The sequence below is a fragment of the Salvia splendens genome, chromosome 4, assembly GCF_004379255.2.
Source record: "Salvia splendens isolate huo1 chromosome 4, SspV2, whole genome shotgun sequence".
NCBI lineage: Eukaryota > Viridiplantae > Streptophyta > Magnoliopsida > Lamiales > Lamiaceae > Salvia > Salvia splendens.
The window spans coordinates 14,075,703-14,147,133 of NC_056035.1; the positions used below are offsets into that span (position 1 = coordinate 14,075,703).

The 71,431-nt window shown below is 39.1% G+C and overlaps 5 protein-coding genes and 1 pseudogene across 8 annotated transcripts; 4 read left to right on the forward strand and 2 right to left on the reverse strand.

The window, feature by feature from the left end:
- Positions 1 to 23,135: 23,135 nt before the first annotated feature.
- LOC121798728 lies at positions 23,136 to 28,528 on the forward strand. Its single transcript, XM_042197867.1, has 15 exons — positions 23,136 to 23,436; positions 24,014 to 24,503; positions 24,714 to 24,807; positions 25,221 to 25,407; positions 25,516 to 25,771; positions 25,886 to 26,101; positions 26,187 to 26,273; positions 26,356 to 26,490; positions 26,580 to 26,693; positions 26,819 to 27,066; positions 27,155 to 27,235; positions 27,311 to 27,542; positions 27,620 to 27,718; positions 27,808 to 27,993; positions 28,071 to 28,528. The coding sequence occupies exons 2-15, from the start codon at positions 24,120 to 24,122 to the stop codon at positions 28,170 to 28,172; spliced, it is 2,421 nt and encodes an 806-aa protein (XP_042053801.1). The 5' UTR covers positions 23,136 to 23,436; positions 24,014 to 24,119; the 3' UTR covers positions 28,173 to 28,528.
- Positions 28,529 to 28,812: 284 nt separating this feature from the next.
- Positions 28,813 to 32,205, forward strand: LOC121798729 (probably inactive leucine-rich repeat receptor-like protein kinase At5g48380). Its single transcript, XM_042197868.1, has 3 exons — positions 28,813 to 29,109; positions 29,713 to 30,620; positions 31,030 to 32,205. Exons 2-3 carry the CDS (start codon positions 29,793 to 29,795, stop codon positions 32,053 to 32,055), a joined length of 1,854 nt encoding a protein of 617 aa, XP_042053802.1. The 5' UTR covers positions 28,813 to 29,109; positions 29,713 to 29,792; the 3' UTR covers positions 32,056 to 32,205.
- A 329-nt stretch (positions 32,206 to 32,534) lies between these two features.
- Positions 32,535 to 41,413, forward strand: LOC121799216 (annotated as a pseudogene).
- A 106-nt stretch (positions 41,414 to 41,519) lies between these two features.
- Positions 41,520 to 42,908, reverse strand: LOC121799217 (dehydration-responsive element-binding protein 2F-like). Its single transcript, XM_042198554.1, has one exon. It carries the CDS (start codon positions 42,655 to 42,657, stop codon positions 41,797 to 41,799), a length of 861 nt encoding a protein of 286 aa, XP_042054488.1. The 5' UTR covers positions 42,658 to 42,908; the 3' UTR covers positions 41,520 to 41,796.
- A 2,125-nt stretch (positions 42,909 to 45,033) lies between these two features.
- Positions 45,034 to 52,296, reverse strand: LOC121798730. 3 transcript variants are annotated; one of them, XM_042197871.1, is made up of 24 exons: positions 52,078 to 52,296; positions 51,880 to 51,980; positions 51,401 to 51,611; positions 51,097 to 51,178; positions 50,622 to 50,928; positions 50,312 to 50,410; positions 50,086 to 50,226; positions 49,675 to 49,848; positions 49,305 to 49,510; positions 49,043 to 49,186; positions 48,860 to 48,948; positions 48,486 to 48,633; positions 48,199 to 48,248; positions 48,042 to 48,097; positions 47,615 to 47,778; positions 47,195 to 47,388; positions 46,814 to 46,871; positions 46,652 to 46,724; positions 46,376 to 46,477; positions 46,171 to 46,267; positions 46,017 to 46,097; positions 45,671 to 45,909; positions 45,442 to 45,582; positions 45,034 to 45,363 (listed from the first exon to the last, which is right to left on the reverse strand). In XM_042197871.1, the coding sequence occupies exons 1-24, from the start codon at positions 52,250 to 52,252 to the stop codon at positions 45,187 to 45,189; spliced, it is 3,309 nt and encodes a 1,102-aa protein (XP_042053805.1). In that variant the 5' UTR covers positions 52,253 to 52,296; the 3' UTR covers positions 45,034 to 45,186. The 3 variants fall into 3 exon arrangements, with proteins under 3 accessions (XP_042053805.1, XP_042053803.1, XP_042053804.1); XM_042197869.1 differs by having other exon boundaries at positions 51,859 to 51,980; XM_042197870.1 differs by having other exon boundaries at positions 50,086 to 50,222; positions 50,308 to 50,410; positions 51,859 to 51,980.
- A 12,940-nt stretch (positions 52,297 to 65,236) lies between these two features.
- LOC121798731 (putative pentatricopeptide repeat-containing protein At5g52630) lies at positions 65,237 to 69,061 on the forward strand. Of its 2 annotated transcripts, none has more exons than XR_006050084.1 (2): positions 65,237 to 65,920; positions 66,057 to 66,328. XR_006050084.1 is itself a non-coding variant. In XM_042197872.1 (2 exons), exon 2 carries the CDS (start codon positions 66,693 to 66,695, stop codon positions 68,514 to 68,516), a length of 1,824 nt encoding a protein of 607 aa, XP_042053806.1. In that variant the 5' UTR covers positions 65,267 to 65,920; positions 66,390 to 66,692; the 3' UTR covers positions 68,517 to 69,061. The 2 variants fall into 2 exon arrangements, 1 of the variants encoding a protein (XP_042053806.1); XM_042197872.1 differs by lacking the exon at positions 66,057 to 66,328 and adding an exon at positions 66,390 to 69,061 and having other exon boundaries at positions 65,267 to 65,920.
- The last annotated feature ends 2,370 nt before the right edge of the window (positions 69,062 to 71,431 follow it).

The window sequence follows — 71,431 nt, forward strand, 5'->3', positions numbered from 1 at the left end:
TTTAAATATTTATTAATGAATTAGAAGTTTCTAATTTATTTATTTATTTATTTATTATTATATTAATAAAAATTTAATATATAATTTATATGTTTAATATAAAATTGAATGTTATTTTTTTAGTTATCTATATTATAAAAATAATCAATGAAATTGTCCAATTCGGAGTCAAACAAATAGAACAATAGAAATTTTATCAGGTTTTCGGGCCAGCCCATCGGGTTTTCGGGTTTGACCCTAACGGGTTGCGGGTTAATCGGGTGCGGGCTAATCGGGTTGTAATTTTATCGGGCTAGAAATTTTCAACCCTAACCCTATAAATTTGACGGGTTATTCGGGTCAGCCCACGGGTTGCGGGCTACATTGACATCCCTACTAAGATCACAGAATTATGTGCTCTACTCCCATATAAATAGGCACACATAGGATCCTATCCTAATTCGGAAACATAATCCTATCTCAATTAGGAAATATGATCTGAACAGATTCAAGCCATACTAACAAATCTCCATCTTGACTTGAGTTATCCCTTGCAGATGCATCATTACAATGTCAGACGAACAAACTTCTCCATTCTTGCCTCAAATTTGCCCTAGTCCGAAAACCAGACTTCTCATTTCTTGCCTCAGATTTGCCCTAGTCCGAAAACCAGCACTCCCAGTGAATTTGTCGACCTTCACATTCAGAGCAGACATCTTGATCGATTAATACAAAAACCCTAACAGATGCGAAATTCAAAACCCTAGTCTGAAAACAAGCTTTGATACCAGTTTGTTGTGACAAAATAGAGTAATTGTGTAATCGAGATAAACAGAAACGTAAAGAAGACACAGATTTACGTGGTTCGCCAATTGACTACATCCACGGACAGGAACGGAGAATAAATTTTATTCATATTGTTTTCAGATTATGGCTACAAATTTCAAATTGGATCTAAGATCACAGAATTATATGCTCTAATTCCATATAAATTGGCACACATGAGATCTTATCCTAATTCGGAAACATAATCATATTCCAATTAAAAAACATGATCTGAACATATTGAAGGTATACTAACATATAGTCTGACGTAGCCAAGGCACAATGAAAGCTGGCCTCCTAACCATTTGTGGGCTGCCTTCTTCTTCTGCTAACCGTTTCTAAGCTGCCTTCTCAACCGCTGTGTGATCATAACAATTTGACGACCACCACCAGCTTTGTTTAAACCATTTTAAGCATGCAATTTATTATATTCAATGCACAACCCAAAAAAAAATTCAAATTATTTCAGGTTAATTACTGCTCTCCTCAATTCTCATTAATCATAGTAATACGCAATTATGAATCTTTTATCCTCTGCAAAATTCCGCGTAAAAACACAGAATTTTGGGCCATCTTAACTGCAACAATTTGTTGGGCCATCTTAACTGAACTCTGAAAGCATTTATCCATTGGAGCATCCACAATAGCATGGATATTCCAAATTAATTCATTTTAATTGTTAGAGTTTATCAAATATACAAAAATGAAGTGCAATGAGGTGTAAATATTGAATATAAATAAAAAAATAAAAAATAAAAAAATTGGGATGTCCGTGCTCTTGTCCATCGCCTGCCCACAATAGCGGACGAGCTCACGGACAAGGGGACGGATGTCCGCCTTTTACGACAGACGACCTCTTGTCCCCCTGGGACGTCCGTCACCCGCTCTCCGCATGCAATAGTGGATGTCCGTGACGGACGAGCCGCTAGGCGGTGGGACGTCCGCTAATATTAGATATTAGTATTTCATACAAATTGTAATTTTTGGTTTATTCAACGTGTTACAAATATTGAATTAGTTCACCACGGTGTCATTCGGTTGTCAGGACTCATTATCATGTGATTGTTTATTTAGAATTAAATTGTGAGATTATTTTAGTTGGATAAATGACTATGACTTATTATCATAGGATTATCCATCTAGCTATAATTAAGTTGTGAGATTCAATCTCATGAACCAAACATAAAAATTTAATCATGCATCAGATATAATCTCGCAAACTGAACAATCCCGACGAGTATATATATACATGATAACATGAATAAAGGATATTCGAGAAGATAGAAGCAAGTGATGCTACAATACAAGAGTAAATAAATTAAAGTTTCCATTCGGTTACTACGGTTTAATACCATAGAGTTCGATTAAAGAAAATTAGCTAGGAAATGTTCTACTTAATTAACGAAAATAATGAATGAATATATTTGAATTGGATCCAGTTGACTACCTCAATTTGAATAATTCGTTCTATAAACGAGTCAAGGTGCTGCCTATATAGTTAATTAGTTGTTGGTTTAATGATTGACTTGGGATTAAAACAAAAATTTAAATGACTGCGAAAATAGGTCATCGGTACTATACAACTAAGTCAATTTTCATAAATATGACTATATTAGCTTCGAACGCCTTAAGATCACATAAATATGGCTCTATATTAGCTTAGAACCGCCTTAAGATGCGCAAATGGCCCCGATTAGTTTTGAGTTTTGACCTTAATCTTTGCAAATAAAAAATGTGTGTCCGTAAACATAACTAATTTTTAACTTTCATTTTATCGATGATAATCATAATTTGATTATTAGTTTCTCATAAAGATTGTCACTAATTTGTTTCTCATCTATTTTATGGTGACTCGAACCCCTGACGGTTTAGACACAAGATTTTAGAAAATGATGTTTAAAGAATTGAGTAGATAGAGAATAAAGTAGACGATAGAATAAAGTAAGTAGAGAAGTAAAGAGAGAGTAAAGTAGTAGAGTAGTAAAGAGAGAATATATGGTAAAATATAATTATGTTATATTTTATAAAAAAATTTTACTCGCTTTAGATAAGACGTCTTGAAAACAAATAAGACAAATCACTTATGGTACATGTTAAAAAAATATTTACTTTTGCTAGACAGCTGAGAATAACTTTTTACTACTTATAAAGTTACAATGAATTAATTTATATCAAAACTAAGTTCAAATATGGAGTATTGGATAAAAAAGTGGATAGAAGGAATTTTAGTTTTTTCGATGTTCATTATACACATACGAATAAGGCACTGGGGGTATAACGGTCTGACTTATAATTGTAGTATTAAATATAAACATAAAAGTTGAAAATACACACATTTTTTCAACATTTTATATATATTGTACTTAGAGGATATTATATGCTCCCTACATTCCATGGTATAAGAGTTATATTGTCATTTTGGTATATTTCATAATAGTAGAGTTATTTCCCTTTTTAGTAAAAGTTAAAGCATTTCTTCTCACTTACTTTACTCTATCTCCATCTCTTTACATTTTTCATTTCCTACTTTATTTTTCATTTATTTAACTCACTTAATACAATTTTTCTTAAATCTCGTGCTGAAAAGAAACACCTCTACTACCACAGAACGTAGAAAGTAGTACTACATTGCACTTAGTTCATTCACACATTTTTCTGGCATCCAAACCTTAAAATATTTTGTTGATTTATAAAAGTATGCAAATTGGCTTGGAGGATATTTAGGTCCAAAAATATTTTTAAAAAGGGCAAAAGGATTAAAAAAAATTTGTTATTACACTAAAATCTAGGAACGTATACACAGAGTACTTATTTTTAAAGTCTAGGGAACACAAATGTGCAAATAGAAAAATTTTAAAATTATTTTTGTAGTTCACTCTATAAATATAAAATGGTTAATATATATAAATATGGTCCTCAAAATATGACAAGAGTATTAATAATAGATTAATTAAGACATAAATATAAGTGACAGCTTTCTATATATGCTAGTAGTACTCCCTCTGTCCAGCAATAGCAGTCTCATTCACAAGTGGCACAAGTTTTAAGAAAGAGTTTGAGTGTGTAATAAATGGAGTGTGATAGTGGAATTTGGGTCCCACTAAAAATGTTAGTTGAATTCATAAAAGACATAGATGTCCAAATTTTAATAATTTGAGTGTGGAAGAAAGATTTTTTTTTTTAATTTTGAATTTAATTACTAATTTAAGAATTGGATTTTAGTATTCCAAATTTAAATTTTAAAAAAATTGAAATAAGCATAAATAAAATAGAACCAAAAAGTGAATCACAAATCTGCCTACCATTCCTAAATTGACCGAAATCTGTTCACATAGTACAAGAGGTGACCAAAAAATTTAAAGTTTCCCTCTTAAACATTTTAGAGGGAAATTTGAACACAAATTGGCACTTAAAATTCAGATTTTGTAGCCTCCTATGAATAATTTAACATGCAATCAAACTCAGGCGACACAGTCACCGAAGTTTCAAGGAGTAGGTCTTCGTCCATTGGCGTCTTAGGAACATCGATTGCATACATGTAGTTGGTGTTCTCCCACGAGTATGTGGGGATTGGAGAGTCGTGGGTCACGATTGGGGTCAGAATCGACGCCTCAGAGGGTCGAATTCCCATTCCTGGGAGTAAGGCGAGGTGGCGGCGATTAGGGTTTGAGGAGGAGGAAGTTGAAGGGGATTACGGGTTTCCGAGAGAGAGAGATAAGAGAAACTGGTTCGGAATAGGAGTCCATTTCACAGATCTAGGCGGCAGCGATTAGGGTTTGAGGAGGAGGAGTCAGCGACGATTAGGGTTTGAGGTAGTGAAAGGATGGAGAGAGTGAGAAGATAGAGAGACTGAGAGGATAGAGAGAGTGAGGGGTATTCGGACACGGGGTGGGTTTGGGGGGGTATATTATTTTGTATTATTTCCAAATATGGTAAGGGAACCGGGACTCCTATTCACGGACGTCCTGAAATGAAAAAACGGGACTCCTATTGTCAGACAGAGGGAGGATATATATTGTGAAGTTTCTATATGAAATCTCCGTTTATTCCACGTAAAAGACTTAATTGGATTTGTTCTTGCTAAACATTAGGGGTTGGTTTGGTTGGTATGGTAGGCATAGATAAGAGGCCTTATCCACTCTATCCCCATGCTTTGGTTGCCATGTTAGTCTACCTCATGAACCCGGTATAAAAATATTGACCCGGTTGCAATTAAGATACGTATCTACCCAACTGAGGAATAGACTAACCACACTTTTTCTTGGTATAGAGCACTATCGCTTTTTTCTAGAAAGTGTACAGATCACCATAGTTACCATTATACCCCTTCCGTCCCTTCTCCATTTATCTCGTTCTCCTTCCCTCTTCGCCAAATTCAGCCAAATCTGCCGGCGCCAACCAATTTCAGGTTCCAACAGCTAGGAACGACGATGCCTTTTCCCTGAGTGAACAACCTTGAGCTGTGATTTACACGGAGATTAATCGATTAATCGACCGCTTGTTACGCTTATTTTGGTCTGAACATCAATTTCACCGCCGTCAATTGCGTTCGGTTCGGAGGATACCAATTGACTCTGGATTCTCCATGGGTAACGAAGACGAAGGTCGCAAGATAGGTGTTTCACAACTGGCCGACTTTTACATCTTGCCATGGTTTAATATGAAGAATAGTGATTTCTTCATAATATGTGAAAGTCCTTCGCAGAATAGATACGCGAATAGGTTAAACTTAAGCAAAAACAAATACCCGGGATACATTAATATAATGCTTTGGTCGCTCAAAGCATCGCATCAATTTTCAAGAGGTCAAACACAAACGCGGGATGAGCAATCTCCGACAATCCCCTAAAGAGATCCATAATCTCGGGCTCCTTCACTAGCTTCTTCGAAATGTAGAATTGTTGTTTCAAAGTAAGACCCGGTATACCTTGCATTTGGTCGAAAACTTCAGCCCTCTTTGTACTAAGATCGAAATCGTACCCAATCCTAGTTGAAATCTCTTTTAGGCGCTCACTTGTGTCCTCATGAATCGGGTCATCAGTGTAATGATTCCGTCCAGCTTGTCGTCCATTTTTCTTTTCTCGAAGATTTTTTTCAATGGTTTTGGGGTAGAGGTAGCACCCTGAGTAACATACTTGTTCTCGTAAACCATCTCAGGGAGAACACCTTCGGGGAAGACTTTGTCCGAGAATAGCTCCTCAAGTGTCATGTGCTACGAGCCACATCCCCAACGTCTAAAATTTTTGCTCCATCAGCCCGATCCTTGCCGAATATCTCCTTGCAATCTTCGATCATTAACCAAGACTTGTTGCGCATATACCGTGCGTTGCTAGCTTTCTGTCCAAAGTAATTCACATAACAAAATAAGTGTACCAGATTCAAATATGACACCTAAAATAGGACAACTAATCACAGTGTATGATGCACACATATATATTCATAAGAACAGGAGGCACTAAAATTTGAAACAACCTTCATAACAAACAGACAAAGTCACACTATACCAGATTGTTTATAAAATTTTAGTTCAAACCTGCACAATCTGCGACCACTGCTCATCATCGCATTCGATTTTGTAGTCGCCATCGGAATTGAATCCAACACCACTTCGGTTAATGATGTTCAAGAGCGAAGAATAATTCTTCTTCCAAGTTGAGACCTTCGAGTGGATGTGTGGTTGAACGCATATATCGGTTTTGGAAAATTCACGTTTGATAGCCTCCCTGTTGGTTTTAGATTGACTGTGATACAAAGATACACTAACCGGGCGTAATACAACCCAATGAAGAATGGAGAAATTAAACGGAATTAAACTAAATTGAAATTACAAAGAAGAATTCGAAATAATAAACCGTAAAGATGTAAACTGAGTCGAGGAGTCCTCTTTCCGCAAGACGAGATACGCCCCGGTAGTGCTCTCGGGTTGGCGTGTCGTCCCCAAAGATAAAGCGGCTTCATCTCTGAAGTAGCAGCACCGCTAGCAACAGAGCTTCGGCGAACGGGAGTAAGGCAGGGACAGAGCTTCGACGGGAAGATTATGCAGAGAGGGAGAGAGCGTATATACAAGAATGCTTGAGTTTGTTATCTTTCTAATGCAATGGATGCATGATTATTTATAGGCCAAGTCTACCCGCAGGGGTTGCTGGAGTCAACAGACATAATGTCTGTCATCAAGGCCATTGACCGTAACCGTCGGGGGTTACTGACTGGTGCACTAGCCGTTGGAAGCAGAAGAGACACGATGCATCTGGACACACTACACGACAGGATACAGCATGGACCGTCGGGGTACATCGGGAACCTTTTGTCTCCCGTTATGCGCCGGGGTCCAGCGAGGACCTGACGTGGACCGGGACCACCATGAGTCGGGGTCCGTCGGGGATAGCGTGGATTTTGAGGTGGTCTAAAAGGAACAAGCGGGGCTTGAACCACGCTCAACGATCAGCTCCAAAGAACAGCCCAAAGACAAATTGTCAAGATCCAAGGCACACGACGCCTGATGCACGGTGCGCGGCTCGCGGGCGGGCGGCGGCGACGCGCGCGTGTGGGCTCTGTCACCCATCTTATTCCACGATAATTATTACACATAATAATTCATCTTATTAAATACTTCATCAAAGAAGTTTATCATCCCCGATGTGGGATAATTAACACTTAGCTAATTAATACCTTATTTTTATTCTCATAGCTCATTTCTAGCTTTATTGTGACTAACTTTAATATATTATTTCTCACTCACCGAGAATCGGATTTGAGAAAATGAATATGCTACGGTCATCTACTCAGAACTTAGATCGATGCTATTACATTTAATTTCACAAAATTAAATGTCTTATAACATTTATTATTAGTCAAAGTCGTTTGACCAAGCACGATTCCAACAATCCCCCACATGAGTGGAAATTGTCAAATGCATATGTATGCAGACACAAGCTCAACCCTCAAGAGATATGTAAGCATAAGGATAGATAGTTTTTGGCTTTGAACCATCCATAGTCAACACCATCGGATACACATGCGGACTAGTAGTGTGATTCTTTGAACTATTCCTCCACGGCGTGCACTTAGACAATGATGTTAACACTTAAACACCTCAACCCCATCCGTTCTCACGTTTTGTGTCCATTTCAGGCCTTGGACACCACTTTGGATTCATAAGTGTATTGTTTGAAGCGGCCCCACTTCACACTTACATAGGTGATTCCTCGTTAAGTATCTTGCCATACTCGGTCTCCTTGAGAATTTTATCTCAACGAGATCCTTTAGGGATCATTAAAAGTCATAGACTTAATCTCACCATTAGGCAAGTTTTTTTCAACACTCTATTACTCTCTACTGAATAGATGTAGATGAGTGTTCACACGAATTCTCACAGCTTAGTTTTCTCATTGAACCAAGTTCTTGGGATCTCCAGTCATCATGGTTGGGTTACCACTATGACAATTCTTTAGTTTATGGATTTCAACCCCATTCCCTCTAGCAATTTATTCAATTGATCACGATTTAACCCTTTGGTTAACGGATCCGCTAGATTATCCAATGACTTCACGTAGTCAATTGTAATCACCCCTGTTGTGATCAAATATCTCACGGTATTATGTCGTCGACGAATGTGTCGAGACTTACCATTGTACAAGCCACTGTTTGCCCTCCCAATAGCGGCTTGGCTATCACAGTGAATTAACACTAGAGGCACGGGCTTTGACCAACATGGAATATCTTCAAGGAAGTTTTTAAGTCATTCGACTTCTTTCGCAGTTTTATCTAAAGCTATGAATTCTGATTCCATAGTGGATCGGGCTATACATGTCTGTTTCGTGGATTTCCAGGAGACAGCACCACCCCAAATGGTAAATACATATCCACTTGTCGAAAGTGAGTCTTTGTTATCGGATATCCAGTTTGCATCGCAGTACCCTTCAAGTACCGGGGGTATCTCGAAAAGTGTAGCCCATGATATTGAGTATACTTGAGATACCTCAAAACTCTTACAAGAGCTTTCCAATGCTCTTTGCTTGGATTGCTCGTATAACGGCTCAACTTGTTCACGGTGCAAGCAATATCAGGTCGAGTGCAATTAGTAATATACATAATGCATCCAATGACCCGTGCATAATCTTCTTGTGCAACGGGCTCACCCTGTTCTTGCTCAAGTGAAAATTGAGCTCTATAGGCGTTTTAGCCGGGATGCCATCATAGGCGTTGAACCTCTTTAATACCTTCTCAACGTAATGAGATTGTGTTAAGGTGATTCGTTCGGATGTTATTATAATTTTCATTCCAAGAATTACATCGGCTAGACCCATATCCTTCATGTCGAAGTTTCTCTTTAACATGACTTTCGTGTCGTTAATCACTTGGGTGTTATTACCCAAGATTAACATATCATCAACATAGAGACACACTATAACGTATCCATTATCAGTGTTCTTAATGTAGACACATTTGTCACATTCGTTGATTTTAAATCCATTTGATAATATCCCGTTATCAAATTTCAAGTGTCACTGCAATAGCGCTTGTTTCAATCCATAGAGGGATTTAACCAGTTTGCATACCTTTTTCTCTTGTCCAGGTACTACAAAACCTTCAATTTGTTCCATATAGATTTCATCTTCAAGGTCACTATTTAGAAACGCAGTCTTAGATCCATTTGATGAATCTCAAGATTGTGTACAGCAGCAATCGCGAGAAGCACTCGAATTGATGTAATCCTCGTTACAGGTGGGTAGGTATTGAAGAAATCGTACCCTTCCTTTTGTTTAAAGCCTTTGACTACCAGTCGAGCTTTATACTTGTCCATTGTTCCATCGGCCTTAAACTTTCTTTTAAGGACCCATTGCATCCTAAAGGTTTAGCCCCTTCAGGTAGATCAACCAACACACACGTGTGGTTTAGCAAAATTGAATCAATTTCGCTTTGAACATCTTCTCTCTAATGCAACCCGTCTGGGCCAGCAAAGGCTACTTTTATAGATGTTGGTTCTTCATCTAAACATAAATGCAATATAGTCAGGACCAAATGTCTTAGGTGTTCTGACCCTGCTACCACGTCTTAGTACCGCATCATTTGGATCAGGCCTTGTTCGCTTGCGCGATTCTGGCTCTTCATCCACTGATTTAGAACTAGTGGTTCCATCCTCAATTCTCGTCTCAGAATTGAGTGCAATATATTCATTGTCTTTGCGAGGAAATATATTTTCAAGAAATACAGCATTTCTTGACTCGATTGTTGTTCCCACGGTCACAGTCGGTATTTCAGACTTGTGGACAACAAATCGATATGCACTACTATTAAGTGCATACCCAATAAAGATACAATCAACCATTTTAGGACCGATTGTAACTTCTTTGGGTGGAGGAACCATCACCTTTGCCAAACACCCCTACACTTTGAAGTATTTGTAGGATGACTTCCTTCCCTTCCACAACTCATAAGGAGTAACGTCCTTACTTTTGAGTGGGATTTTGTTTAGGATGTAGTTTGCTGTCAAAACAACTTCCCCCACATGTTCTGGGGCATCCCTGAACTTATCAGTACGCATTCGTCATCTATTTAAGATTTTGATTCTTGTGTTCTGCAACACGATTAGATTGTGGTGAATATGGAGCAGTCGTTTGTTGAGTTATACCGCATGCGTTGCATAATTCATCAAATAGGGCTACGTATTTGCCTCCTCTATCGCTTCGAATCATTTTGATTTACAATCCAAGTTGATTCTCGACTTCGTTCTTATAATTTTTGAACACTTCAATTGCTTCATCTTTACTTCTTAAAAGATAAAGATAGCAACTTCTTGTGCAATCATCTATGAACGTGATAAAGTACTTTATACCACTTCTAGTTTGCACAAATTTTAAATCACATACAACAATGTGAATTTTCAAGGGGTTTCACGTTTCGTTCAATAGAATGAAACTATAATCTAGTCATTTTCGCATCAAGGCAAATCTCACATTTGTTTTGGGTATTGACTTCTTTTGTCTTTAGTAAATCCAAGTTTACTAAACGTTTTATAGCATTAGAATTTACATGTCATAATCTATAAAGCCACCAATTTGAACACCCAGTCAAATAGAAGAAAGTAGTAGCATTATTAGTCAATGGCTTTTCAACGTGGCGAATAGCCGATACACTTAGTTTAAAGAGAACCCTCGGTTACATAACATTTTCCGATGGGTTTCCAAACTTATACACAAAGAACTTATCGGACTCAAATACAAGTTTAAACCCCTATTTACAAGTATTGATCCAGAAATTATGTTCTTGCGTATGTCCGGGACATGTAGCACTTTCTTAGAGTGATTGTCACGTCAGACGTCATCTTGAGGACCACATCTCCAAAGTCGACACATTGGACGAGGCTTGGTTCCCCATGTTGAGCTTCCTCCCCTCAACAGTCTTGTAAGTGTAGAACTTACTTCTATCAGCACACACGTGGGCAGTGACGCCCGTGTCGATATACCAACCACATTTGTTCTCGACGTGGTTGACTTCTTCAGTTACCACGGCGGCTATGTTGCCTTTGCCATGTTTGATAAAGTTGGCTCCACCAAGCTTCTTGGTTGGTGGCTTCATCTTTCTCCCGACATCTCCCATGGAATGGGCGGGTGCCAAGTGTCTCCTGACATTTTTTCAAGACACGGAAGGGTGTCAAACGTCTCCCGATATTTTCTAAGGGACCGACGTGTGCCAAATGTCTCCCGACATTTGCTAAGGTACGAACGGGAGACAAATGTCTCCCCATGTCTCCCGACATTTTGAATACACTGACGGGTGAGAAATGTCCCCCGACATTTCTCATGCCACGGACGGGAGTTGAATGTCCTTCATGTCTCCCGACGAACGGGAGGTGTCCCTTGGGACCAACGTGTGTCAAATGTGTTCCAACATTTTCTACGGCACGGACGGGAGCAAAATGTCTCCCATGTCTCCCGGCAAACGGGAGACGTCAATTGAGACCAATAGGACACGCCCAACGACCCTATCCATGGGGACGATGGGAGACGTCCCATAGGACTTCCCTTTCATTACCATTCACGAGGTCTCTCCCCCACATTGGAGTCAGTCGTGTTGATCACAAAGGTATCAACTCTCGTGTTGGACCCGACGGTCCCAACACTCAATTCATTAGAGGATTATATGGAGCCACTAAACGTGGAACCACTAGTTCTCGTGTTGGCTCCTAAGGCCCCAACACACGTGTTGATCCCGAAAGCCTCAACACTTGATCCATTGGAGGCCTCAACACCCGTGTTGTTCCTAATGGACTCAACACACGATCCATTGAAAGATCTCGCGGAACCACTAACAGTAGAACCATCATTGTGTGTTGGCCCCGAGGGCCCCAACACCGTGTTGACCCCGAAGGATCCAACACTCGATCCTTTTAAGGATCTCATGGAACCACTTAATGTGGACCATAGGTGCTACCCAAGGCGGATGCACCAGCGACCCAAACGGGTTAGTAAGTGCCCATGGCGCTTGGATAATCAAGGGTAATGATGTGGACTCGACGGGAATCGTGGTCATGGAGGGGACCCGACGGGGAACAGTGGGCACGTCGGTGTTGGAGTCGGGGAAAGCTGCGACGGGGTTCATCTTCACGCTAAGGTATTAGTTTTGAAAGTTTTAGATTCAGTTTAAAGTCCAAACTCTTTCTTCAACGGCAAGTATATCTCGTCTTGCGATTGTTGGTTTTAGATTGACTGTGATACAAAGATACACTAACCGGACATAATACAACCCAATAAAGAATGAAGAAATTAAACGGAAATAAACTGAATTAAAATTATAAAGAAGAATTCGAAACAATAAACCGTAAAGATGTAAGCCGAGTCGAGGAGCCCTCTTTCCGCAAGACGAGATACGCCCCAGTAGTGCTCTCGGATTGACGTGTCGTCCCAAAAGATAAAACGGTTTCGTCTCTGAAGTAGAAGCACCGCTAGCAGCAGAGCTCCGACGAACGGGAGTAAGGCGGGGCAGAGCTTCGACAGGAAGATTATGCAGAGAGGGAGAGAGCGTGTATGCAAGAATGCTTGAGTTTGTTATCCTGGTGCACTAGCCGTTGGGAGCTGAAGAGACACGATGCATCTGAACACACTACACGACGGGATACACCATGGATCGTCGGGGTCCATCGGGGACCTTTTGTCTCCCGTTATGCGTTGGGGTCTAGCGGGGACCTGACGTGGACTGGGACCACCATGAGTCGGGGTCCGTCGGGGATAGCGTGGAGTTTGAGGTGGTCTAAAAGGAACAAACGGGGCTTGAACCACGCTCAACGACCAGCTCCAAAGAAGGCACACGACACACGGCGCCCGGTGCACGGCTCACGGGCGGCGGCGCGCGCATGTGAGCTCTGTCACCCATCTTATTCTACGATAATTATTACACATAATAATTCATCTTATTAAATACTTCATCAAAGAAGTTTATCATCCCCGAAGTGGGATAATTAACACTTAGTTAATTAATCCCTTAGTTTTTTTCTCATAGCTCATTTCTAGTTTTATTGTGACTAACTTTAATATATTATTTCTCACTCACCGGGAATTGGATTTGAGAAAATGAATATGCTACGGTCATCTACTCGGAACTTAGATCAACGCTATTACATTTAATTTCATAAAATTAAATGTCTTGTAATATTTATTATTAGTCAAAGTCGTTTGACCAAGCACGATTCCAACACTCCTTACAACGGACAAGATACCCGGCCCTAAATCCGTTATCAGACTTCCATCCTGCAGCAGTCAACTCCTTCATTGTTGCTAGGAGGATCTCTTCCTCGCGCACTGACCAACAACGTCGCGACCTTTCAGATTTCACGGACCTTCTAGTTGTTGCCACCGTCGTCCTGATTACCACCATCTTCCATATTACTACCCCATATGTTGGGATGACATTGACGTGCTCTGGTTCTGCACCAGAAAATTGCAAAATAGTTACCACTTCTTTAGCTTGGTCCATAAATCACAATACTTTGGGTTGAATAGCTAATAACCCTCGAACCCTCATTACGCTAAGCAGGAAATTGAAATTGCAAACTAACACGACAGCTTACAATTCCAATTTTTTAATCACACAAATGTAAACAATAACGTAAATGACGAACAGAAAACCTACCGCCGAGGTTGAAGAAGCCTTCACGACCAACTCTGACTTGTGGTATTTGAATTCTATCCCACAAACTCTCTGCGACAGAGAGTTTTGTAGTGAGCAGCCGAAGGATTTGAATGTTGTAGGCGGGAGATTTTAATAAATGAGCGCTCTTTTTTGTTCATTTAATCATTTTAGGGTTTAGCAAGGATAGAATTGTAATGAGGGTATATTTATCAAAACATAATTGTATCAATATTTCCAGTTCCAGTAGGTTGAATAAAATAGAATATTGCAAACCTATGTTAGGGCATCCGCAATGGGGCGGAAGATATGCCGCCTGATGCCTCGGGCGCGCGGTGGACGATGGGGCGGACGATGCAATGCATTTTTGATCGATGCAATGTCCTATAGATCGTCCATGGACCGCGTTATCGTCCGCCCCACTGTGGGCAAGGTGGACGATGCAACGCGTTTTTTATCGATGCAATGCGTTTTTTATATTAAAAATGCGTTTGTCGGGTGTTGAACTTGGGTATATTGCTTGGAAGGCAATTATCCTAACCGTTGGACTACAAACGCTAGTTGAGATATCTTGAAAACTAAGTTGTTTTATTTGTATGAGAATGATATGACAAAAATAAAAATTTACATTACTTATGATTGAATATGGTGTGATAATTTATGATTAAAAAGTAGAATTCGATGAAACGAGAATTTGCTTCTTCGAGTTATTAAGATGATTATGTTGTGTGATTGAAATGAATTTTTGTTCCAATTTTGTAGTGTTTTACTAATTCAAATAAAGAAAATGCTTAGAGCGGCCTATAGGGCGTCCCATTACGGGTGGAAGGGTAGGAGAATAAAATGATGATGTGGTGGTGCATAGGGCGCCCCATTGCTAATGCCCTTAGTTTTCTTTACAACCAAATGGTAGAATGGGAATACAAATTCCGAACCACAATTGGACTCTAAGACCATCAGCAGTGGGGGCGCCCTAAGGCGCGTCACGTCAGCATTTTTATCATCCTTCTTCTCCACCTGCAGTGGGCGCCCTAAGGCACGCCACATCATCAATTTTGTAATATTTACAAAATACATACGAATTTTAAAAAAAAACGAAACCGCGTGCCATCGTCCGCGGCCTTCACAATGGGGCGGACGATGTCGCGGACGATGGCCATCGTCCGCGGTTTAAGTCGCGCCCGAAGCATAGGCCGCGACTATCGTCCGCGGCCTATGCCACACACCCACAGTGGGGGCGGACGATGAATGGCGCGGACGATGCGCGCCATCGGGTGTGCCATCGTCCGCCCGTTGCGGATGGTTTAACATGAGAAGGTAGATACAATCCACACTTTCCTGTTGGGTACCCAACCAAAGGCAAACAAACGTGCCTTAGGAGTACTACAATTATAACAAACCCGAAATTTAAAATTTCTATGTTCGGTGGTTGACTCCGCGTTATTGCCAAACTTTTGCAGATATAAAAGTTAAAACCATTGACTTGTGAGATTAAATTAAAGTGAAGAAAAACCATGAGTTGTGACCATAAATGCACCGAAATATAAAACAAAATATGTTATTGTCATTCACCAAGGGAGCTTCCCTTTCTAATTTTACAAGCCCAAGGACATTATATAAAATTTACTTATGTTTGTAAAAAAATACTACTCCACTTTTTTAGGTCTAAACATATTTAAAGATTATCGCAGATCTTGATCGTGATTTCAAAGTCAATAAATGTCATATTTATGATTTTTATTTGGAATATAATATATAGATTAACACGTCATGGTTGAAGTGTCCCATTCAATTATTATTGGTTGATTCTTGGAAAGGCAAAAAATTCTACGCAACCTACATTGTTGTACTTGTGATATATCCTCCCTTATATGACATACACACACGTAAAGATAATATTTTATTCAGAAATTTGTTTTTGAGTGTCAATAAACTATTTTATTCGTTCTTTGAAAATGACTAAATTGAAAAGTAGTGGTCCCCTTTTCGGTCGGCCGTTTCCCTTTTTTACGTTTGTTTATTTAATCAATAATTTGATTTAATTAAGTCAATTAATAAATTTATTTGGAGACTACTAAATCAATAAGTGAAATAATAATAATAATAATAATAATAATAATAATAATAATATTGACTTCATTAATATCGTCTATTAGATCCTGTAATCGGCGAGTAATAAACTCTAATTAAAATAGCTAACTATTAAATTATACTCATAATTGAGGATTAAAGATTAATAAATGGTTTTAAGGCCACCCGAGTACTTATTTTTTTTATTTTATACCAGTAGTAAATTAACATCATTGTTCTCTACTGGATTTTTTTCGTCTGGTTCTGTCCAAGGAATTACAATGTGTACACTAATTTCACCTATTTGCATTAGATAATAAAAATCCTTCTGTCAATAAAAAAAAATCGGAGTATTATTCAACTATATGATTTCTGATTATATGATTCATAATTTTGATGATTCGAAATCACTTTTTCTATATTTGGATATTTTAAGAAAATTGGCAGTATTTTAAATTTGTATTTATTAATAAAATTCTAACTATATAATAGACTGAATAGTTAGAGTAAGAATTCTTTAAATAAATTATCATTTGAGAAAATAAAAATAAAATAATAATATTATACTAAAACGTAAAATATTTACATTCAAACTATTTAATTAGTTTTAAATTATTAATATTAATATGGTTCATAAGTTTAAAATGATATGAAGATTTATTGAATAATTAATTTATTAATTGATAACATAATACCTTCTTCTTCTTCTTCTTCTTCTTCTTCTTCTTCTTCTTCTTCTTCTTCTTCTTCTTCTTCTTCTTCTTCTTCTTCTTCTTCTTCTTCTTCTTCTTCTTCTTCTTCTTCTTCTTCTTCTTCTTCTTCTTCTTCTTCTTCTTCTTCTTATTATTATTATTATTATTATTATTATTATTATTATTATTATTATTATTTCCTTTTATAACAAATAGTTCGGACGATATGTGAATTTATTACGTAATTGCTAAAGTATGAAAGAAGAATAGAAAAAAGTCTGTAAAATATGTGAGAGAAAGAGAAAAGAGGTGAAAAAGTTTCATTAAAGTAGAAAAATAGAAATATTTTTTAAACGATAAATAATTATATTCAAGTTAATTTATAATTTACAGATTATATTAAATTTACTTAATAAATCATTAATTGATAACATAAAATGAACATTAATAATAATAATAATATCTTTCATTGTTATTGTTATTATTATTTAATAAAATAATACTGCTATTAAAGACCAACCTATGTAAGACTATTCAGAAAATAATACACCTAAGAAAAATAGGGAATTAGAATTCTGAATAATTACACTGACTTTCCTTATTTATATAATTCTTTTATTTTTCTTATAGGTTAAAAATCAAAGAAACACGTGATTTAAAAATTCTTGTTGTGCGATGATAACTCTAGCCGTATCATGTGCAAGGACAGAAGAAAGAAGGAAGAAGCTTACTTGAGCTTCGGAGTTTCAGTGACCGTTAGATGAGGTCTTAGTTTGGGGATTAAATTTGAACCGTTGGATCTAAACTAGCTGTTGATCCTATTAGTTTTAAATAGAGTTGTTAAGTTTGTTAAAATTGTTAGTTTTTCCCAATTCAATTGTAATCAATTCAGCTCATCTTTCTCGACGTAATAACACTCCCTTCGTTCTTCGAATTCCTTCTTGTTCTATCAATTCTTGCTCACACATACAGATTTCACCACAATTCTAACAAATTGGCGCCTTCTGTGGGAAGAGGAGTTTCTTGCGCTGTTTTGATTTTGCAATTGGAAGCGAATCTGCGGAGACGATGGCCTCTAGGTTTGAGGCGGAGAAATTTACAGGCAAGAACGATTTTGCCCTTTGGAGAATGAAGATGCGAGCGATGTTAATACAACAACGCTTGGCGTCGGCGTTATCGGTCGAAGAAAAGGATGAGAAGGGGAAAGAAGTCGTAGATGAGAAGGGGGCTGCCAAGAAAGTTGAGATTGAGGCGAAGGCGCATAGTGCGATCGTTCTTTGCCTTGGTGATAAGGTACTTCACGAAGTTCTAACAAAATCTCTAGCAAATTGGCTGTTTATGAAGCAGCGTCTCTACTCCTACAAGTTCTTGGAAGGAAAGGGGGTCTTGGAGCAACTGGAGGAGTTCTATAAAGCGGTAGATGACCTTGAGAATATCGATGTGACGATAGGAGATGAAGACAAGGCGATCTTGTTGTTGAATGCCCTGCCACACTCGTTTGATCAATTTCACGATGCTTTCTTATATGGTCGTGATAGGACAATCACCTTATTGGAAGTTCAAACTGCTTTGAGAGCAAAGAAGCTTCAAAAGGGTGAGTTGAAGGTTGCCGAATCAAATGCAGAAAGCCTCAATGTTAAGAAGTACAAAGGGAAGAAATTGTTTAAGAAACCTCAGGAGTCTTCCAAAAATGGTTCAGCTAGTCAGAAGGAGACACGCTCCTACCACTGGTGCAAGAAACCTGGCCATTTAAAGAAAGATTATTTTGCTTGGAAGAGAAAGCAAGAGAGTGAAGGAAAAGTTGTTAATTCGACTGAAGGAATGGAGGATGAGGAGGTCCATGAGGTTCTGAATGTTGTGGATGATAAGGTCTCGGGGTCTTGGATTATGGACTCCGGTTGTAGTTTTCACATGTGTCCGAATCTTAGATGGTTTGAAGATATTGGAGAGGCCACTGGTTCTGTCATTCTTGGAAATAACCAAGTTTGTTCTATAAAAGGAATTGGCTCAGTTAGATTGAAAGGAGACAAATGAGCTACAATAGTTCTAAGTGGAGTGAGATATATTCCTGATGTGAAGAGGAATTTGATCTCACTTGGTTTTCTAACAAGGAAGGGGTGCTCTTTTGCTTCTATGGATGGGAAGATGGAGGTGTGCAAGGCAGGAAAGGTGCTCATGAGAGCAGAAATGAGGGGGAGTCTGTATTATTTGACTACACTCATCTGCAGCAAGAACTCCGGGGAAGCACACAATGTGACATCCAACACACTGAGTCAGTGGCATACTAGGCTTGACCATCCATCAACAGGAAGTGTGAAGGAGTTGGTGAAGAAGGGAGTCTTATAATGTTCTGATAGTGATGAAGCAGTCCCATGTGAGGAGTGCATACTGGGCAAGGCCAAGAAATTACCCTACCCCAAAGGTACTCATACTTCCTCAAAGCCTTTAGACTATGCACATAGTGACCTATGGGGCCCTGCCCAAGAGAAATCTATTGGGGGTGGCAGATATTACATGAGCATAATTGATGACTATTCAAGAAAATTGTGGTTGTTTATATTGAAAGACAAATCTGAAGCTTTCAAGAAATTTAAGGAATGGTGTGCAGAAGTGGAGGCAGAAAAGGGGGTATGTTTGAAGTATTTTAGAACCGATAATGGTCTTGAATACTTGTCTAAAGATTTTGATGAATATTGTAAATCTAAGGGCATCAAAAGGCATCGAACTGTGCCAATGAATCCCCAACAAAATGGGGTAGCAGAGAGAGCCAATAGGACCATTTTGGAGAGAGTAAGATGTATGCCTAGCAGCTAGAATGGAAAAAAGATTTTGGGCAGAGGCAGCATCCACCGCAGTCAAGCTTATGAATAAATGCCCTTCATCTAGTATTAATGGAGATACTCCAAATTTCAGGTGGTTTGGGAGTTATGGTGGATATTCTGAGCTGAGAACTTTTGGGTGTAAAGCCTTTGCTCATGTGAGGCAAGGGAAATTGGAGGCTCGGGCATTGAAATGTGTTATGTTGAGATATCAGCCAGGAGTTAAGGGCTATAGGCTTTGGTGTATAGAACCTGGGAATGCAAAAATTGTTATTAGCAGGGATGTGATATTCTGGGAGAAATAGCTGCCATTCAAGAAGAAAGCAGACAATGAAGATGGAACAAAATCCACTTCAGAGATTGAGGCGGAGCCTGAACATTTTGATCACAACCAGCCTGATGAAGCTTCTGATCCACCATTGACTGATCAAGTCCCTCAGCAACCTGAACCAGACAATCTGAAGAACTGGAAACTTGCAAGAGATAGATCAAAAAGGACCTCAAAACCACCAGCCAAGTACTCAGATGCAGAATTTCTATTCTATGCTTTACTTGTTGCAGAAGAAGTTGAGTATTCAGAGCCTTGTTCTTATAATGAAGCTATGCAGAGTAAGGAATGAGAGAAATGGATGCAGGCTATGATTGAGGAGATAGATTCCTTGTTGAAGAATGGAACTTGGCTGTTGGTAGAAAGGCCAGATGGAAGGAGGATTGTCAGTTGTAAGTGGGTTTTTAAAAAGATTGAGGCTGCTGAGAATGATGGGGTGAGATTTAAAGCTAGACTGGTGGCCAGAGGCTTCACACAGGAGCATGGTGTAGATTTTGATGAGGTTTTTAGCCTTGTGGTGAAGCATACATCAATCTGAATACTGTTGGCTATTGTAGCAAGAAGAGGCTGAGAGCTTGAGTAGCTTGAAGTCAAAACGGCTTTCTTGCATGGTGATCTCAAGGAGACAATTTATATGACTCAGCCCAAGGGTTTTGTTAGACCAGAGGATAAGGGCAAGGTCTGCCTTTTGAAGAAAAACATCTATGGCTTGAAGCAAGCTAGTAGACAATGGCATAGAAAATTTGATGACCACATGATCAACACTGGTTTTGTGAGCTCTAAGTATGATGAGTGTGTATACATTAAGCATGAAGGTGGAGCTGCTGTGGCTTATCTATTGTTATATGTTGATGACATACTATTAGCTGGAGCTTGCAAGCAGGAGGTTCAGAAAGTAAAGAATGATCTTAGAGTTGTATTTGAAATGAAAGACTTGGGGCGAACAAAACGCATTCTGGGAATGACTATCATCAGAGACAGAAAAGAGAAGAAAATATGGCTGACTCAGTCTGATTATGTTTCAAGAATGCTCAAGAAGTTTGGTTTGAACAATGTTAAAGAAAGTTTCTGGCTCAGAGGTATCTTGGGAGATTTCGGCATAATTCAAGAGACATTAACTATTGGCTGTGACAACAGCAGTGCTCTTTGCTTGGCCAAACATCAAGTATACCATGAGAGAAGCAAACATATCGACGTACGCCTGCATTTTATTCGAGAGAAGATAGATGAAGGCGAGGTGAAAGTATTCAAGGTAGACACTGCTAAAAACCCGGCTGACATGCTGACAAAGCCGTTGCCTAGAAGCAAGCTTGAATTGTGTATGAAGCTTGTGAGTTTGTGTAAGATGGAGTGATAGTAGGCTGAGTAATCAAGGTGGATATTTGTGAGATGATAACTCAACCGTATCATGTGCAAGGACAGAAGAAAGAAGGAAGAAGCTTACTTGAGCTTCAGAGTTACAACGACCATTATATGAGGTCTTAGTTTGGGGATTTAATCTGAACCGTTGGATCTAAACTAGCTGTTGATCCTATTAGTTTTAAATAGAGTTGTTAAGTTTGTTAAAATAGTTAGTTTTTCCCAATTCAATTGTAATCAATTCAGCTCATCTTTCTCGACGAAATAAGACTCCTTTCTTTCTTCGAATTCCTTCTTGTTCTATCAATTCTTGCTCACAAATACAGATTTCACCACAATTCTAACACTTGTTAAATAGGTTCTCCGTCCATCATAATTGAGTCACTTCATTTTAATTCGTATTTCAAGAAATTGATGTTTGGTGTGTTAAGTGAGTAGGCAATAAAGTGGATAAAGTAAGACAATGAGAAAAGTAAAAAAAATGAATAACGCGAGAATGAAGTAAGAAAGAAAAAATGAGTTAATTATTACAATAAATGAAAATATCTCAACTGTTAAAGAACTTTATGAAATGGAAAAACGAGTCAACTATGAAGGAACGGATGAAGTAAATCATACGGTCTTTTAAGTCTTATTTCACATTTAAGAATAATAGCAATTTGGAATTAATAAAATAGAGTGAACTACAAAAATGGTCCATGTACTATGAGTTTATTTCGCTCATAGTCATTGGACTTTAAAAATAACTCGAAATTAGTCCTCTTACCATTTTTTGATACGAAAATACCATTTTGAGGTTTGGGCAATTTGGTCTTTTTACACTTTTAACATTTTAAATCTGATATTATTTCCAGTGATGTATTAAATCTGATATTATTTCAAAATTATCATTCTTCTTCACTTTTGTCATCTTTCACTTTGTTTCTTTATTTCAATATTAGCTTTAATTTTATAAAATTATATTTTAAATTTAGATTTTTAAATATCAATAAATTTTTATTAATTAAAATTATTAATTCATGGACACTATAAATATTTATTAAAACTATTAATTTTTGTTATGTAATATAATATTCAGTTGAATCGAAGAAGTACAGAAAAATAATATTAATCATGATGAAAAAATAAGAGCTATTCTACTTAGCCTTCGTTCGATTGTTATAATTGCTTGTGATAGGACTATTTTGTTTAAATTTTCTAGTTAATTTTGTTTGTTTTCAAATAAATAAACGAAAGTTATATTATTCTTATATTAGAAGCATATTTATTTCAGAATAATCGTGTTATATGATCTATTTATGATTAAAACTATTAAATATTGATTAAAACTAAGTTGGCGTCGGCATACCTTATTGATTAAATATTAGACACTATCAAATATTGATTAAAACTATTAATTTTTGTTATTTAATAATTTTAATAATTAATAAAAAATTATTGATATTTAAAAATCTAAATTTAAAATTTAATTTTATAAAATTAAATCTAATAATGAAATAAAGAAACAAAGTGAAGGATGACAAAAGGGAAGAAGAATGATAATTTTGAAATAATATCAGATTTAGTACATCACTAGAATAATATCAGATTTAAAATGTTAAAAGTGTAAAAAGACCAAATTGTCCAAACTCTCACAAGGGTACTTTCGTATAAAAAGCTGGCAAAAAGACCAATTTCAAGATAAACTTTTAGTTTAGGGATGTCTGACGATATTTTTAAAGTCTATGGACTATGTGCGAGATAAACCCATAGTCTAGGGACTATTTTTATAGTTCCCTCAATAAAATACGTTACAAATGTTAAACTAATTTCATAGTATGATTTTACTACCTAATTAAATTTATTTAGTTGTTTTTTTGCATGATTTTAACTTCTTACTTTTTAGTTTAAATTGCATTTAATAAATAGAAAAATCGCCTCACTGCATTTGTTGAGAAACTTCACAAATCTCAATTTCCGGTTAGGAGCCTTTTTCAGTCGGTTGTCTTCAACTCTTTACCTCTATTCCATCACCAATCCATTTCTTATCTCAATTAATTACTGTAATCTACCTCCGCCATTTGGTCAAATTCACTGTTCAGCTAAGCTCTGTTCAATATTTCCAGCCCAAAACATGACGGGTTATAAAAATCAAACGCACACAGGCCTGTATTAAAGATTTCATTTTTTTATGCGTTTCGGTGAATATTCCATCTGTTTTCAGCTGGCAGCTAGGAATCATCAGTTGCATGATCAGTTGGTACTCCCCCCTCTCCCTCTCCTCTCTAGTAATCTCTCATGTATGTGAAGGATGTCATTCAATTTTCTTGAAATTTGCTCTTGGTTTTCTAGTTTTATGCTCTTCAGCTTTGAAAATGCTTATTTGCCGGTGAGGGAAATGTGGCTCATTTACGTCTCAATCAACTTTGAATGATTTACTGTCGTATTAGTTGATTCAATCATTTTGGAGTTTGGACGTGTTAATGTATGTTCCGGTTGAACAGTTTATAATTCTTGAATTATTCGGGTGCAATTCTTGAATTAATCAAATTTACTTAATTTTTTGCCCTTATTGACTTTGTACTAGGTTCATTATTTACTTCTGAATGTTGTAGTGACTAATTGAATCTTGATGTACTACTTTTTAAACTCCATATGATCTCCGTGGAGGTTTGATTGGGATGCCAAAAATGGGGGTTCTAGGTTGGGCCATTACCATGATGCATCTATGATTTTCTGCAGCTGTGTTATCACTGACACTATTTTGTTTGAGTAGCAACAATTTTCTCGACTTTCATGGGATCTTGATCTTTATGGCTCTGTTGACCTTGCTGTAGGACTATGATCTTCGGATAATTCTCTCAAGAAATAGTCGAGTGAGGGGAAAAACATTGTGTTGGTGGTCTGATTTGAATAAGGCGGGGAGGAGGTTTAGTGGGGGTCATGTTCTCTCTCCAGAAGTGGAAGTGCTCATGGTCCCTAGCTGCCACGGTTGCTGCATTTTTGGCAGTGGTTTCAGTTGTTCATCTATTTCTGTATCCCTTGGTTCCTCCTTTGGATTATTTGAGCATTAGTCAAGCCCAGAGTGTCTGTATTCCTATAAATGGATCCACTGGAGGTGGTGAAAAGTATGTCAATGGAATGGATTCGAAAGACGGGATAACTGACCATCCTAAGGAAGATCCTCACCCGGTGGTGGACCTGAATGTTCTGTATCCGGCTGATTCACTTAAAGCTGTCACATACCGTGGTGCTCCATGGAAGGCTGAGATTGGTCGATGGTTATCTGGCTGCGACTCTGATGTGAAGACAGATAAAGTTATTGAGGTACTATGTTGTATAATAATCTTAATACCTTCTCCATTTTGGTTGCTATCCTCAGACTTGTTCTTAATTATCTCACTAATGCTAATTTGGTGGAAAATTCTATTAAATATGCTCTTTTGAATCTACTCAGCTTATTAGAGCAATATGATGTTAAGCTTTGTTAATATTTTTTGGGGGATTTATCTTCTTATGAGATATGATTGATACCAGAAAATTGGAGGCAAGAGATGCAAAAATGAATGTAGTGGTCAAGGCATTTGTAATCGAGATTTGGGTCTATGCCACTGCTTTCATGGATTTAGCGGTGAGTCTATATTGACTTTATTTGAGTTGTATTCTCCTGTTTTTCTGGTTCACTTATGTAGCTATGTTACCTCAAGCACATGTATAGGATTGGTTTTACTATGATTCTGAGATTGTGTACTCAAATTGGCTTGAAATTCAAACTATGTCAAAAAATTTTGTGGCTCTTCTAGTGATCCACTGTTTGTGTTGATTTTCATCCTTTTTTATGTGTGTATAATTTTCCTTCCTTTATTTCTTTCTATAATATCAACTGTCAGTACGTATCAGTGGACAACTGCCTTATCTCTAAGAAATGTTTTGAGTTATTAATCAAAGGAAATCTTTTGTTTGGTAGGAGTGTTTGTTCCAAAATTTGTTAATCTATACAATATAATTGTTCATTCATTATACGGAACTGATGCATTGAGACAGGGGAAGGATGTTCCGAGAAAATGCAGTTGAGCTGCAACTATCCTGCATCTGAAAATCGACCATACGGGCACTGGGTTGTGTCTATTTGCCCAGCTGATTGCGACACATCTAGAGCCATGTGTTTCTGTGGAGAAGGTACTAAGTACCCAAAACGGCCTGCTCCTGAGTCATGTGGATTTAAAATAAAGTAAGCACGTGATCTCAACAATACTAAATACTAATGCTATCAAACTAACTTCCTGATCATGTGAACTGTAAATGGTTATTATATTATGCTGGGCTGGAAATATTTCAGCGAACCTACGGAACCTGGTGGTCCACGTCTGACTGATTGGGGTGTAGCTGATATGGATATTTTCACCACAAATAGTAGTATCCGGGGTTGGTGTAATGTCGATCCTGCTGAAGGCTATGCTGCAAATGTCAGCATAAAAGAGGATTGTGATTGCAAGTATGATGGCCTTTGGGGCCGATTCTGTGAAACATCCGTCCAAAGTGTTTGTATTAACCAATGTTCTGGGCATGGACATTGTCGTGGTGGTTTTTGTCAGGTATACTCGATTATTTAATTTGTTTTCCACAAATGCTCCAACTTTTTAGCTATCTGATCTAAATTGGATTGTATTTATACCGATTAGCATTTCTTTCATATTTTATATCTGCAGTGTGAAAACGGCTGGTATGGAGTAGATTGTAGCATTCCTTCTGTTTTGTCATCCATTGGGGAGTGGCCCAAATGGCTTCGACCTAGTCATATCGACGTTCCAGATAGTGCACGGCTCACAGGAACTCTTTTCGATCTCGATGCTGTAGTTGAGAAGAAAAGACCTCTTATTTATGTATACGATTTGCCCCCCGACTTCAATAGTCTTCTCCTAGAGGTAAGTTGTCATTGAACCAACCAGTAGTGTCTTCTTCTTTCTGGTGAAAGAATATCAAATTTTCATTGTTTTCTTCCCACTAAAGGGACGGCATTTCAAGATGGAGTGCGTTAACAGAATATATGACGACAGAAATGCGACGATATGGACTGAGCAACTGTATGGTGCTCAGGTATCAAGAGCCGTTTATAACAACATAACCAACTATTTCTTTTGCTTAGGCGTCGAATCAGTTTATGCTTCCTTTTCCACAGATGGCAATCTATGAAAGTATGCTTGCAAGTCCTCACAGGACCCTTAATGGCGATGAAGCAGATTTCTTCTTCGTTCCAGTGCTCGATTCTTGTATCATAACTCGGGCTGATGATGCGCCTCACTTGACCATGGAGGTAAATTCATTATCTTTCTTGACTGCATGTGAAGGATTTATACATCCTGTCAAAGAAACAAAATCATCTGTGATGTTGTCAACGTTCAGGATCACCATGGATTGCGGAGTTCCTTGACACTCGAGTTCTATAAGAAGGCATATGAGCACATTATGCTGCAGTATCCGTACTGGAACCGGACAGAAGGAAAGGATCATATCTGGGTATGTGATGTGCTACTAACATAAAAGCTCTGAATATTGAATAATTCGAGAGACAAATAATCCTCTCCATCTGTCGATCCTTTATTGTCTGGGCTAACAATATTTTTCCATGTCTCTTAAGGCAGTTCTTTTCATGGGACGAAGGTGCTTGCTATGCTCCTAAGGAGATATGGAATAGTATGATGCTAGTCCATTGGGGTAACACAAATTCAAAGCATAATGGCTCGACAACTGCATATTGGGCTGATAAGTGGAATACCATATCCTCCGAGAGAAGAGGAAACCACACGTGTTTCGACCCAGAGAAAGATCTTGTGCTTCCTGCATGGAAACGCCCTGATGAGGGCTCTCTAACTGCCAAATATTGGACTAGGTTCACATGTTTCTTAATTATAAACTCATCATCTGTTCTGTAATTCACCACTGTGGTTAAATTTCACTAATGGTTTTCATTCGTGAAGGCCTCGTAAAGAAAGAAAGACACTGTTCTATTTCAACGGAAATCTGGGACCAGCATATGAGCATGGAAGGCCCGAAGCTACGTAAGATTTTAAGAATGCAAAGCTATCTGGAGTAATTGATAGATGGATCCACTGAAACTGTATATTCGGTTGCAGGTATAGCATGGGCATAAGGCAGAAGGTGGCCAAGGAGTTCGGGTCGAGTCCGGATAAGGAAGGGAAGCTTGGCAAGCAGCATGCAGAAGATGTAGTTGTGACACCCCAACGAGCTGAGGATTATCATCTAGAAATAGCGAGCTCCATCTTCTGTGGAGTTATGCCAGGAGACGGGTGGAGTGGTCGGATGGAAGATAGTATACTTCAAGGGTGCATCCCCGTCGTTATTCAGGTTTAAGCTAGCCTAATTGAATCAGGCAAACCAAGAGAGTCTTTTGAGTCTAAATCTTGTTTGCTCCCATTTTTCAGGATGGAATCTACCTACCATATGAGAATTTTCTCAACTACGAGAGCTTTGCTGTTCGGATACGAGAGGATGAGATCCCAAATTTGATAAATATTCTTCGGGTACGTAGTTAATGCTTTTTTACTGAAGTATTGGATGTTGAATTTTGGATGCACTCTCCTGGACTGACAGCAAATTCTATTGTTACCAGAGTATGAATGAAGCTGAAGTAGAACTCAAACGGGCAAATGTGAGAAAAATCTGGCAGAGATTCTTGTATTGCAATTCAGTCATGCTAGAAGCTGATAGGCAGAACGCCTCAATTGGCCTCACCGAAGACTGGGCTGCAAAATTCAAAGAAATTGAAGGAGACGACGCCTTCACCACGCTAGTGCAGGTAATCTCGACTCTCTAGCAACTGAAATAGTGATATAAGTATGTTGTTTTGAGCTAAATTTCCTTGAACAATCACAGATACTACACTATAAGCTGCATAATGATCCTTGGAGACGATCTGCTCGCAAGAAGAAAAACTTTGGTCTACCAAATGAATGCTTGATGACTCCATCACCATGAACTGCATGACATCAGAAGAGAAATGCTGCGGCAATGCTGCATAGCTCAAAATCGAGCTGCTAACTCTTCCCACGACGTCTCTGCAAGAAATGTGTTGGAGCCACAAATAAGTTGAGTTTAAAGCCAGAATTTGAGGAAAGTAATGTATATGTAGAGAAGAAGGGATTTTTTGTTTCACTTTCTGTGGTTCTTGAATTTTGCATTATCATAGGAGATATAAGTGTTCTTATTTATTGAGAAACTATACAACAAAAAGTAGAAGAAGCTTTTTGATTCATTTGTTTGTTATGGTTGATGATAAACAATAAAGTAATATAGTGTTATGGAATGAAATTGGATAGCCATTTCTACAGCAATTCCATTGCAGATTTCTTGTTTTAATTCCGTTGGTTTATTTTGTTTTTTTCTTTTTGAAGGGGTTTAATTTATATACTGTATTGTAGTGGGAATCCGATCAAAATCTTCACTTTGCCTCCTCCAATTGATCTCAACGCATTAATTTCGTTTCTATTCGTCAAATCCGCTCTTTGTTTATGATCTGATCTTCCGAATAATAGTGTGGAAAAATTCCCGGTGGGTCCCACCGGTGGGAAATTGAGAAAAAAGGAAAAAAAAAAGGATTGGAAGCATTGTGGTCGTTACTGCTGTTAAAGTTTCCCTTTTTTTTTCGTGGTCACACTTCTTCAGCTCCACCTACAAGTCTCTCTTTGAGTCAAGTCTTCAGCTCTCTCTCTTCTCTGCAGAGTTTCAGTCTTCAGATCGATCCACTGAGAAATTACCAAAAAGCATAACCCAGTTAATTAGCGAAGAAAGAGAAGACAAGAAAAGTGAAAAAACAGAGAAAAAAGAACTGCTGGAAGATTGATAGTTGTCCGCTTACACGACCCGAAAACGCCCAAAGTCTTCATTAGGAAAGAAGATCCAACTTTTCCAAAAGGTAAGAATTTCCTTTTTTTTTGCGTGTCTTTTGATTTTTTTTCCTTTCTGGATTATGCAACATCCATTTAGTGTGAAGCTTCTCTCTCAGTTGTTTATTGTTTTCTTAGCTAGATTTTGGTGATTATTGTGAACAATTTTCAAAAAGGGCTTCCTTTTTACTTCTCTTGAAGTTTGGGTGTCTTGATTGGGTAAATTCCTTTCGTCTATAGTTTGCCTTTGTGGTGTTTTTGGTGGGTTTAACCTCAAAGGTTGGATATTTTTTTGGGGGGTGGGGGGGGGGGGGGTAGTAGAAAGTACTGTGTTATCTGCTTATATGATGCGTTGATTCCATGAAAGCTAGAAATTTGAAGCTTCTATTTGTTAGTGTTGTTTATTTTTAAAAAAATAGTATATTTTATTTCCATGCTTTATGTCGTATATTATGCTTGGAATTTGTAGGCCTGTTTAGGGTTTCTCTGTAGTTCTACGCACTTTACATTAGTCTCTTTTTCTGCAGAATTATATGTTTAGTGTTTGATCACCTCTGTTATTACCATTTATGATCTTTAGATTATGCAGAAAGTGTTTTGTTGTAAGTGATTTGCCCCTTTTGATGTTTCAGGAAGTTATGAGTCTTGTTATGTACCAGCGATCTTGAATTTGGTTATGTTCTTTGGTCATTCGACCTTATAATCAACGAGCATGGTGTCGGGTTTTAGGGCAGCCTCTGTTCTCATTACTATCTTTGCTTGTCTGCTCGCCCCTGGCCATGCCACGCCCTCCGATATTGAATGCCTGAAATCAATACAGACCTCGTTGGAAGACCCGAACAACTACCTAGCATCGTGGATTTTTGATAACAGTTCCCAGAGATCAATATGCAAGTTCACTGGGATAGAGTGTTGGCACGAGGATGATAACAAGGTCTTGAATATCCGGCTTTCAGACATGGGGCTCAAGGGTGAGTTCCCACTAGGCATTGCCGGTTGTGCGTCCATGACTGGCCTGGATCTTTCTAGCAATAGCATCCATGGGAACATTCCGAGTAACATCTCTAGGATAATTGGCTTCATAACTACACTTGATCTCTCCTCCAACCAGTTCTCCGGAGAAATCCCCGTTGATATTTCGAACTGCAGCTTTCTGAATGTGCTTAAACTCGACAACAACCAGTTGACTGGCCAAATTCCTCCACGGATTGGTCTACTCGACCGGATCAAGTCATTTAGTGTTGCAAAAAACCAATTGACCGGTCCAATTCCCACTTTTAGAAATGCCAGTTTTCCTGCTGAGAACTACGAAGGAAATGCAGGTCTGTGCGGGAAGCCCTTGCCTCCTTGTAGTGGTGATTCAGTGAAATCTCACGCTTCTGCAATTGTTGGAGGAGCAGTTGGTGGCGTCACTGTAGCAGCTCTTGGTGTCGCTATTGCTTTGTTCTTTTACATGCGTAAGATGTCTCGGAGGAAGAAGGAAGAAGATCCTCTCGGCAACAAATGGGCCAAGAGCATCAAGGGCGCCAAACGCATCAAGGCAAGTACATGTGTCTGTAATCTGAGAAATAGATACTTATTCAAAGGGTTTATTGCTTCTAAAATCATGAATTTTGTCCATATTTTGTTGCAATTTCCCCCTAAAACTGATACCCCCCTAAAACGTTCTAGCAATATGCTAAAAACCTTATCTCTATAAACCATATGTGATGAATGGTAGTGCTCTAAAGTCTGAACTCCTCCCATTGTGACTTTGATTTGGGCGAATATCCATTTTGGTGGAAATTTGCAACAAATTGTGAGTTCGTGTTACTAGTGTTACAGATAAAATATCATTGGAAAAACAAACAATGGCCAAAGTTCATGATTTTAACGCTTTACTATAACACATTTACTCACATTGTTAACTTTTGTGGAGATAGTTTTCTCAAAAAAAATTTTGTTTTCAGCTATCGATGTTCGAAAAATCAGTTTCAAAAATGAATTTGAAAGATCTCATGAAGGCGACGAATGATTTCAGCAATGAGAATATCATTTGGTCGGGACGAACAGGAACAGTGTACAAGGCGGTTCTTGAAGACGGGACCTCACTTATGGTGAAGAGATTACTGGACACTCAACACTCGGAGGATGAATTCACAGCCGAGATGGCTACATTAGGAAGCATCAAACACCGGAACTTGGTTCCGCTGCTCGGTTTCTGCCTGACAAAGAAGGAGCGCCTCTTGGTCTATACGCACATCCCGAATGGCTCCCTTCACGACAGGCTACATCCCGTGAATGAAGGGACCAGAGCCATGGATTGGCCTCTTCGTCTTAAGATAGGAATAAAGGCGGCAAAGGGATTCGCGTACCTCCACCACTCGTGCAATCCGCGCATCATCCACCGGAACATCAGCTCGCAGTGCATCTTGCTCGATGCAGACTACGAACCGAGGATATCTGATTTCGGGCTAGCTAGGCTCATGAATCCCATCGACACACACTTGAGCACGTTCGTGAATGGCGAATTTGGAGATTTGGGCTACGTTGCTCCTGAATACGCAAGAACTCTGATGGCAACCCCGAAGGGGGATGTCTACAGTTTCGGAGTGGTGCTGCTGGAGTTGGTGACCGGTGAGAAAGCGACGCATGTGGCAAGAGCCCCGGACACCTTCAGAGGTAGCCTGGTGGACTGGATTTCGGAACTCTCAGCCTCGTCTAAGCTTAATGACGCCATTGATGAGTCCTTGGTGGGTAAGGGTTACGACAACGAGCTTTTCCAGTTTCTGAAAATTGCTTGTAACTGTGTGCTTCCACCCAACCCCAAAGAGAGGCCTGCCATGTTTGAAGTGTATCAGCTCCTTAGAGCAGTCGGGCAGCGGTATGATTTCACGACCGAGGATGACATCTTGGTGCCGACCGATGCCGGGGACGCTGATCGGCTAGTGGAACTCATCGTTGCTCGAGATGATGTACAGAAGAACTTCTACTGAAAAATGTATCAAAAAAAGTGAGATAGATTGCATGGACAGATTAAATGGTACTATTGTAACACATTGTTGGTATGAAGTAGGGTTTTTTTGTGATGTTCATGTAATTGTACCTATATCTATTTCTATACTTAACTCCTAGTACTTTATTTATGAATTGTGTATATCTATTATTCTATGGATGTTTTAGTTTTTATATAAGGTTGGAATATTTTTACAAATAAGGATGTAAATTATGTAAGCATATAAATGCGAACTGCAATGAAGTGACAAAATTATCAAAAAATATTGTGACAAAAAGGAAAGCAAAAGAAAAAAAAAGATGGTACATCCATTGCTAAAATCAGAATCCAATATAGTTTAAAAAATTGAATAAAGTAAGATATAAAATAAGTTTTGTTTTTATTGAAAAGAAAAAATGACTAAATTAAATTGTGAATTAGACAAAAAATCGGGTCAGCATTGAAATAGCGTCTTTTGTTCCCTCTTCTCCGTTGGTAACAAAAACTCAATTTCAGTCGAGTCCCTGCAAAACACACACACAAACACACAGTAGTCGGAAAGTAGCGGTAAGCCCCGAACATGGAGAAGGACAAAGTAAAGCAGACGAGAAAGAATCCTTCACATGGAAAAATATCACTTGAACAGTTCGTTTCCATTACGGCTCCTCTTTTGGACTTGGAAAAAGTACTTCAACCTATCCTTCTCGTGTCTGTGTTTATGCATATATCCTTCTGTTTCAGTGATGATTGAAATGATTAATTAGACACGAATTTTGTTTCATTTATTTGTTTTAACCTAATCAGTTCCTAATTTTGTGATTATATATATGATTATGTCTGCATAGATGAACATATCTTCCATTAATGTGGTTGTTTTAGGAAGCCGAGATATCACAGTTTGTGAGCTCCGGCGCAACCAGAAGTTTGGAGAGTGCTCAAAAGAAGGGATCGACCATTCTCAATCTGAAGTGTGTAGATGCACAGGTAAAAGTAATTCAGAATATGGTTTTGCAGTTTGCTGTTTTTTTCTCTGAATGTGTGTTTTATAGACAGGGATGATGGGGAAAAGTCTTCTTGAGTTTCAATCTAATAAAGGGGACGTGCTTCCTCCTCACAAGGTACTGCTGGTCTATTTAGTGAACTATTTCTCATATCTAAAGGATAATGCATTTCTGTATCATATGCATAATGTGTGATGATGATGATAGTTCAAATGCAATTCTTATGAATTTCATCCATCTAATACTGATGCATTTTATTAGGATTTAGGAGTATATTTTATGTTTTGATGTATTCTAGTTCTATTTGACTAGATGTGGTGGTCCTTTGACTTGGTTATCTCAGGACACAGTTTAGCAGTTTAGAATTTTTGTGGAGTAGTTCCAAGTGGTACACTGATGTTTGCTAAAATATCTTCTAATATTACTTTTCATTTTGTCGTTTGAAAGCCTTCCTTTGTTTAACACATGTATCTTACCATATGCAATAAAAGTTGGGCCTCTGGTTCATTTACATATCGAAAAGTAATCTGTCCTCTGGAAGCATCTTGGCTTTCTTCTTTTGTCTTTGACATACAGTTTGGAACTCATGATGTTGTGGTTCTGAAACCGAACAAATCGGACTTGGGGTCTCCTCCCCTTGGGCAAGGTGTTGTTTACAGAATAAAGGTATAATATAGATTGTTCAATATTAAGGTTGTCCTTTACATACTTTAAATTGATTAATTAAGTGTAAGCACCTTTTTCTGTTGAGCAGGACACGTCAATCACTGTTGCCTTTGAGGATATACCGGAGGAGGGTTTGAATAGTCCCCTACGCCTTGAAAAAGTGGCAAATGAGGTTGGGTACTTGTATTATTTGATCATATGGTTTTGTATATGCATCTAGAAGATACCCTTAGGCATAGGTGTTATGTAGGTAACCTATCGTAGGATGGAGGAAACATTGGTTCAGCTAAGCAAAGGAGTACGGACAGGTCCTGCTGCCGATCTAATTCCTGTTCTGTTTGGTGAGAGATCACCAACTGTGTTGAAAAAGGAAATCAAGTTCACTCCTTTGAACTCAAACCTTGATCATTCATAGGTATCCTAAAAATTATCCTCATTAAAAGCCTTATATTTCAAGCAATTATGCATATTATTTCTTCTTTGATTTGCATTAGTTGCAAGTTTTATTACATGTACTAATGAGGTCATCTGTGTTGATGCCTTCTAATTTATGTTCCTGTCCTGCAGCACGTTATTGAGTATTTTTAATTGACTAAATAAGTTGTCTTATTTTGAAGAAAGGTGCTATTTCAAAGGCTCTATTATCCAAAGAGCTCTTTTTGCTGCATGGACCTCCTGGAACTGGGAAGACTACTACTGTGGTCGAAATTATTCTGCAAGAAGTCAAGCGTGGATCGAAAATTCTTGCTTGTGCTGCTTCCAACATTGCAGTTGATAACATTGTGGAGAGACTTGTGCCTCATAGGTACATGTTAAAGCTTCTAATGCAAACAACAATCCTAATCATCGAAGCTACTCACTTCTTGTTTGGTTGTAACAGAGTTAAGCTGGTGAGAGTGGGACATCCTGCTCGCTTACTTTCTCAGGTGTTGGATACTGCTTTAGATGCTCAGGTAGTTTTTGTACCATCCTGTAACCAAAACCTGGACTCTAGAGTGTTAATATGTTGACTTGTAATAAGCCAAAATCATCTCTCTTTCTTTTGAGATGTGAGAATTTCTGATATTTCGTCATGTTACTAATCACATTTTGCACTTTGTGAGCGTTTAGGTCCTTCAGTTTTGTGTTCCGCCTATTGTAACTCAAGTTTCAAAATTGTTCATCGATAAATGAGTGATTTTTGTAGTCTTATTGAGAGGAACAAATTATTAACTTCTTGGTTTCATATAGGTCCTGCGTGGGGATAATAGTGCACTTGCAAATGATATTCGCAAGGAAATGAAGGTACATGATTAAACAATTTATATTACCTTGTCCTATGTAACAAATAATTGATATATTACTGATCTGACCTAAATAATCTTCAATAATTTTGTCAATGTCTAATTAATTTCTGCAGGCTTTGAATGGAAAACTTTTAAAAGCCAAAAATAGAAATACTAAAAGAGATATAAGAAAGGAACTCAAGACTCTCTCCAAAGAGGAACGTAAAAGGCAGCAGCTGGCAGTGATTGATGTGATTAAGAATGCAGATGTTGTATTAACAACACTGACTGGTGCATTGTCTAAGAAGCTGGATGGCTTTTCCTTTGATTTGGTTATAATTGATGAAGCTGCCCAAGCATTAGAAATAGCATGCTGGATTGCTCTTCTGAAGGTATTATAGGTGCTGAATCTATCTGTAGAATTTAAAGAAAGTTGCTAGGCTCTATATCATTCAGTAGATTATAGTGGGGCCTGTGAATATAGAACTAGAATTGACATCATTTTCTACTTATACTCCGAGAGTAAGAAACTTCCACTATAGTGGGACGGGAATATCTGAGATATGTCTGTATGCTTCATAGTCATGAGATTGACCAGTAAAAAAGAATATATACTACTTGTTAGCACAAGAAGATGAAGTGCTCTTTTACTTTGGTTCACTGAGAGTGGTAAATAACTGTGGGCAAGCCGTGATTGGAGCCCTAGAGCTACAATGTCTCCTTCCTTGTAGTTCACAAATATGTTTTATTCTGGGACTCACTAAAACACCCTAATGTCCCTTCCAGGGCTCCCGATGCATATTAGTAGGTGACCACCTCCAGCTTCCCCCAACAATCCAGAGTGTTGAAGCTGAGACGGAAGGGTTAGGAAGAACCCTATTTGAACGTCTTGCAGAGTTGTATGGAGATGATGTCATGTCTATGCTCACTGTTCATTACCGAATGCATGAACTTATCATGAATTGGTCATCTGAAGAACTCTACCAAGGAAAGGTGCTCAGCTACATCTCTTTCTCTCTCTCTCCCCCCCCCCCCCCCCCCCCTAAAGACAATCTCTTGAAACTTTGTTGTAATTCTGGTTCTTGAGTGCATTGCTTGTTTACTTCACCTTGCATGACAGATTCAAGCCCATTCAAGTGTTGCAGCCCATACTTTATATGAGCTGGAGGGTGTCAATAAATCATCGTCAACAGAACCAACCATTCTTCTTATTGACACAGCAGGGTAACGTGTTATTTTGATTAGTTAGAAATCTTGAGCGAACAGAATAGCGAGCTAAATGCAGAGGATCTTGTTTTTTCCATCATTGTAATTAGGCATGCACAATCCGGCCCGGCCCGCCGGTTAACCGCCGGTTCGGGCCCGCCGGTTCATGAACCGGAACCGGGCCCGGAACCGGCGGGTTGAACCGGCTGAAGGGTCGGAGGGTCATAAGGGCCGGTTCAGGTTCGGGCATAACTTGAACCGTGAACCGGCGGTTCAAAACCGGCGGTTCGGCGGTTCGAACCGCCGGTTCAAAGGGTCGAACGGCTAGGGTTCGTAGGGGTTCGTAGGGGTTCAAAGTAGGGATAGGTATGAACCGGCGGTTCGCCGGTTTTGGGCGAAAACCGCCGGTTTTGGAGGAAAACCGCCGGTTTGAACCGGCGGTTCCGACCGGTTTCCGCCGGTTCCGGAAGCTTTTCAGGCGTAGGGGGCTAGGTGAGGTCAGAAACCGGTGGTTTGTGTCGGAAAACCGTGGACCAACCCGCCGGTTTCGTGGAAAAAACCGCCGGTTTTGAGGTTGAACCGCCGGTTCAGGCGGTAAACCGGCGGTTCGGCCGAAAATTTGAAAGTTTGAAATTTGAATTTTTTTTTTTTTATTTCTTCCAATTTTACTCCTATAAATACCTCACTTCTCCTTCATATTTCCTTACCCCATTCTTGTGTTAACAAGGATTTCATTCTCAATCTCCATTTCTCTATTCTCTCATCATTCTCTCTAATTGCGCAAGTTTAATTCTACACTTTCTACTCACTACTATATTTGTTGTGCTCATAATTTACCACTTCTTTTATACTTCATACATATTTTATTCCAAGTCCATATTACTTTTCATTTATCAATATATTCAATATGTCTTCTTCTCGTGGTGGATCGGGACGTGGTGATCGGGGCAAGGGAATAGCCCAAGATCAAAGCACTACGCGTCCCTCAAAATCTCGACGACCTAGTCGTCGAGATGTTATGGACGAGGTTTCCCGATTGGCAGCCGAACGCATGCAAGTAAGTAATGAAAAATTTGTTTTCCAATTCACATGCACAAAATTTCATTAATTTTTTTTTGCGTTCATACTTTTAACTTCTACGTACATAATATTTGTAGATGGAAGAAGATCATAGGACCGCCATGCTACTTGCTGAAATGCAACAAGGCGGGGGTAGGGGAGATGAGGAGTTCGACGTTACTATATCGTCGGACTCGGACAACAACGAGGATAGATCGCATTCTCGTATTCCTTCTAGCACCGGCGGAAATGAGGAGATGCCTCCCCCTGCACCCACTAACACGGCAAAACCTTTGAAATCGGACATTTTTATCAAACACTACAAGAAGGTGGCGGTGGTGATTCCAAGTCCTCACGATCCGAACTCTCAAGAAGAGACTTCGGACTTTCATGTTTATTGCAACTATTGCGATAAAGTGTACAAATGGTCCGCCGGTGGTGGATATGGCACCCTCCGTCGCCATTTAGTGGCAAAGCATCCGGTAGAATGCGGCACTGCCTCTACCCAAAGCCAACTAAACTTCCAACCCGCCGGCGCCGGCTCGGGTTCGTCAGGTGCGCCTCTATTTAAATATGATAAAAAGAATTTTGATGATACAATGACTAGATGGGCGGCTATGAAGCATATGCCCTTTAATGTTTTTGATGACAAAAGTTTTGAGGTTACTATGCAAAGTGGGTTGAATGTAGCAATCAAAAGAATAGGTCGAATGACCGTGCAACGATCTACCGTTCGGCAGTGCTTGGAGAAAAAGGTAGAATTATCACGTTATTTAGTTAACATGGGCCACAGGGTGAACATTTGCTCAGATGTTTGGACGGATTGTTTTAACCGTCATTCATACATGGGTATTACGGTTCACTTTGTGGACAACAGTTGGACTTTGAACAAGCGTTTAATTGGTTTTAGAGAATTTGAAAGTCCACACACTGCACCAGAAATTGCTTCTTTGATTATACAAGTGTTGAATGAGTTTCAGCTATGCAACAAGATATTTTCTATTGGTTTTGATAATGCAACTGCCAACACCGCAAGTATTGCCGATTTGATTGCGGCTTGTACACCGGTAATTGGAGGTAAGTATTTTCATCAAAGATGCATTTGCCATATTTTAAATTTATGTGTACAGGATGCCCTTGAATTATGGCAAAAGCATGTCTCTCCTATTAGAAATGCAGTTAGATTAATCCATCAAAAGCCAGCTATTGGCAAAGCATGGAAGAAATATTGCCATCAAAAGAATGTCAGGTACACGAATTTTACTATGGATGTGTCTCATAGATGGAATTCGACATATGATTGTCTGAATTCTACCTTGACACATAAAGATGCTTTATGTGATTTTTATAGAACTAACCCCTACCGTGATTTATATCTTTCGCATAGTTGTTGGGATAACAGTTTGGCTTTATTTAAATTGTTCAAATATTTCAAAAATGCTACTGTTGAATTGTCGGGTGTTTATTATTGCACTGTTGTTCGTGTTTTGGAGCATTGCATGTACATATCCCTTGGTTTTAAAACTTCAATGAAAAATGCTTCCTCTTCTCCCGAGTTAATGTGCGTTTTGTATTATATGATTGAAAAATGGCTCAAGTATTTCAGTGAGATTCCTAACGTGTTTTTGATTGCAAAGGTATTGGATCCAAAATGGAAATTAGCAGGTACCTCTAGAATTTTAGATTTTTATTATAACAATTTGAGTTCAATTGATCTTGGTCCCCTTCAAGCAATCCAATCCGATACCAGTGACGAATTTGGAGTCGACCTCTCAGAAACCTTTCAAATAAACCTCCCGGACCGGTCAGTTGTGCAACAAAACCTCGAGTATAATTTGCGCTCTCTCTACACCGAATATGAAACCAAGTATAACACCACTCACCAAGTCAGAAGACCCCCTCCTCCACAACATAACTATGGCTTTGCATTTCAAGCCGATTATGATGACCCCGACGCGCAATCCCAACTAGCCGACCTATACAACTACAGCACCGGCGGAAGGTCCTCAGGTATGGTCAGTGAATTAGATTTATATTTTGAATCACTCTTTTCCTTTGGTGATGAAGGTCCTACTCCTCCCGCCCAAATCGACGTCCTCGATTGGTGGGGAACCCACGAGAAAGATTTTCCCATCCTTGCTTCAATGGCCAAGGAGATTTTTTCTGTTCCGGCTTCCACCGTCGCCGTCGAGTCCGCTTTTAGTGTTGGCTCGCGCGTTTTGGATGAATCAAGAAGTAAGCTCTCGGCGAAAAATATGGAAGCCGTGATGTTACTTGATGATTGGGCCAAAGCTGACGTCCGAGAACAAGAAAATGATTGGAATGATCGTCAAGAGGGATCACAAGATGAATTCACCGGGGATGAAGATTAGGCCAACCGTCAACCGCCGCCGGCCAAACCAAATAGGTAAGTAAGGTAAGAGAACTACGTGGACTTTGATTCCCTAATGCAAATGAGCAATTGGGATACGTAGGCACCTCAACTTAAATTTTTAATTTAAGTTGAGCTCAAGTCCTTTTTCTTTTATTTCTTTTTTTTTCCCATTAATTCCTACTTTAAAAATATGCAAATACAATTACATAATTGTATTTGTATATACTCTAGTCGATGAAGTATATTTCTCTATACGGCTAAATGAGGGAAACTTTTGACAATTCTACTATAATTGTTGATTGTTAGACGAAACTCAACATTTAAAGTTGAATTGCTAAAGGTGTCCTTAATTTAGTTATGTAGAAAGATCTTCTTCGCCGGTTAAGAGTATATATATAATACACTTATACGTTTAAGAACTTCAACGTCGTTTCTTGTCATTTGTAATTAGTTCTTCACTAGTAGTCTCATTTGTATTTAAATTTTGTTTAAGAATTCAAGACCGCCATATGTTTTCAATTTGTAATTGTTGTAACTTGTAACGTGTAATTTGTAAACATGCAATTTCAATAAAATTGCAACTTTAGACGTATTTTTTTCAATTTTATTTACTCACATTGCATACAAAAGCAAACTTGAAAAGTGTAATGTAATTTGATTAAAATTGAAAAGTTGAAAAATGCAAAAAAAAAAAAAAAATCGTCAACCCGCCGGTTCGGGCCCGGAACCGGCGGTTCGAGCCGAAAACCGGCGGTTTTGAACCGGCGCGTAACCCGCCGGTTTTTTGAACCTGAACCGGAACCGCCGGGAGCTAGGCGGGCCGGTTCAGGTTCGCGGATTTTCCGACCCTTGACCCGCCGGTTCGGGCCCGGAACCGGCGGGTTCCGACCCTTGTGCAAGCCTAATTGTAATGTTTAAGTGGGTCCCCTTGTTATTGATGTGGTAAGCGTTCTTTTCAGTTGTGATATGGAAGAGAAGAAGGATGAAGAAGATAGCACACTGAATGAAGGGGAAGCTGCCGTCGCTATAGCACATGCTAAGAGACTTGTGGAGAGTGGAGTTCAAGCTGCCAATATAGGAATTATTGCACCTTATGCAGCACAGGTTTTTTACTTTCGTGAATTTTTTTTATCTTTATCTAATTAAGCAGGAAAGTAAGGTCTGCTGTCTTTTCAGGTTGTGCTGCTGAAAATGTTGAGAAGCAAAGAAGCCAAGTTAAAAGATATGGAAATCTCTACAGTTGATGGCTTTCAAGGCCGTGAAAAGGAAGCAATTATCATTTCAATGGTCCGCTCAAACTCAAAGAAAGAGGTAATACTAGTGCCAATTGCAAAATGACACAACATTGTCAAAGCATTAAGATTCTAACACAGAGATTTGCCTATTTTCTAGGTTGGTTTTTTAAGTGATCGTAGGAGAATGAATGTAGCAGTGACGAGAGCAAGGAGGCAATGTTGCATTATTTGTGATACAGAGACTGTTACTGGGTGGAGATAAATTCTTGAAGCGTTTGATTGAGTACTTTGAGGAACATGGCGAATATTTGAGTGCTTCGGAGTATGGCACACAATAAATTAGGAATTTTCTGCAAGTTGGTTGCGTTCGATAAACTGAAGCCATTTTATTAAGAATGTTACATGCCATGAGTAGAACCTGTACCACCTAGAAATACATGGTGCAGAAGTTTCTTTAATGAGGATATCATATCATTGTATTGATTTGCATGAAAACAGACACAATAGTTTATTTACTAACTAAGTATATACCTGGGGATGGTTATTCTTCTCATGTTCACTTTTGATGATTTTGTCACTTAGTTTATCAAATTAGCATGGAAGTTGAAAGCTGCTTCTCAGGAGGTTCTGTTTGTTTCCCCATTGTGTGTGTAAAATACGCTTTTGGAACATGTGAAACAGAGACTATTGTTTGGTAGTGTTTGCGTCATCTCATTTGTATGTTAGTATAAAGCAAATGAAACTGCGAGACAAAGGCAGGGAAAGGTAAGTCATACATCTACTTCTGCGTAGGCTGTCGTGTGTTTTAGGGACTTCTTTTACTTGCTATATTATACAAAACGGAGCTGTTGCACATGGGCTAAACTAGTCTATGTAGGGAAATATTCCTATTAGTATTTAAACCAGTGATGACAAAAAAAAAATTCCTCAACTCCCCTAAAAGTTCCAGATTGATGGATGAAAAAACAGCTCTTCGTTACTATCACGTACATGGAAATTGGTGGTTTCTGCTCCTAGATGTATATCTGCTTCTGCTATTTCACTCAGTGTATCCCAGTTAAAATGGTTAGGTGCACAGGTACCGAATGCATCTTCTTCATCATCTTTGAATGATAATGATTCCATCTCCGTGAAATTCTTTGATGTGTTATCACTCTCACATGGCTGATGTCCCTCTCCTTTTAGTACTCCGAGCTGCTGGAGGAATTCATTGAGATCAATCTGCAGCTTCTCTTCAGAGGTAATCACTTTACTCTTAGATGAAAACTCGGTATCTTTCTCTGCTGCGTCATGAATTTCTAGTTGTGGCTCCTCGCTTAGAACCTGCACGTCATTTTTGAGATCACTGGATGATGAATAATCCTGACCAAGAACTCCACTCTTCTTGAGTTCTTGCAGCCTCTGGTGGATCACATGGACGCTCGGCTGCGCATTCAAATTCAGCAGTCCTGTAGTGGACAGCTTGGAGTGGAAGTTATTGGCAGGGAACCATTTGAACTTGTGCGACTTGCTCAATGGATTGAAGTTGGATCTCAAGTGGGGAAGGTTAAGGTACGCCTCGGGCCCATATAACCTTCTTGCGGCTTCATCGTAAGCCATGGCAGCCTCTTCGGCGGTGGAGAAAGAGCCCAGCCAGAGCCTGGTCCTCTTCGTTGGCTCTCTTATCTCGGCCACCCACTTCCCCCAAGTCCTCTGTCGAACGCCACGATACTCGCACGTGGCGTTCTGAGGACCGCCTTTACCCCTCGCGGGGCCTTTCTTCCATGGCTTGAGGGGGGATTTCCTGCAGTTGTCCATGAGTGAGTGAGTGAGTGAGGAGTAGAGTAGTTTGTTACAAGAGTGGCGCGGGGTATGTATAGTGTATAGTCTGTGTTTGGTTTAAATGTGTTCACGTTTGGAAAAAGAATTTGAAGCCCCATGTGACCGTTTGCTGTTGTTGGTTATTGTTAATGTCAAGTGTCATTCTAGAGCTATACAAGTCACATGTTTCTCTATTTTCCCTTTTTCTAATTTCGGCTCCGTCTCTGATGCCCTAATTTTGGTTGATAATAGTCCCATCCCATGCCTTACTTGTTTGGTTGCTTCAAACTCTTCTTCCTTTACTTTGAAAATCTGAGAATTTGATTTTTAGCAAATGTAATAATGCACTTCACATTGTGGGATTGACAAGTGCAGCCATGCAAACACGTGACTAGTATGAATTATCTTTCTGGCTGAGTTGAGCTAGGACCGACTGTGGAAGAATCCAAGGTTTTTAAAAATAAAATCCTGAATAAATTGAAAGATGAGTTTAGTTTGAAAATCTGGTGAAGTGTAGAAATAAGGTTTGGGTTCAGATGAAGCAGCTCTCTCTCTCAAACAGATTCACGAGGTTGGCAGATTTCACATGTTTCTACGGAATTTTCACGGCCTGCCTCCTTCCTTCCTTCCTTGTCACCTCTATCCCATTCATCTCTCTCTATATTTTCTGATAACCTTAAATACATCATTGCAACTAGTTTGCTTCATTTTCATATACTTCAATTATTTCAGTTTATGGGCTATTTATTTTTCAGTGCCTGGGCATATCCCATATCTGGTCCAGATTGTAGTATATACTAACTCAGCCGCCCAATTAGGATTAATTGTCTGTAAATTTTTGCTTTTAACTCACTTAAAAGAGTTTTGTCTAGAGAGTTTTTAATATGACACGTGTCCACACATTTTAGACAATAACCAAAATTTCGAAACCCGATGGAACTCAACAGTACCAACACCCGCTACATCGATTTATCATATTATCATCCCACCACAAATCAAATCAAATCAAATCCAATCAAACCTCATGGCTATCAAACACAAAAAGAACTAAAGAAAAAAGAGAGTTCATCAATAATTGTCTGGATGAAGGGGAGAGGACATCCACTGCTAGACGATTCACCACTGTCCTTCTCCGGCCATGTGGTGAATCGTCCGGCGAGGGCTCTCCTCTCCCCTTCGGGCAGGCGGTGAATCGTGTGACAGTGTTGTGATAAAATCATTATTTTGTATGTTTTTTACTAGTTAAATGACATGTTTAGTGTCAAGATTAATAATTTGGAGTCTATTTTTGTGTCATTTTTGCGCCAATTGGTTATATGACGAGTTTGTTGAGAATGTGCTAGAAAATTAGGTGAAAAAGAGATGAAACATGGTCGAGAAGGATATGCCTGCCGTGAAAGGGGCTTCGATCATGTGGTCCTGTCCAGATCATATTGGCGAAGTACTCAAGTGATGTTCTTGGTGTGTTATCCATATCTAGTATGGACGGGGAGAAAGTGATAATGAAGACGTCGTTGTAATGGCAGCCAAGACTGCCAAGAGAGATGTGATACGGAAAGAAAGGCCAGACAAGAGAGAAGAGCCCAAATCACCATCGAGAAGATGGTCGTCATTGTAATGGCTGCCAAGACCAAGAAGGTCATTGCGATGTCAACCAAAAAAGGGATAAAGAAGAAGATGGCGGTTGGATGCTTGTTTAAAATGCAGATTTCTGAAACAATGAAGAGCTAAAAAAATTGAAGTGGCTCGTAGACACAAGCTAAAACTATCTAAGTGGCTTTCGGATACGAGCAAAAAACTGTAAGTTGTGGCTCTTGACACGAGTAAAAATTGTCAAGCAAAAATTGAAGTGACTCTGAAAACGAGCAAAAAATGTGATAAAAAAAATTGAGAACTCCTTGATATGAGCCTACACTTTCGCTGAAAATTGAAGCAGCTCCCTGAAACGAGATTTTAACTTTCAATGAAGCAAAAAAAATTTATTAATACGAGTCTAAACTATCAATGATGAATTGAAGATGTTCCATGATACGAGCATAAATCGTCAATGAAAATTGAAGGACTCCTGACTGCGAGTATAAACTACTGTATTTACCAAGCTGATTAGCTGAATCGTTCAAGTTTAAGTATCGAAAAGAACGATACTCAACCTAAGGGGAGTGTGTTGGAATGAGTCAATCCGAAGAATTAATCAAGAGGAAATCATGGAAGATATGTAGGAAGATCACTGAAAGAAGGAAAGCATCAAGGGATGAAATAAATTGATTGTATTTGATTGTTGTATACCATAATTACTTTAAGAAAAGGCAGTAAGGCTATAATAATGATGTACTATTAGTTTCAGAAATACTATGAAGCAATAGAAACAGAAAATATTCCCAAAGATGGCTTCATGTAGTTTTCCGTAAAGTTTCGATTATGGTTTCTAACAAAAAGCTCTCAATAATAGCTTTGTGCAATTTCCAGAACTGAAGGGAGTTCCGATTCGTGCAAGGCTTTGAGAGATTTCAAAAAAGATACTGTAATTCAAGTTAAACATACAAGAAGCTGTTGACACATTTGCCTTACTTGTGCACAAGGATCCGAAGTAGATAGATTTCTGAGTAACATGGTGGCCTCTAATAACCCACCCGATATGCTCTCAACCACCTCTTCTTCACTCGCCATTAGACACATGAGCAGCTTCGCACCACCCATCTTCTCCTGTCAACAACAGCAACACCACCGTCAACACCAAGTCCTCGATTCATTGCAACCCAAGCACAAACCAACTTTAGTTACCTTTTCAGATTCTTGTTTCAGTGAAGTGAGGGCGATGTTCAGAAGGTCCTTCGAGTATGGAAGTATTAAAGACTTCAAGTTGTATGCCACTGTGAACAGAACCTGGATGCATGCTGCCCTTATCTCTGCATCCTTCACCACCTGAAAAAAAAAGTAGATAAGACTTAAAGAAGGCACCAAGAGCAAATCATGCCAGAAACTCATCTCGACAATAGAAAGAGTATCATGCCTTGATTGAATGGATTACTCGTGGAGTGATTCTCTTAGCATATGATTTTTTCCCAGTTGCTGGTATCTTCTGGCAGGAGCTTATAAGGACATTAGCCATGCAGAGTCGAAATGTGAGTAGACGGGTAGCTGCATCTTCCCTCCCAACAACACCAATAGATTCAACATGAATAGGCTCCTTATCATCGGTCAACTGATTTATCACATATGCAATTACAGAATCACCGGAAATGACTGTGCCTGCAATATTGCACCAAATGTTTGCTTTTCAGGACTATGAAAGAAACTCGAGATAGTTAAAGGGAGATTCTTGAATTATAAAACTGTGTTCTCTGAGTTTATTATGCCTTTTGAGGATTCTGGAGCTTGTAGCTCTGTGCACACCATCAGAGCCAGAGAATCTATGCAGCCATGTTGTGCTTTTGAAACTGAAGAAAACCATTAAAGCAATCCGTTAGAGTGAGGAAGAAACTCAGCAAAGAAGGTAAAGTATTTGCTTACTTTCATCTCCATCTGCTGATACCCATGACAGTACAATTGCTATTGTTTTTCTTATTCTGAGTAAATCAGGATGTCTATAAGCATTGTTGCCTCTAACCTAATCACGGGAACAAGCAGCTAATGTGAATGCATAGTTGGAGATAAAAAGGTATACTGTCGTTTTAGTATATAACATAACAAACTGGATGCATGGGATAACTCCTACCATAAGACATGTACAAAGGGAAAAGAGGCAAACTTTGATCTTCAACGTGTCTTTAGCATTAGTCGCAGATTCCAACTGAGATGACAAAATTGGAATAAGGACCTGCATTGACAAAACAAGTAAATTTAACTGAGTTGAGTAAGTTTTCAGATCATATAAAATACTATACTAAATAGGCACTGTTGTAATCGGCAGAACTGAACAGACAGTATATGCAATTTCCTCACATATGAGATATATGTGAAGTTTACTTCATCAGTTTGAAGGTGTGGCTACCTTGGGGTGAAGTCTTCCACAAAGCTCTGCGGCAAGCTTGCGAACATCTTCAAATTCAGATTTACTCAAAGCCCTAAGAAAAATATTAAACGCCAATGTTAGATACTTTTCTGAAACACCATTACCTTAAAAGTGTTGTATACTTTCATAAGTCAGGCAGACCTGTTAATCATCAAAGCAGCAACACATCCACTGTCTTCAATGAAAAAATGCCGGGTTTCTAGAGCAATAACAAGATCAGCGCGCAGCAATCATATTCATAAGGCAAGTGAATATAAAAGAGGGAACATACGAAATCAAGAATCAGAAAGTGTTATTCTCATGGAATTGGATCAGAACATGTGAATTACTACCATTCAAATTCTCGTTTATGCCATCTGTCCATATTAAGCACCATGCTTACCATTTTGTGTCCATTACTAAACATTCTTTCACACAATTATGTACTACCCAGAATTTTTACTGATATTTTCTTGAAATTTATCCACGTGATGATCATGGAACAAAAAAATGGTTAACAATTTCTAAAGTAGAGACATATACCTTGAGTTTCTGAATTATTTAGATTTTTGCCATATACAAGAGGGGCATTGAGGTCATCAAAAACTTTTAGAGGAAGCAGTCTGATTATGAGCAACGGGCAAAGGGAAATAAACAGATTCTCATGTTTCAAAGCCTCAGTGTTTGAATCTGTCTCCCGACTCTCCCCTTTGCCTTTAGAATAGGAGTCATTTACACTGCCCAAGAAAACAAATTGAAAATTAATTACCATAAGAGAAAGAATGAAACAGACAGGATCGAATGATACATGCCATACATAGTTATTTTCTATTTTTCATCATTTAATACTGGTTAGTGCTCACACTTGTTTGCTTTATAACTCAGAAAAGGTACAAGCAGACACAAATCTAAAGAAAATGGAAAAGCATGAACACAGGAGGATTGGAATGCAAAGCTACTCACTCATTATGTTCATTCATATACAATATAAGTCGATTAAAGACTAAATCCACAGCCTCAGCCAGGTATTCGCTTATATGGCTCAAGAACCTGACGATAACAGCATTTGATGGTTCAGCTAACATCTTGTCAACTAAAGGGCCAACAATTGCATGCCAATCTTCGACCTGAAAATTAACATTAGCATTCTACTTAGTATTATATTTGAAAACCAACCGAATGAAACAGTCAAACAGTTATATTAATAAGATATAGCCGAATCACATCAAGCAACAAATGAGTCAGTTTTAGCTAGTGAAGGTTTCTCTTAAGGATCAAATGCTCCATATAAAATGTGGAATACAATCGTTACAGATATCAGCCACAGGATAAATGTAGTCTAGAACATCACTGCATAAGTTCATTGAATTGTATTGGAGACGCAACTTACATGTTTTGCCCACTCTGGAAGCAACTTGAGGAGCCTATCACTTTCCACTGTTAGTCCTGAAAAGCAGTTCCATTTTAAAAGACCACTAAGCACTGGTAGCCCTTCACAAGAAGTAGAATTAAATACCAAAAAGTATGCTCTAGATGTTAAAGCATACCTGCTTTTGTACCAACATAAGCATCAGAATCTGTGTTTTGAGCAGGTTTACTGTAAAAGAAAATGTGAAAATTGTTAGTTACAAATGCAGGGCACAATGCACAATGATGGTAAGATTGTAGTTTTCTTATAATATAAGACATTGACGTTCTCTTTTTCTTTTAAATTTACCAAAGTCCTTTTATCCTAAGAAATCCTATAGGTTTGCACTGAAATCTTAATCTCAAGTATAAGTTGGGGTAAAATTAAAACTAACTAATATCGATAATCACCAAACTAGCAATGTACCTGAGGCAGTCAAGGAGCATGCACAAGATGTCAGATTCTTCTTTGTGATTGACTAGCAAGGTTATAAGGGTGATAGCCGCCGATGTCTGTATGTTTTCATGTGATGAACAACTTAGCTCAGCAAGCCTAGGCAAAACATAAAGTGGATCTGCAACAGTATATAGTATTAGAGATTACGACGAGCACATTAAAATTAACTTCTAACAATCTTTTTTGTTGCACTAGTGATAGGAGACAAACTTATTGATTGATGTGCTGACGAGAAATAATATGACTACGTAAATTGCAATTTTCTGTCAGTAAGTCACACAATTCTACCTGATTCTGTTACTGTTTGTCTGAAAGTCCTATAATTATCTTAAAATGTAACTAACCAATCTTGGGTATCAAATTGGCTGCCTGATTCCGTATGGCCTCATCTTCATCTCCAAGGCATTTTAACAACTGGTTTGCAATGTCTTGCCTGAACGAGAACATTCAGAAATATGACGACAGACATAAAAGGAATACAAAGTCAAGAGAAAAAAAAATCATATTTCATCAATTCACCAACTTACCATTCCACCTCTGAAAGTGTGTCCTCTGATCCAGAAGTTATATGGACGAGATTTGCCACAACATCAACCGCATTACTCCTCTGTACTGAATTTTTAGAGTAAATGCGCTTTAGAACTTCGTTTAGGCACTTTCTATCTAAACATCTGTCACATAACAATTAGAGTTACTCTCAAATTTAAGATGCGCTGAACAACACTCAGAGCTTTTGTGCAAGATTAATTATTAAAAGAAAAAACAAAAAGAAAACACAATCGATCATACATTGAGCAATATTCTGCAAGAAGCTTAACAATAGCTTTTGCTGCTGCATCTTGCTCATCCAAAAGATTAAGCAGTGTTGGGAGAAAAACATCTATTCGTCTATCATCTCTAAGACTTCTACTGGATAACATATGATTTGTGTTCAAGATGACAGCTTTAAAAATGGTTGTAGTTCCATCAATCACGTCCTCATCAGCACATCGCAGCTGTAGAACATCATTGGCACTAAATGAGGCTAACAAATATCAAATGAATATGTAATGCGAGATTCAAATGGGAGATATGTCCAGTTGGAACTTTCTAGCAAGATAGCACTAAAACAAAATGATCAGAAATCCAGACAATTCAATATAGAAGTTCACTACACTACCTGAGATATGAGAATTTCAGAAAGTTGAGGCCCAGCTTCTGTTATTGCGTTCTCAAATTGCTGATCATTTAGTCGGCCCAATAAAAGCATAAGGCAATTCAGAAAAAAATTCACTGTTTCTATTATGCTGCTTTTGCCAATATCAAGTTCCTCGGCTTGGTTCTCAGCGTAAAACTGCAAATGTTCATAAGCAAATGAAGGATGAATGAGATTCAAACATTTGAAGATCAATACCTGTAAATCAATAGTATCTCACATTTCCCCCTTTTTTAAGAGGAAATCATAGCACAAATTTTAACCATCAATTGATAGCCAAAAAGGTAATACATATTCCAGTTCAAGACTGAATAATTTGCCTATGTTTCTCAACATTAACAGTGTAAACATATCGCTCACATGAAATACTTTTACCTTTATACCAGATAAATATTGGTCCAATAGTTCTTTATGCTTCTGCGAGAATTTGCTGTCTTCTAAGAACATAAGCATTCCATAATGTTTCCAACAAGAAGAGAGAAGCAAAGAACCAGTCTTCAACATATGCAACTCTGTCTTTCAATGAGAAATATAAGATATAAGAACTCAACGTTGAGCAAAAGACACAGAAGAAATACAGATAACATGAAGTAAGACCTGCCTGTTTTTGAAAACAATCATACTGCTGATTCAGGTCCTGCAGCCATGTACATACCCTCTTTAATCCTTCTCCATGCAAATAACGGCTTTTCCTGCTCCACTAGGTGATTTTTTTTTTAAAATAAAAGACTAAGTGAGTCGACAACAAATTAAAGCAAAAATGTAGATCCACATCAGAAAAGGAAAAGGGAAAACTGCTGTTAAAACAATTTTAGCACAGATAATCAGCATATTAATAAGTAGAACTTCAAATATCATGAAAAGGAAAATCTTGTTGGTGAATCAAAGAAAATTAAAGACTGGGATTGTACATCTGCAAGTTTCTTCACAAGAGTTATAAGCTCATTAAGATTATTCCAAAGAAGCATCTTCAAATCTGAGGTTGAGGAACCTTCGGAAGTTTCCCTTATTGCATTCTCATTTCTATCGATAGTAGCAGCATGTAACGAACTGGAAGGCTGACTTTTAGCACCAATGAAAGATGATTTCTGCTTTTTGGTTATGTTATTGCCATTGAAGGGAAGATCCTTTCTAGTCAATGCCACAGTAAGAGATAAAACAAAATCAGCAGCAGAAACTGCAAGGCGAGTTGGCAACTCGAATCCATCCCGCATAATGCTGCAAGTCAGATGATCAAAAATTCAGTCAACAGCAGAAACATTAATTAAGCGACACTTTACCACACTACATATTCCATCAAATAAAAGGCTGAAACTACTGAAATCTGCATAGTCCACAAAATGATACCATTTTGACTGAATAATTGCTGATACAAGGACAACATACCTTCCGTTGCTCAGTTTGGATAAGAGATGGGGAATAGAAGAACTTAATGTCTTCAAGATCATATCATGTGCCTGCCTTATTGCTGCAAAAGTACAAAAAAATCAGTTTCAACCAACTTCTTGTACTTGGGGAGTTATTAGAGGAGCAAAGATGAGGGATTTAGCACTGTTAAAAATCACAAGGGACATAATAATGGGGGAAAGAGAAAACATACATAAGTAACATATTCTGACATGACACAGAAAGTTGAGCAAAAAAGAGTGCACAGCAAAACACTTTCACGGACAGAAATTAAAAAAATTACCATTTGTTGTAATATCGCTTACGACATTCTCATATTCAATGAGACTGCGTGCAAGAATGCACCACCCAAGAGCAACATAATGATCATCCCTTCTTGAGATGATGTCTGAGACATTCCCCAGAATTGCTTCTACAGAAGTCTCGTCTTGAAAAAACCAATTCAAAAGTATCATAGCCTGGTTTCCTCGTTTTGAATCTCTCACCGTCAATGACTGAAATTAAGACAGACAGTAAAAAGGTGTAGGAAGAATTTCTGCACACTAACATAACTTGCAAAAGTAGCATACATTCTTCAAGCACTATTATAGCCATAACTGTAAATTGTTAACAAGTAGAGATGAAGTTGTTTAGAACTTCGGAACCCTCAACATTAATTGTTCCAGAATTAGTAAACCTGAGCTCTGAGCTCATACTTTAGATTAGCATGTATCCAAAATAGGCTTAAATTCGTGTCCATACAGAAGGAACAAAACTGCGTACGTGCTGAAGCATGGGAACAAGAACATGGTCCAAATGATCGCCTTTCTCTGCAGCTTCTCTTACGTACTTGTGTAGAAACCACAGCGATTGCTCCACAGAAACTTGCACATAATAACAAAAAGGTAAATACTGATAAAGGCAAAAAGCACCAGAAAAATATAGTAATAAAATCGTTGAACATGTTTTTGCAGCTTCTACCAGTGATTGGAGCATAATTGGGAGAGGGATTAAGGGTAGAAATGGCGTCCTGGAGTTTCTTCGGCTTCAAACTGAGCAGAGTGGTCATGGCCCTGCCAACAGTAGCTGCAACAACCGGGCCCGACTCCGAGCCCGGACTCAGCCCAATTATTTCGCGCTCCTCCTCCAGCTCCATCTGTATGTTCGAGAGTATGTGAAAGTGGAATTCTGGCCGTTTCTTGTAAAATCGACGGCGGGAGAAATTACAAATTGAGTCCTCAAAGTTTTCAAAATTATCGATTGTCCTCTAGATTTCTTCAAAGCTTTTAGGCCATCCACTGGTTGTCTCTATACCGTCCTTTAAACCGTCCCTTAAATACTATTTGACCACTATTTGAGGCCCCCGCTGTCCTTTTTTCCTCCATCCCTTAACTAAGGGACGGAACCTGCAACGCTCTGTCCCTTAACCGTCCCTTATTCCGTCCCTTAATTATTATTCATTCAATTTCATTTTTTATTTTTTTTTCTCAACCCAATCCAATTAAAACAAACACACTTTATTAAAAACACACTTTATTAAAAAACACACAACATAAAAAAACACACAACATAAAAAACACACAACATAATTTAAAATACAAATTTAAAGAAAAATAAAAAAAACTACTCTGCATGCTAATCATCCTCCGGAGGCGGTCGAGGTTGAGGGGGAGTCGGAAGGCCAAGTTGTGCTGCCATATACACAATTCCATTCCACCAGGCCGTGAATTGGGCGTACGAGAAGCGGGAAGTGTCCGCCATTGTGGCGGTCATGTACGCTACCATAAGTGTGTCCGAGCCTCCCCGCGAGCCCGATCCCGAGGCCGGTTGGCTTGATTCACCTCGGCCCTTCCTTGCTCTAGCCGCTTTCGCCGCCTTCGTCCCTTGCGGCCGACGGCGCCCACTCGCGGATCCTCCAGCATCGCCGACCGTACCCGCAAACTCCTGGGATTCAGCCTCAGGTTGGCTGAGGCCCTCAGCGGTGTCACCACCAGACGAGTATTGGCCACTCGCCGTATGCTTCGTGCGCTTCGAGGTTAAGCCCGAGCTGGAGCGAAAACCGCCAGCCCACCGTTCCTCGTCCTTGACGGCCTGCCAAACATCAACAAATCTGAATTGATGACGTTCGTCCTGGTAGTAGGCGCGCAAAGCGGACGTCAAAATATCGGTTGCCGTTGTGCCGCTTTGGTAGCGCGCCTCTTCGGCCGAGTAGATGCCGCAGAATTTTTTGACCTGTCGGTCGACTCGGTCAAAGTGAGAGCGGAGCATTTTAAATTTGCGCTTGCGGGAGCCTTTCGGCTTTATCTGGTGGTAGACCTCGCAGACCTTTTCCCAGAAACACTTCTGAGATTGTTGATTCCCGACGATGGGATCGTACGAGACAGTGATCCAGGCTTTGTACACCGCCAGCGTTTCGAGGTTGTTGTACGGATGCCGGCCTAGATCCTCTTCTTACTCTTCCTCCTCGTCCTCGCCCGCCTGGGGTTGTACACCGCCTCGGCCACCTCCACTGCCTCGGCCTACTCCCGGCGTGGGATCAACGGGAAAATCCTCCCGGATCTAGGATAATCCCTGCGAATACCGCGGGGCGGAGGGACGGACATATGCATCAAGGTCAAAATTGGGTGGTTGGTACCCCCCTGGCGTCGCCGAACCCCGGGTCCCCGGCGTTGACGAACCGGAACCGCCCAATGTGTTTATCATGGTCTCCCAATCGCCGAACGCGTTGAGATCCCACCCGCCGGAGCCGGAACCGCCGTAGTTGTTGTCGCCGTCGCCGGACATCTTGAGTTGTTATATGAAAATTTGAGAGAAAATTTAGATGATTGGAAGAATAGATGTGTGTGAAATGAGGATGAGTTTAGGAGTATTTATAGAGTAAAAAAATTAATTAAAAATTAAAAAAATTAAAAAAAAACAAAAAAACGGTATTATTACCGTTACAATTTTTTTCTTTTATTTTTTATTTTATTTTTTATTTTATTTTTTTTTTAAATTCGAATTTTAAAAAAAATATTTATTGCGTCAGCACGTGACGACGCCCACTCGCGGGCCGGCGAGTGGGCGTCACGCACGACGCTGGGTCGCGCCACGTCGCTTAGGCGCGTGGCGAGACAGCCCGTCTCGTGGCTCGACGGGACGCGACGCGAGACGAGACGCGGGACGGGATGGCGAGTTGCAACGCGTCGCGCTGGGGTCTCGTCTCTCCGGGACGGGACGCGAGACGCCGGCGAGACGCGTAGTGGATGGTCTTACTACTCCCTCCGTCCCCGATTAAAAGTCACACTTTAACCGGGCACGAATTTTAAGAAATGTAAAGAAAAGTTGGTTGAAAAAGTTAGTGGAATATGAGACCCACTTTTTATATTGGTTTTATAATAAAATGTGAGTAAAGTGAGTTAGTGGACTGTGGAACCTACTTATCATTTATGGTAAATATGAAGTGTGACTCTTAATTGGGGACGGACCGAAATGAAAAAGTGTGACTCTTAATCGGGGACGGAGGGAGTATCATTTAGGGTCTTAGGAGCTAGTATTTTTCATTTTTGGAAGTGTTAGAGCATCCACTGTGGGACGGATATCATGACAGACTTCCCAAAACACCTCCTGCCAAGTTATAAGAACATCCCAACGGATATCCACAATAATAAAAATTCACAAATTCACCAAATTAAAAAATTTACGGAATTAAAATTTCGACACGAATACGGACGGGGAAAGTTCAACGAGCCGTATATATAGAGTTTTTATTTTAAAAAATTAAAAAACGGGACGTACTTCGGGAACTCGCAATGGCGGACGTCACAACGAACGTCGCCGGAAATCCGCGTAACTCTGGTGTCCGCAAGCGACGTCTGCATCCGCCGGTCGTTCGCCTAATGGCGGACATCCCGTGCGGACTTCTGGCACGTCGGTCCGACGTCCGCCAAGACGCCCGCCGCTGTGGATGCTCTTATAAACAATGTTTTTACGATATTGTTTGATTATTAAATTAGATTATTATGTTAAAAGGACAAAAATGCCCTTATTAATAAATGCATATCTAAATGTTACTACTAGTATTATGTATTCTATACTCCCTCTAGTTTATATAGTGTTATTTTGTGAGTTAACGAAGAGAGAGTAAAGTAAGAAAGATGAAAAAGTAGAGAGTCGGTTGTTTCCATTTCAGGAAATGTTTCATTTTTAGTGGGACAGAAAGAGTAATTAATATTAGTTTAATGTTAAATTGTTATATTAATGTTTAATTTATGTTAATAATCATATGGTTAACAAAATTAATAGCATAAAACTAAAATTCTATGTAATAGCAACTATTTTTGAGGATCAAGAATAATGGCAAATGAAATTATTTTTTTTGGACGTCAAGAAAAAACTGTTTCATTTTAAAAATGAAAACTTGTAATTTAATTTACATCGTGAGCATCCACAATAGCAATAGCCCAGCCAATGCCTAGCCACTGCCACATCATCAGCACTAAAAATTCTCCTGCCACATCATCTGGACAAGCAAATAGCTCAGTCATAGCCTAACCACATCACTAATAACAATTATATAATTTAATTTGCAATCATACCAACATGCGGAATTTAATTTACGAGACAAATACGGGAAAATTGAATAATACTATTAAAATTTAAAAAGTACAATAATTTAAAAAAAGTACATTAATTATAAAAAAGTATATTAATTAAAAAGTACAATAAAAAAGTACATAAAAAATCACTCCTCGCCTCCGTCGTCGCCACCCTCGTCGGAGGCCATGCACCTCCCAAGGAGCCGGGGGAGTTTGAGACCCAGTCGTCACTGGAGTACCTTCGTAGTTGTTCACCATTTCTCGGTGTTGATCTTGTACAGAAATTAAGATAGAGAGTACTCGTTAAAACAAGTGGTGCGAATGAAAATGACGTACACAGTGCGTATATATAGTGTTTCAAAAAAAAATTTAAATGTGCTCGCTGATCGCTCGCCGATCCAGAGGCTGCAATGGCGCCGAGCAGATCGGCGAGCGCCCGGGAATCGGCGTGCGCTCGCCAAAATTCTCACCGATTTGGCGCTCGCCGGTTGCAATGGTTCGGCGAGCGAACCGGCAAGCGCCAAAAATCGGCGAGCACACTATTGGAGATGCTCTAATCATTATGAATATTAATAAAAAAATTGTAAACTTAAACAATACACCCCTCAAGCCTCAAGCCCGCCCCCAAACAAAAAAAAGAAGTGAATCCTCCGCCGTCTGATTTCCGAATAAACACCGCGCTGCGGACTCGGGTATTTTGAATCGATGTTGCGGCGTGATGTGAATTTCGTGTGCGAAAATCAATTCTTTTAGTTTGGAGCAATCTGTTCATTTTCTAGCGGTGAAGACGCTCTTTGACGCGAATGCGTTCCTCAATTCGGGAGTCTGGGCAATGCGAGGAGAGTGTTTGATGAAATGTCTGACAGAAAGGTGATGTGATCGGGCTGTGTGAGGATTTGTGACTGTTTAAACTAGGATCACATGCATTCTTTGAACTTGAAGATGAACTATATTACAGCATAACCTTCACCTTTAAACCCCCAAATTCTACTTTAATACGCCCAAATCGCCCAAAATGCTTCGCCTTTCACATGAAGAACCATTGTCACAGCCGCCGCCGCTTCCCCAAAAATATCCTCATAATTCACTCAATCAACTCAGTTTTGAATCAATGCTTATGCGGCTTCTGGAATGTTCCAAGAGGGTTCATAGAAATACAGAGCTGACAAGCTCTGTGGCTGATAGGGTCTTCGAGTTAGGGCATGTGAGCCCGGGCCTACACATGCTAGTATCCAATGCTTATGCGGCTTCTGGAATGTTCCAAGAGGCTGCAAGGGCGAGGAAGATGCTCAGAGACCGTGGGCAGAAGAAGGAGCCGGGTTTGAGCTGGGTGGAGGAAGGGAACAGGGTTCACACATTTGCTGCAAGGGAGAGGAGACACGAGCTTTCATCGGAGATATATAGGAAGCTGGAGGAGTTGGAGAAGGACATGGAACAGGCTGGTTATGTGATGGATACAACACATGTGCTGAGAGAAGTTGGTGCAGAGGAGAAAAATGAGAGCATTAGGTATCACAGCGAGAGATTAGCCATTGTCTTTGCGCTTGTGACCTTCCCACCCGAGAGGCCTATTAGGGTTATGAAGAACTTGCGTGTGTGTGGTGACTGCCACGTAGCTATAAAGTACATATCCAAGTGCAGCAGAAGGGTCATAATCGTGAGAGACAACAACCGGTTTCATAGGTTTGAGAATGGGGAGTGCTCTTGTGGCGATTATTGGTGATTGAGTGGGCAATGTCTTCCTGCTGTAGTGAAGGGCGTAGATGAGAGTTGGAGGGAAGGTGGAAAGGGTTGGTTGAGGAAAGAAAATGTAGTGCAAGATTTGAGCAACTGAAAATGGATTCAAGTATGAATTGGAGGATTCATTTTCTTTAAACTCTACTCAGAAGGATAGCAGATTAAGAATGGCAATCAATTTTGAATACATTGAATATCCATGCGTTTTTTTTTTCATTCTTTTGACAAGGTTGAAGATCCATGCATGTATGATCCAAAAGTTAATTAAATTAACTGGCATTTAACGTGGGCCGATTATCAGTGATCGGACGGTGGTGAAGCCAAGATTTTGACGAGGACCCAAGCCAATGTTAACAACTAGTACATGTATTTTTCGGTGCCAGTAATGCCAGAAGTTATCTTATCATTCTTTCAATAAATATGCGGAACTCCGGTATCCACAAGCGATGTCCGCGTCCGCTGGTCGCTCGCCTAATGGCGGACGTCCGACACACCGATTCGACGTCCGCGGGAATGCCCACGCGCTGAAGATGCTCTTAAAAACGGTGTTTTTACGATATTGTTTGATTGTTAAATTAGATTATTATGTTAAAAGGGCAAAAAGTCCCTTACTAATAAATACATGTCTAAATGTTACTACTAGTATTATGTATTATATACTCCCCAGTCCTAATAAATATGAAATATTTGGTTTTTGGCACGAGATTTTATTTAGTGTTGTTTTGTGAGTTAATGAAGATAGAGGAGAGTGTGTTTGATGAAATGTATGACAGAAAGGTGGTGTGATGGAGCGTGATGATATACCGTTGCGTAGAACTTCACAGTTTCGAGTGTGATTGGGCTCTGTGGGGGGTTGTGCCTGTTTAAACTAGGATCACATGCATTCTTTGAACTTGAAGATGCACTATATGTTAGAAATGAGAATGAAGATGAGGTTAATCGGATGATGGCATGCAGTGTGAAACTCATTGAAGAGCAATGTGGGAATCATGTTGAATGTCGTGCACGAGTGAATAGTCCAGCTCATTGCACACGCGCTGATCTCGCACGAGCCAAGCTCGTTGCTGTACCAGAAGAGGCAGCTAAAGTTGTGGACCACTTGTGTACCACATGGAGAGATGTGTTGATCAAAGGCTTAAAGAAAAAAGTGTTGGAAGAAAGATCCTACTCAATCAAGGGACTGATTTCTTGCAATCACTAGAAGATTAGTAATTGATTGTGTAATATTTTCCTTGTATAGGATATTAGATTTAGGGTATTAACCTTCCTTATTTGTATTTAGCCTATAAGAGGCGTGTAAAGCAGTAGTCTATGGATGAATAAGATGAATTAATCGTCCCAAAAATCCTTTTCTATCATGGCTTCAGAGCAGGCTGTAAACTAGGGCTCAGAATTTCTTTTCATCACTGCCCAATACCAATCTCGGCCAAACAGAAAAATCAGTGAGCAAACCAAATCCAAATCAATACCCAACATGTCAGAAGGCGAGAAACCAACGATAGAATCATCAAACAACAAGATACGAGCAAGTAAGAATGTAACTGTTGCATTCAAACTTAACGGAGGGAATTACCCACTGTGGTCGCGACTTATGAAAGTTGCGATAGGGAGTAGGGGAGTCTACTCTCATATAACCGGAAAACCAGCCACACCACTGCCGGGGAGCAAGGAGTACGATGAGTGGGAGGAGACGGATCTAATCGTCTTCTCATGGATCGTGGACAACATCGAGAGCAATCTCATTGCAGATTTTGCTCATCATCAATCAGCCAAGGCCATTTGGGACAGCCTAGCAACCACATACGAGAATGAGGTTGATCTCTACCTCGTATACAACCTGGAGGATCAAGTGAACACAATTAGACAAGGAAACATGGATCTGGAAACGTATTACCGGAAAATCCACGGAATGTGGATCAATATCGACCGGTGTTAGAGACAACCAGTCGACTGCTGCGAAAAGGGGATAAACCAATTCAGAGCATATTCAAACACCAAAAGGCTGCTCCGTTTCTTGGCGGGGCTGAACGAGGAACATGAGGGGGTTCGACGAGATATCCTCAAGGAGGTGTCGCCTCCCCCGGTAGAAACCGCCTACGGGTGGGTTAAAAGAGAGGCGGCCCGACGGCGTCTTGGGCCACCAGATCCCTCAAACACCCCCAATGGCTACGGTGGAGAATCACAATCGGGAGGCATCGGCCACGGGCTGGCGGCACAGGGGCAACGACAAGGTCACCGGAGCGGGGCCGCACGCCCAACCACCGCCGCTCACCGCCCGGGAAGCAAACCGGTGAATAAAACTAAACTTTGGTGCTCTCACTGCGGTATGCAAAAGCACACGCGGGAATCGTGCTTCCAATTGCACGGATATCCAGAATGGTGGGAGGAGAGGCAGACGGCGAAAGCCAAGATGGCAATCAGAGTCACCGCCGGGAATGAGGCGGCGAAATCTATCTCTGGAAACAGAGAAGTGGTGTCTGGACGAGGGAAACAGAAGGACGAACCAGAGGCTTCCGGCGGAGGCGGGAGCAGCGGCGGCGCCGTGATCGGCGCTGGCAATTTTGCCGGCGCAACCTGGAATGGAAAGGGAGGAGGCGGCGCTAACAATGGAGGTAAAGGGTTAGGGATGAACAACCCTAACCCTAATATATTTTCCTATTCTGAAATTGCACCCCCCAATTTTGAGATATTACGCCAGATACCTCACCATTTACAAATAAGTCCCCAGATTCATAGTGAGTTACATGATGACCCCAAATTCATAGACTATTGTGAAAAGCCCCCTGATTATTTGAGAACTGTGCAAATCGACCCCATCCCACTTAAAAATAGATTTGAGCCCTTGGACCGTATTTCCGCTGCATTTATTGTAAAGAATGATAATGGGGATAAAAAAGGGGCTTGGATATTCGACTGTGGAGCTACTGACACTATGACTCCTAATAAAGACGATTTTGTTAGTTTTAGTGATATTACTAAAACCCATATACTGACTGCTAGTGGGGAATTAATGACTGTGGCCGGGGCGGGCACCATTGAAATATCCCCAACCTTGAGATTGTCAAATTGTCTTTATGTTACTACTATGTCCCAGAGATTGATGTCTATAAGCCATGTAACGAAAGAGTTGAACTGTACTTTACTGATGCACCCCGACTTCTGTATTTTGCAGGATATTCGGACGAGGAAGATACTTGGGCGTGGTACTGAGAGCCAAGGACTCTACTACGTGGATGAGATAGCTCAACAAGGCAGTGTGATACTGGCTCACGGGTCCACGAAACGGGAGATTTGGCTTTGGCACCAACGACTGGGACACCACTCCCCTGGTTATTTTAGTTTACTTTTTCCTAAACTATCTATTCCGAAAGACTTTTATTGTGAGACTTGTGTTTTGGCCAAGAGCCACAGACAATCGTTCAAATGTACGAATACTCGTATGGATTCAGTTTTTTCCCTTGTTCATGCTGATGTGTGGGGTCCTGCACCTATTATTGGGGGGAACGGCCTTAGATATTTTGTGATTTTTGTAGATGATTGCACTAGGATGACGTGGATATATTTTTTGAAACACAAGTCTGAGGTAATTGATAAATTCATCCTTTTCTTTAACCTTGTTCAAACCCAGTTCCAGACCACTATAAAAACCCTTCGATCCGACAATGAGAGGGAATTTGTAAACCAAAGAATGACAGACTTCTTTACCCAAAAAGGCCTAATCCATCAAACCTCGTGTCCTTACACTCCAGAACAAAATGGGGTGGCAGAAAGGAAGAATAGAACCATCCTTGAAATTACCCGAGCCTTGATGTTTGAATCCAAAGTTCCTACCCATTTCTCGCCCGAAGCCATTGCCACCTCCATCTACCTCATAAACCGACTCCCCACTAAAATCCTAAACAAAAAAACACCTCTCGATACCCTCTCCAAGCTCACCAAAATACCCGAACACCTTAACCTTGAACCTAGGGTATTTGGATGTACTGTTTATGTCCATATCCCAAAACACGAAAGAACAAAACTGTCTCCTTGTGCTACCAAATGCGTATTTGTGGGTTACAGGATTAACCAAAAGGGATATAGATGTTATGATCCAACTACAAAGAGGGTAGTGACCACAATAAATTGCAATTTCTTGGAAACTGAGTTCTACTACCATACCCACCTTAGTAGTCAGGGGGAGAGTGAGTCAGATAAAACGTTGGACTACCTAAGTTGGTTTGTGTCTGGGCCAAATTTCTCCAACGAGGACTCAACAGAAAAGGTTAGCACTGCCACCGAGCATGTCCCAACCGCACCAGAGTACTCTCAACCGCGTCCCAGTGTCTCCCCTCAACCGGTATCCGAAGCACCTGAGGTAACTCCTGATACACCTCACGAAAATACTACTCCCACTGACCATGTTGATACAGAAATTGAAAATGAAGATACAACTCTAGATGAGAGTACAGGCTGCTATGTACTCCCTCCACGAAGTACTCGTGGAATCCCACCAAAGAGGTTCTCCCCAGAAAGAATAGGCAGAAAGAGTCAGTATGTCGTGGCAAACTTTGCGAAAGGAAACTTAACCAAGATGGCGAGGGCTTTTGAAGCAGCTCTTTATGAAGAGGAGGAAATTCCCTATACAGCAGAGGAGGCATGGAAAGTTAAGCATTGGAGGGATGCTATGCTTGTCGAGATGGATGCTTTGTTGAAAAATAAGACTTGGGAAGTTAGTAAACTACCCAAAGGTGCTTCTACAGTGCGGTGCAGATGGGTATTCACAATCAAAAGAAGACCCGACGGATCCATTGATCGGTATAAGGCGAGATTGATGGCAAAAGGGTATACCCAGACTTATGGAGTCGACTATGCAGAGACGTTCTCGCCGGTTGCCAAAATTAACACGGTAAGGGTACTATTCTCGATAGCAACTAATCAGGATTGGCCCTTGCATCAGTTCGATGTAACTAATGCCTTTCTGCATGGAGAACTGACCAAACCTGTCTATATGGTTCCCCCGCCTGGATTTTCTGGAGAATTTCAAAATGGAGACGTCTGCAAACTCAAGAAGACGCTATATGGCCTTAAGCAATCTCCGAGAGCATGGTTTGGGAGGTTTACTGAAGTAATGAAGAAGTATGATTACCGTCAGAGCAACTCAGATCATACCTTGTTCCTCAAGAAAAGAAATGGTAAGATTACATGTCTTATTATTTATGTTGATGATATAATTATTACTGGCAATGATGAAGAAGAAATTGAACAATTGAGGAGAAATTTGTCTAACGAGTTTGAGATGAAGGATCTTGGTTCCCTTAAATACTTCTTAGGCATTGAGGTATTGAGATCAAAACAAGGGATCTTTATCAATCAGAGGAAATATGTACTTGATATCCTAGCAGAAACAGAGATGGTGGATTGCAAGCCAGCAGACACTCCGATGGTCCAGAATCACGGGCTGCAGATTCGAGAAGGAGCTAAACCCACTGACCGAGGAAGGTATCAACGGTTGGTTGGGAAACTCATCTACTTATCCCACACCAGGCCAGACCTTGCTTACGCTGTTGGGGTAGTAAGCCAATTCATGCATGCACCACAAGAAGAACATAGGGAGGCAGTGCTGAGGATAGTACGATACTTAAAGGCTACACCAGGCCATGGAGTGTTGTTCAAAAAGCACGGGCACTTGGAAATACATGGCTATACTGATGCAGATTGGGCAGGAAACCCAAATGATAGAAAGTCAACTGCAAGGTACTTTACCTTTATAGGAGGTAACTTGGTGACATGGAGAAGCAAGAAATAGAAAGTGGTTGCACTGTCTAGTGCAGAGGCAGAATTCCGGGGAATCAAGAGTGGATTGACAGAAGTACTATGGCTCAGAAAACTCATGACCGAACTTGATCTTAAGTCGACTCAGCCGTGTCGGTTAGTTACTGTGTGACAACAAGGCTGCCATTAGTATCTCCGAAAATCCGGTTCAACATGATCGAACCAAACATGTGGAAGTAGATCGACACTTCATAAAAGACACTATTGATGCAAAGATAGTAGAACTACCCTATGTCAAGTCGGAAGATCAACTGGCGGACATCTTGACAAAGGCGGTGAATTCTCATTCTTTTCGAGTCGTATTGGACAAGTTAAGTATTGGTGATCCCATCACTTAACGTGAGGGGGAGTGTTGGAAGGAAGATCCTACTCAATCAAGGGACTGATTTCCTGCAATTACAATTAAGTAGAAGATTAGTAATTGATTGTGTAATATTTTCCTTGTATAGGATATTAGATTTAGGGTATTAACCTTCCTTATTTGTATTTAGCCTATAAGAGGCGTGTAAAGCAGTAGTCTATGGATGAATAAGATGAATTAATCGTCCCAAAAATCCTTTTATATCAGAAAGTACTCTAGTACAGTTTGTTATAGTTAAGCTTTATAATCTTGTGTTAGCTTAATATTTGGATTAGAATTGGATTCTAGATGGTTCGAATGTAAGACTATATGTATCAGTTCTTTGAGCTTAGTATGCATTCAATGAAACAGTAAATTCCTTTAAAATGTTTTGTTCACAGAATATGTGTTTTGCTTTCTTCTTTGTGAGTTTCTTTGATCGTTTTCACTATTTTACAGCATAATCTTCACTTTTAAACCTCCAAAATCTACTTTAACTAGTATTAACCTCCGTGCTATGCACGAGATATAATAGTTTCAAATAAAGAATACAAAATATAATAAAAATATAGAAATGAAGAACTCAAAGCAATGTAAAGATTTAAAAAAATTGTACTTATCTTCTCTCACTCTAAATGAAGAATTTACTACTCCTTAATGGATGTATTATTTATATACAATTTTAATTTATGATCCAAGTGGAGTAAAAATAATAAAATTAATGACAAAAAGAATATGTGTAACTAAGGATCAAAGAATATAAGTTAATTAGAATAAATATACAAATAAAGAGAATATGTGTGAGTAAAGATCAAAAAGTATAAATTGGAATAAGAAACGTACAATAACAGTATACTCATATTAGATAATTCAAAAAATATTTTAATTAATTAACCATAAATTTTAAAATAAATATTAACTAAAATAGTTTAAAAATATAATACATATAGAGCAATCACACTTCAATGATATACTACAACTTCGTATAAAAATAGTAGTATTATTTTAATATTCAGTTAAACTCAAGAATAATTAAAACTTTTGGTCATTCAATTTAATCGAATATAAAAAATGTCTTTATTTGTATGAGGATGAAATATTAAATATTTAATTAAATAAATATAGCATGAAAATTAAATTATATATTTGTGTTGCCATTTAGTTTATAGATTAATTCAGATAAGAAATTATTGCAATAATGAATAAAATTTTAATTTTAACCCAAATAGAAGACAAATTAAACTCTTTAGCACAATTCCCATTTTAAAATCTTTAGCACAATTCCAATTTTAACTCAAATAAAAGGCAAAATATCAATACATAAACTTAACATCATGATATTATTTTCCGGAATTTTTTCATTGGTGAGAAATATTAACAAACTCAGGGTAAAGTTCATAATATTATTTGCCAATTTCAAAGTTCGTGGAAAAAACCTAACCTTTTAAAAGTTGCATGATATTAGGTGTCAATATCCCTTTTAAAAATGATATTCATATAGATATAATCTTAAGCAAATTGTTCTAAACTAATGTTTGTGGAGTATAACGCAGAGATAATTAAAAGAAGCTTAGCATTAAAAATTGAAGATCAGAAAAAAAATACTTCTGGATAATTAAAATACAAAAATGGGTTAAAAATAAAGTAATTAATTGTGTGCAACAACTAATATTTTTGGGTATAGAAACATATAGTATGTAGCATTATTTCTCTTGGAAAGGTAAAATAGTTTTAGTAGCATTTAAATCTTAATATTTTACAATATGCAAGATAAAACTAAATTTTAACCATACTACTCAGCCCAATCTAAAGCCCAAATATTATATAAATTAATATACAAAACCCAAATATTTTTCAAACCCTACACCAACCAGCTCTCACCCAACTCTATCTCCCTTTCTCTAACTGCCGCCGCCGCCAAGACGACCACCGCCGCCTCTGCCTCACCGACGTTCCTTCCACCCCGTCCCGCCGTTCCACCGCCCTGCCTCATCAGTTCTTGCAGCTCTACTTCACGACCGCTTGCCTCACCTACCCCACCGACCACAGCCAGCCGCCGTTGGCTTCTCTGTCCACCGCCGTACACCGGCAGTTCTTTAGGCCAGCTGTCGTCCACTGTTGTCCTCTACTTCTCTTTCCCTCCCTCCTCTCATTTCCTTCTTCTCGTCCCTGCCTCGCCGCTCCACCACCGCCTGCCTCGCCTTCCTCACCCACCACGCCGCCTCGCCTTCGTCAATATTCTTCATGATTGAATTTCATTGACTGCATTTTGCTTCAAGTTTCCTCGAAAAAGTGGAGTAACATATAGCGGTTTTGTGCAGTAATATTTGGGGGTTTATTCTTTTCTTGGATCAATGTGAGTAAAGATCTTAGCTCTTTTGTGTTTTATCCCTTTTTCTGATTTTGTTTGGGTTTCTTATTGTTTTTGTGGCTGATTCTTGATGCCACCGCTTTCTTCACACATTTATTTATAAAATCAGCCTATGGTGTAGGTAAATTATTCACATGGAGAAAATGTGAGTGAGATAACAGTAAAGTTACAGCCCAATCTCAACATCAAGTTGCATTTTCGGATCATTCATTGCTTATTTACTTATCTATCTAGTAACTTTTTTTCTTATCCTAAAATTTCAATCTCTGTATACTATGTGTGTGTGTGTGTGAAGGGTTGAGCTTTTATTTGGAGAAGGGAGATTTAGTTGATTGATATTGTACGTATGTGCAATTGCAGCTTATTTTGTTGATTTTTTTTTTGTTTTGGTTATTGTTTTGGATGACATTGTTTTTCTGTGTTTATTGATTTTGTGTGTATGGACAATGTACAGGTTCGATCTGTGAGGATTTGTGGAGACTGCAATCACAGAATTAGTCCACAAAATGCATGTTATAGTCCAATCTATTTTAAAGTGTTTCAAATCTTCTTCAAGAAGTTTGCATTTGGTTGGACCATTTGAGAAGTCACTATTGCTCAATAGGAGTTGCCTTTTTTTCTATCCAATGGTTGTCATTTCTCAAAATGACCAAAAGGGCAAAAAAATAGCTTTACAATTTCCCACCAAAAAGGACAAATAAGTCTTTTCATTAAACCGACACTTTAGATTATGATATATACGCCCAAATTGACCTAAATGCTTCGCCTTTCACATGAAGAACCATTGTCACAGCCGCCGCTTCCCCAAAAATATCCCCAGAATTCACTCAATCAACTCAGTTTTGAATCAAACTACCGAATCATATGCAATCACTTCCTCGAATTCACTCGCGGCAGGAATCTCCTCAAAGGCCAATCCCTTCACGCCTACGTCGTTAAATCAGGACTCCATTTGATACCTCTTGTCTGCCACCATTTGATCAACTTCTACTCCAAGCTCCAGCTCCCGTATAGCTCGGAGCGAATATTTCACGAAACTCAATTCAAATCTTCCACCACTTGGAGTTCAATCATATCGTGTTTCGCTCAAAATGAGCTTCCCTTTCACGGATTTGAGTATTTCAAGCTGATGCGTCGCAACGATGAGATGATTCCTGATGATTATGTTTTGCCGTGTGTGATGAAAGCTTGTGGTATGAGTAACGATCAGTTTATGGGGAAATCTGTTCATTGTCTCGCGATGAAAACTGGGTTTGATGCGCATGTGTTTGTGGGGAGCTCTGTTGTTGATATGTATGCAAAATGTGGGAGTTTAGGTGATGCGCGGAAGGTGTTCAGCGAAATGCCTGAGAGAAATGTGGTATCCTGGAGTACGATGATATACGGCTATGCCCAAACAGGGGAGGACGGAGAGGCCTTGAGACTCTTCAAGGCTGCGTTATGGGAAGGTTTGGATGTTAACGACTTCACATTCTCGAGTGTAATTCGAGTTTGTGGGAATTCAACTTGGTATGCATTAGGGAAACAAATGCATTCTTTATGCTTGAAGATGTATTACTATGAAACTAGCTTTGTTGGTAGTGCCTTGATCTCTATGTACTCAAAGTGTGGCGTGATAGAGGATGCCTCTCGAGTGTTCAACGAGGTTTCGGACATAAATCTGGGGATGTGGAACGCGATGATGATTGCTTGGGCGCAGCATGCTCATACAAGGATGGTGTTTGAGTTGTTAGAGAAAATGGTGAATAAGGGAACAAAGCCGAATTTCATCACATTTTTATGCATACTCTATGCTTGCAGCCATGCCGGCTTAGTGAAAGAAGGAAAGCATTATTTTGCAAAGATGAAGGACTATGGAATCGAGCCAGGAAGCCAGCATTATGCATCAATGGTGGACTTGCTTGGCCGAGCTGGGAAATTGCAGGAGGCATTGGAATTAATCGAGAAGATGCCTATGCAGGCGACTGAGGCTGTTTGGGGAGCTTTCTTGACTGGATGTCGGATTCATAGAAATACAGAGCTGGCAAGTTCTGTGGCTGATAGGGTCTTCGAGTTAGGGCATGTGAGCCCTGGCCTACACATGCTAGTATCCAATGCTTATGCGGCTTCTGGAATGTTCCAAGAGGCTGCAAGGGCGAGGAAGATGCTCAGAGACCGTGGGCAGAAGAAGGAGCCGGGTTTGAGCTGGGTGGAGGAAGGGAACAGGGTTCACACATTTGCTGCAGGGGAAAGGAGACACGAGCTTTCATCGGAGATATATAGGAAGCTGGAGGAGTTGGAGAAGGAGGTGGAACATGCTGGTTATGTGATGGATACAACACATGTGCTGAGAGAAGTTGGTGTAGAGGAGAAAAATGAGAGCATTAGGTATCACAGCGAGAGATTAGCCATTGCCTTTGCGCTTGTGACCTTCCCACCCGAGAGGCCTATTAGGGTTATGAAGAACTTGCGTGTATGTGGTGACTGCCACGTAGCTATAAAGTACATATCCAAGTGCACCGGAAGGGTCATAATCGTGAGAGACAACAACCGGTTTCATAGGTTTGAGAATGGGGAGTGCTCTTGTGGCGATTATTGGTGATTGAGTGGGCAAGGTCTTCCTCTCGTAGTGAAGGCGTAGATGAGAGTTGGAGGGAAGGTGGAAAGGGTTGGTTGAGGAAAGAAAATGTAGTGCAAGATTTGAGCAACTGAAAATGGCTTCAAGTATGAATTGGAGGATTCATTTTCTTTAAACTCTACTGAGAAGGATGGCAGATTAAGAATGTCAATCAATTTTGAATTCATTGAATATCCATGCGTTTTTTTTCCATTCTTTTGACCAGGTTGAAGATCCATGCATGTATGATCCAAAAGTTAATTAAATTAACTGCATTTAATGTAGGCCGATTATCATTTATCAGTGATCGGACGGTGGCGAAGCCAAGATTTTGACGAGGGCCCAAGCCAATGTTAACAACTAGTACATGTATTTTTCAGTGCCAGTAATGCCAGAAGTTATCATTCTTTCAATAAATTTTCTATACATTTTTAATCATAGAATTTCAGTGGTAGTATTTTTTTATCAAATGTATGTAAATATATATTTTGATTCATTATTTCAATATTATACTACTCTTTATTTTATTATTTTTTATGCTCATCACGGAAAATTATGTAAAAAATTGAAAATGACAATTATCGAGGACAAAATGTCAAATAACATTATTTCTATATTTATTCATTTATTATAGATATAAAATCATCAAATAAAATATATATTAATCAAAAAAATACAAATTTGTTGGGTCCAATTGGCCCCACGGATTAGCCCAAAATCCAAAATTTTACGGCTATGGTTAAAAGTTTATAATCTGAAAAAAATAACATATTTGTATGCGTATTAAAATTTTATAACCCAAAAAAACAAAATTTCAATTTTGTTACTAGTATTATCTAAAAGAGTACAAACTTACTACCCAAAAAAGCTTAGGCGTCAAATTTCAATGGATATCGTTTCTGTATTTATTCTCGTTGACTTAGGTATAGGGCGTCATGACTCATGACTCGTTTATACTTGACAATTAAGCAATTTTGGCAACTATCATGACTCATATCATGTAAACTAAAGTTAATTAAATCATTATTTTCTTAGGTAGAGTTATGCGACCAATTCACCATTTTAGTATTGAAGTAAATTAAATCTATCTTATCTTCTTCATAGCGCGTATACTAAAAAAAGATGTAAAGTATATATATAGTACTCTTAATTAATACAACCGATAATTAAGATATTAGTTAAATATAAACTCAAAAATGTTTCAATGATAACCGACTAGAGTTAACCATTTAATGTTAGTATTTAATTTCCTACATGTAGCTAGGTGTTTCTGGCCACCTAACCTTTTAGATACTACCTCAACTTTAATTATATAACTAATATATGTAGACATAAATTATACATGTAAAATTGACTTGCAACAATTTCATTAGTTATAATGTAAATTAGTCATGAATGATGACATCAATATGTATCTAACTTCCTCGCCACCAATATACCAATGTTTTTGCCTGTCTAATATTCATATTTATTCGAGTTTATGTATTTATAGATGTTTAATTTCGGTTCAAAATTTAAATACTTCAGTAAACAAATCTTGAAATAATAAGGTTTTGAAATTGCAACAACATATGTCACATTATGCATCATTATAGAATCAATTATAAATAAAAGAAGACCGATTGATAGGTAACCTTAATACATGTTCTCAATTAGTAGAAGATTTTTTTTCCTTGAGAGAAAAGAAAAGTAAAGATATGGGCAAATGAAAAAAATTAGGATTTTGAATAGGACGAGTCAGATAAAAGTGATGGTGACAAATTTACATAAAAACCAGAAATAATGGTTTTTTAGTGTTCTTCCCATATTTCGAAAGGGAAAAGGACAAGTGGGATATATATTAAGAATCGTTGATTTAGTCTTATCTCAATACTAACCAAAAATAATTGGACAATGAAAAAGCTAAGCAAGCACCGAAAGCATGACATGATCGAATAATGTACTTTTGTCTTTTACTTATTTCAAGACACTTGTTCATGTATAATTTTTCACATTTTATTTTCAATTATGCTCACAAGTATAGGGATGTCAATTTAGCACGCAACCCATGAGTTGGCCCGAATAGCCTGCCAATTTTAAAGGGTTATGACTGAAAATTTCCAGGCCGATAAAATTACAGCTCGATTAGCCCGCACCCGATTAAACCGCAACCCGTTAGGGCCAGACCCAAAAATCCGATGGGTTGGCCCGGAAATGCGATAAAATTTCTATTGTTCTATTTGTTTGACTCTAATTCGACACTTCATTGATTATTTATAATATAGATTACTGAAAAAATAATATTTCATTTTATATATTAAATATATAAATTATATATTAAGTTTTTATTAATATAATAATAGATAAATGAATTAGAAACTTCAAATTCACTAAAAAATATATTTAAATTTCCTGATGTTTATGTTTTATTTTGCATAAATTTCAAATATTACTATTTGATCATGTTCATGTTTGAGTTTAAGCATATATCTCGAATTTATCATAATTAAATATTTTACATTTTATAAATATAACTAATTTTCATCATTATTTACTGGATTAATCGTATGTTAATTTTATAGGTAGCAACCCGATTAAACCGATGGGCTAGCCCGAAACTCGAGCTTTTAGGGTTATGGTCGAACTTTTATAACCCGGAAAAATCACAACCCGATTAGTCTGCAGCCGATTAACCCGCAACCCGAATAGGGTTGACCCGATTGACATCCCTCCTCACAAATCACAATCATCAAATCCATAGATTTCATACAATCAAGGTACAGTTCATTAATTTTATTCGTCCTTTTGTTAAATACGTATGACAATCTAATAATCTTGGCATTAGTAAAATAAGGATTGTGTTTACTTTTTTTTTTACAATAAATTTGAACATAAGTTGATAATTAAATTAAGTGGGATAC

Coding starts and splice junctions, on each gene's coding strand:
- LOC121798731 (XM_042197872.1), top strand. CDS start 66,693: ATGCTTCGCCTTTCACATGAAGAACCATTGTCACAGCCGCCGCTTCCC.
- LOC121798729 (XM_042197868.1), top strand. CDS start 29,793: ATGGTGTCGGGTTTTAGGGCAGCCTCTGTTCTCATTACTATCTTTGCT. Junction 30,621..31,029: donor AGGGCGCCAAACGCATCAAG/GCAAGTACATGT, acceptor TTTTGTTTTCAG/CTATCGATGTTCGAAAAATC.
- LOC121798730 (XM_042197869.1), bottom strand. CDS start 52,252: ATGGAGCTGGAGGAGGAGCGCGAAATAATTGGGCTGAGTCCGGGCTCG. Junction 51,612..51,858: donor TACGCAGTTTTGTTCCTTCT/GTATGGACACGA, acceptor TCTTAATTTCAG/TCATTGACGGTGAGAGATTC. Junction 49,511..49,674: donor CTGAAATTCTCATATCTCAG/GTAGTGTAGTGA, acceptor GATGTTCTACAG/CTGCGATGTGCTGATGAGGA.
- LOC121798728 (XM_042197867.1), top strand. CDS start 24,120: ATGTTCTCTCTCCAGAAGTGGAAGTGCTCATGGTCCCTAGCTGCCACG. Junction 26,102..26,186: donor TCAATAGTCTTCTCCTAGAG/GTAAGTTGTCAT, acceptor TTCCCACTAAAG/GGACGGCATTTCAAGATGGA. Junction 27,719..27,807: donor ATTTGATAAATATTCTTCGG/GTACGTAGTTAA, acceptor TATTGTTACCAG/AGTATGAATGAAGCTGAAGT.
- LOC121799217 (XM_042198554.1), bottom strand. CDS start 42,657: ATGGACAACTGCAGGAAATCCCCCCTCAAGCCATGGAAGAAAGGCCCC.